The sequence below is a fragment of the Muscardinus avellanarius genome (genome assembly GCF_963383645.1).
Source record: "Muscardinus avellanarius genome assembly, chromosome: 1".
NCBI lineage: Eukaryota > Metazoa > Chordata > Mammalia > Rodentia > Gliridae > Muscardinus > Muscardinus avellanarius.
Genome location: NC_137786.1, coordinates 232,438,752 through 232,507,624, shown reverse-complemented (window position 1 = coordinate 232,507,624; position 68,873 = coordinate 232,438,752). Strand labels below are relative to the sequence as shown.

The 68,873-nt window shown below is 56.1% G+C and overlaps 3 protein-coding genes across 9 annotated transcripts; 1 reads left to right on the top strand and 2 right to left on the bottom strand.

Annotated features, from left to right (window-relative positions):
- Positions 1-19,228: 19,228 nt before the first annotated feature.
- Positions 19,229-28,498, top strand: RELA (RELA proto-oncogene, NF-kB subunit; the record flags this gene model as incomplete). 7 transcript variants are annotated; one of them, XM_080714084.1, is made up of 10 exons in its annotated part: positions 19,388-19,495; positions 19,650-19,798; positions 21,485-21,576; positions 21,882-22,013; positions 22,996-23,100; positions 23,302-23,514; positions 26,110-26,190; positions 26,295-26,369; positions 27,879-28,057; positions 28,370-28,498. In XM_080714084.1, the coding sequence occupies 10 exons, from the start codon at positions 19,403-19,405 to the stop codon at positions 28,496-28,498; spliced, it is 1,248 nt and encodes a 415-aa protein (XP_080570210.1). The 7 variants fall into 7 exon arrangements, with proteins under 7 accessions (XP_080570208.1, XP_080570209.1, XP_080570204.1 ...); XM_080714082.1 differs by lacking the exon at positions 23,302-23,514 and adding an exon at positions 19,229-19,247 and having other exon boundaries at positions 19,344-19,495; positions 27,879-28,498; XM_080714080.1 differs by having other exon boundaries at positions 21,891-22,013; positions 27,879-28,498.
- Positions 28,499-33,723: 5,225 nt separating this feature from the next.
- On the bottom strand, positions 33,724-43,457 carry SIPA1 (signal-induced proliferation-associated 1; the record flags this gene model as incomplete). The annotated part of the gene is made up of 15 exons (XM_080710108.1): positions 42,593-43,457; positions 41,965-42,092; positions 41,705-41,881; positions 39,470-39,644; positions 38,864-38,967; positions 38,624-38,781; positions 37,940-38,546; positions 37,031-37,305; positions 34,879-35,097; positions 34,684-34,795; positions 34,496-34,604; positions 34,316-34,417; positions 34,181-34,235; positions 33,949-34,027; positions 33,724-33,870 (listed from the first exon to the last, which is right to left on the bottom strand). The coding sequence occupies exons 1-15, from the start codon at positions 43,269-43,271 to the stop codon at positions 33,724-33,726; spliced, it is 3,126 nt and encodes a 1,041-aa protein (XP_080566234.1). The 5' UTR covers positions 43,272-43,457.
- Positions 43,458-47,905: 4,448 nt separating this feature from the next.
- Positions 47,906-68,018, bottom strand: PCNX3 (pecanex 3; the record flags this gene model as incomplete). The annotated part of the gene is made up of 35 exons (XM_080706772.1): positions 47,906-48,097; positions 48,170-48,468; positions 48,842-48,975; positions 49,225-49,499; positions 49,571-49,801; positions 49,883-50,030; positions 50,277-50,380; positions 50,547-50,777; positions 54,428-54,681; positions 55,300-55,515; positions 55,603-55,661; positions 55,953-56,082; positions 56,201-56,309; positions 57,190-57,367; positions 57,687-57,831; positions 58,829-58,979; positions 59,071-59,163; positions 59,270-59,375; positions 59,537-59,646; positions 59,777-59,868; positions 60,158-60,268; positions 60,382-60,553; positions 60,731-60,763; positions 61,032-61,185; positions 61,905-62,026; positions 63,514-63,649; positions 64,038-64,128; positions 64,539-64,717; positions 64,787-64,910; positions 65,321-66,448; positions 66,644-66,739; positions 66,840-66,879; positions 66,981-67,080; positions 67,310-67,497; positions 67,866-68,018. The coding sequence occupies 35 exons, from the start codon at positions 68,016-68,018 to the stop codon at positions 47,906-47,908; spliced, it is 6,084 nt and encodes a 2,027-aa protein (XP_080562898.1).
- Between the last annotated feature and the right edge of the window lie 855 nt (positions 68,019-68,873).

The following is a 68,873-nucleotide window of genomic DNA, read 5'->3' as shown; positions in this document are numbered from 1 at the left end:
GCTGTCCATACCTGGTCTTGTGTTTCCCAGGGGTTCCAGGCAGCTGGATGGTTCTCCCCCGGATTTACGTTGACAGTTTCTCCGGCTCCCACTTCGCCCGCATTTGGCGGTGGAATGGAGGGTACGGAGAAGAATTGGCTGGGGAAAGGGGTTGTGGGGAGTCCTTAGAGTCCCCAAAGGGATTGGAGGGATCGGGAGGTTTCTTAGGGGCTTCGGGACTGGAGGAGGGTGTATGCTCGGCGGCCCCTTCTTTTGCTGGCTTGGGGCCACGGTCAGCGAGTTTTTTCGGGGGTCGTGGGGGAAAACAACTTTTTAGCACAGAGATGGTGGGGAAAACCCCCAGTGGGGGGATCTCCCCTTGCTCTGTCTGGGCTAGCCTAACTAGCCCCTGAACTCAATCCCAGGTATCCCAAAGATAAAGATTACTTTCGGGGAGCCATGGGGCAGTTTTTAAAAGGTACCCCCAGGCCTGGGTGGCTTGGCTATCAGTGAGATTAAGTCCTCGGCTCTTGAGAGAGTCGAAGGGATTCTATGGCAGGGTCAGGTTTAGAACTGGATTTCCTCATAATTTATGGGGGGACACTCACCCGCGGATCGATTACCTGTCAGCATTTCCTTCAGAGCAAGAAGTGGCGGTGCCTCACACAGGGCACCAGACTGACGGGTCCAGCCCGTCAGCTGTGGGGCTGAGAAGGAAGGTTGAGTGCCGACGGCCCCGAACAAAACCACATGGAGCCGGGAGACGTGTCAAGCAGGATCTCGTTTATTTCTCTCAGGCAACTCAATTTAAAGCAAAAAACCGCAAGGGGGATTTCCAACAGGAAACTATTCTAACCTATCAAGCTAAAGGTCACTCTTGCATGTGTAAAGTACATAACTTGCAGCCAATCATTATCCAGTGCACGAGGGGTTCACGAGCACGGAAGCATTATTTGAGCCAATAAGGCTCAACATTACCAAAAGCGGGGCAAGGAGAGTAGTTACGCCCTCCGTATCCGCTCAGCACCACTTGTTGCAGATTCATTCATCGGAAGTTCAGGCGCTTGTGCAGACCTGTGCTAGAGGCTACATGTAGCTGATTCATCAGAAGTTCTGTCAGGCAGTTTGAGCAGACCCCAACACATAACTACAGGTGCTTCTAGTGAAACAATTTTGCTTCATACACTTTCATATTAGTTTGTTTGCTTATTATTTATTTTTGCAGAATTGAGGATTGAACCCAGGGGCATTTTTCCTCTGAGCTAAACCCCCAGCCCTATTTTTTATTCTTTATTTTGAAACAGGGTCTCTCTAAGTTGCAGAGGCCCTCACTAAGTAGCTGAGGCTGTCCTCAAATTGTGATCCTCCTGTCTCAGCCTCCCGGGTAAAGTACTTGGGTTACAAGCGTGTGCTACCATGCCCAACATACACTACCATATTAGCACTGGGGAACAATACCCAGAGACAAGGAGGGTGCCATTTCTAAGAGAGTTACAGAAACAGGCCTTAGTCCATAACCAGGTAAGTTATTTTTCATACATGTCAAAAAACCTGACAGGTGGAGCCAGGCACATGACCATAATTCTAGCAATGCAGGAAGCTGAAGCTTGCGGTTCTCAGGTTCAAGCCAGGCTGGGCAAGATAGACCCTTTCTCAAAATGAAATCAAAAGGGCTGGAGCCAGGCATGGTGGCACATGCCTGTAATCCCAGTACTTGGGAGGATGAGACAGCCACAGCAAGGCTCAGCAAGCTGAGGCCAGCCTCAGCAATCTAGCGAGGGCTTTGGCAATTTAACAAGACCCTGTTTCAAAAAATAAAAATAAAGCTGCATGTGGTAGCGCACACTTGTAATCCCAGCATTCGGGAGGCTGAGACAGGAGGATCGCGGTTCGTGGACAGCTTCAGCTACTTAGTGAGGCCCTCCGCAACTTAGTGAAACCCTGTTTCAAAATAAATAATAAGAAAAAAATAGGGCAGGGGGTGTAGCTCGGAGGTCGAATACCCCTGGGTTCCATCCCCAGACCAGAAAAAATAAATAAAAAGGGCTGGGGAAGCTAGGTGTGGTGTTGCACACTCGTAATCCCAGTACTTGAGAGGCAGAGACAGGAGGGTCACAGATTTGCAGCCAGCCTCAGCTACTTAGTGAGGCCCTCTGCAACTCAGTGTGACCCTGATTCAAAATAAAGAATAGCCAGGAGTGGTGGCGCACACTTGTAATCTCACCATTTAGGAGGCCAAGACCGGAGGATCGCGATTCACAGACAGCCTCAGCTACTTCTCAGCTACTTAGTGAAGCCCCTTGCAACTCAGTGAGACCCTGTTTCAAAAATAAAGAATAAAAAATTAGCCGGGCGTGGTGGTGCACGCTTGTAATCCCCGCGCTTGGGAGGCGGAGACAGGAGGATCGTGCAGGTTCGAAGCCGGCCACGCTGGCGTAAGAGACCCTGTTTCAAAAATATGAAATAGGTCTGGGAGTGTAGCCCGGAGGTAGAAGGGCTTCCAGGAACCCCAGTACCACCAAAGAAAAAAATTAGGGTTGGGGATGTCATTCAGAGGTAGAATGACCCTGGGTTCCATCCCTAGTACAGCAAAAAAAAAAAAAAAAAAAAAAAAAAAAAAGATGAAGAAGAAGAAAAAAAAGGGACTGGGAATATAGCTCAGAGGTAGAATACCCCTGGATTCAATTCCCAATACCAAAACAAAAAAGGGGGAGCTGGGGGCATAGTTCAGAGGTAGAATTTCTTCTGGGTTCAATTCCCAGTACCAATAAAATACATACATACATACATACATACATACATACATAGGCATGCAGTGGCACATGCTTGCAATCCCAGCCCTTGGGAGACTGAGGCAGGAGAATCACAGGTTGAAGGCCCTCTGCAATTTAATAAAATTATTTATTTGGTTGATTGAGTGATTGATTGATTGCAGTCCTGGGGATGGAATCCAGGGGCATTGTACCTCCGAGCGACACCCCCAGCCCTATTTTTTATTCTTTATTTTGAAACAGGGTCTCACTGAGCTGCTAAGGGCCTCGCGAAGTAGGTGAGGCTGTCCTCGAACCATGATTCCCTGATCTCAGCCTCCTGAATGCTGGGATTAGAAGAGTGCGCCACATACCCAGTTTGGCCCTCCGTAATTTAGTGAGACCCTGTTTCAAAATATAAAGTAAAGCTGGGCTGGGTGTGGTGGCACACACTTGTAATCCCAGTGCCTGGGAGGCGGAGACAGGAGGATCTCGCAGGTTCAAAGCCAGCCTCACTGGCTTAAGAGACCCTGTTTAAAAAAAAAAAAAAAAAAACAACCCAGCCTCAGCTACTTAGTGAGGCTCTCAGCAACTTTGTGAGAACCTGTTTCTAAATAAAACATAAAATAGGTCTGGGAGTGTAGCCAGGAGGTAGAAAGCCCCTGGGTTCCATTCCCAGTACCACCAAAAAAACAAATAAATAAAGCTGAACGTGGAGATTATATATATATTATCTTTATATGTGTATAATATATATAATAAAAATATGACTGGGGTGTAGCTTGAAGATAGAGTGCCCCTGAGTTCAGTCTCCAGTTCTACCAAAATAAATACATACATACATACATACATACATACATACATACATACATAACAGCTGGAATGCATCTCACTGGTTAAATGTTTGCACACAAGGCCCTAGGTTTAATTCCTAGTACTGGACCAAACCAAACCAGACCAAAAAAACCCTGACAGATAGCTTAGCTCTAACGTGCCTTACCTAAATAAAAAGCTTAGATACTAATTTTGTTCTTTTCTTTTCTATTTTTCTTTTTCTTTTCTTTTCTTTTCTTCTTCTTTTTTTTTTTTTTTTTTTTTTTTTGGTACTAGGGATGGAAGCCAGGGGCATTTGACCTCCAAGCTACACCCACGGCCCTATTTTTTATTCTTTATCTTGTAACAGGGTCTCACTAAGTCACGGAGGGCCTCACTAAGTAGCTGAGGCTGTCCATAACCACGACCCTCGGGTCAGCCTCCTGAATGCTGGAATTACAAGCGTGCGCCCCCACACCCAGCTTTATTCTTTATTCTCACTGAGTTGCAAAGGGCCTCAATAAGTAGTAGCTGAGGCTTTCTTCGAACCGCAATCCTCCGGTCTCAGCCTCCCGAATGCTGGGATTACAAGTGTGTGCCATCACGCTCCACTATTTTTTTAAAATAGGATCTCACTAATTTGCTGAGACCCTAGATAAATTGTTGAGGCTTCAAATTTGCAATCCTCCTTTCTCAGACTCCCAGGTACTGATGACAGGCATGTGCCATCACATCCAGCTTTAAGCTCTGTTAATATAAAGTGAATCATTTCTTTCACTCTCCTTCCATCCTTCTCTCCTTCCTTCCTTCCATTTATTTATTTATTTATTTATTTATTTATTTATTGGTGTATATGTGTATGTGGTACTAGGGATAGACCTAGGGGCATGCTATCTCTGAGCTATACCTCTACACCCCCTGCCCTATTTTTTATTCCTTATTTTGAAACAGGGTCTCACTGAGTTGCAAAGGGCCTCACTAAGTAGCTGAGGCTGGTCATGAACCTGGATCCTCTTGTCTCAGCCTCCCAAATGCTGGGGTTACAAGAGTTCGCCACCATGCCTGGCTTACCCCCAGCCCTATTATTTTTAAACAGGGCCCCACTAAACTGCTGAGGCTGGCCTCAATCCTGTGATCTTCCTGTCTCAGCCTCCCGAGTACTAAGATTGCAGGAGCGTGCCACCATGCCTACCCTAAAGTGAATTATTCTTGGACAGTAAATGTATCAACAATGACAATAATCTTGTACTTTCATATAACAGTTATCCCTTGATATTTACAGAGAATTGCTTCCGAGACCCCTGTGCATACCAAAATCCACAGATGCTTACGTCCTTTCTATAATGTGACGTAGTATTTGCATCTAATCTACACAATCCTCCCATATGCTTTATCTCTAGATTACTCGTAATACCTAATATAATATAAAACTATGCGAGTATGTTGTTTGGCTAATAATAACAAGAAATTCTCCAAGTATTCAGTGTGGACACAATACTTTTTTTTTTTTTTTTTTTTGGTGGTACTGGGGTTCCTGGAAGCCCTTCTACCTCCGGGCTACACTCCCAGACCTATTTTTACATTTTTATTTGGAAACAGGGTCTCCTAAGCCAGTGGGCGTGGCTGGTTTTGGTCCTCCTGTCTCTGCCTCCCAAGCGCGAGGATTACAAGCGTGCAGCACCACGCCCGGCTTGGACACAATACTTTTTTAATAATGTCCGGCCGGGCGCGGTGGCACACGCTTGTAATCCCAGCATTTGGGAGGCTGAGACCGGAGGATTGCGGTTCACGGACAGCCTCAGCTGCCTAGTGAGGCCCTCTGCTACTCAGTGAGACACTGTTTCAAAATAAAGGATAAGCGGGGCGTGGTGTCACACGCTTGTAATCCCTGCGCTTATGAGGCAGAGACCGGAGGATTGTGCTGGTTTGAAGCCAGCCCCGCTGGTTTAAGAGACCCTGTTTCCAAAAATAAAAAAGTATAAAATAGGTCTTGGAGTGTAGTCCAGAGGTAGAAGGGCTTCCAGGAACCCCAGTACCACCAAAAATAAATAAATAAATAAATAAATAAATGAATAAATAAATAATAAAAAAAATTGGGCAGGAGGTATAGCTCGGAGGTCAAATGCCTGTAGGTTCCATCTCCAGACCCGCAAAATAAAAATAAAAATAAAATGTCTGTGTGTGTAGTAAGGAGGATTGTATTCAGAGGCACTCTCCTGTCTTGGCCTACTGAGTACTGGGATGACAGGTGTGCACCACCATGCCTACCTGTCTGAAAGTTTGGTAAATATCACCAGTAAAATTTCCAAAAGCTGAACCAAGTGCAGGGGTGCACGCTTGTAATCCCAGCATTCAGGAGGCTGAGACCTGAGGATCGCGGTTCGCGGACAGCCTCAGCTGAGGCTCTTTGCAACTCAGTGAGACCCAGTTTCAAAATAAAGAATAAAAAATAGGGCAGGAGGTGTAGCTCGGAGGTCAAATGCCCCTGGGTTCCATCCCTAGACCCACAAAAAAAAAAAAAAAAAAAAAGAATAAACAAGAGCCAGGCGTGGTGGCGCACGCTTGTAATCCCAGCATTCAGGAGGCTGAGACCTGAGGATCGCGGTTAGCAGACAGCCTCAGCTACTTAGTGAGGCCCTCTGCAACTCAGTGAGACCTGGTTTCAAAATATAGAATAAAAAATAGGGCAGGGGGTGTAGCTCGGAGGTCAGATGCCCCTGGGTTCCATCCCCAGACACACACACACACACACACACACACACACACACAAAGAATAAACAATAGGGCAAGGGGTTCCATCCCCAGACCCGCAAAAAAAAAAAAAAAAAAATTGTATTCAACAGGACGTGGTGGCGCACACTTGTAATCTCATCATTCAGGAGGCTGAGACCAGAGAATCAGAGTTTACAGACAGCCTCTGCTACCTAGCAAGGCCCTTCCCAACTCAGTGAGACTCTGTTTCAAATTTTTAAAAAAGACTGCTGGACATGGTGGTGCACGCTTGTAATCCCAGCATCTGGGAGGCTGAGACAGGAGGATCACGGTTCAGGGATAGCCTCAGCTACTTAGTGAGGCCCTTGCAACTCAGCGAGACCCTGTTTTAAAATAAAGAATAAAAAAATAGGGCTGGGGGTGTAATTCGGAGGTAGAATGCCCCTGGGTTCCACCCCAGTACCACAAAAAAAGAGTAAAATTTTAAAAAGGACTGTGTGTGTGTGTGTGTGTGTGTGTGTGTGTGTGTGTGTTTGTGACTGAGGATTGAACCCAGAGGCATTCCACCTCCAAGCTACACCCCCCCAAACCCATTTGATATTTTTTAAATTTGGAAACAGGGGCCGGGTGTGGTGGCGCACGCTTGTAATCCCCGTGCTTGGGAGGCAGAGACAGGAGGATCACGCGGGTTCGAAGCCAGCTGCGCGCGCTGGCTTAGGAGACCCTGTTTCCAAATAAAAATATAAAATAGGTCTGGGAGAGTAGCCCGGAGGTTGAAGGGCTTCCAGGAACCCCAGTACTACAAAAAATAAATAAATAAAAATAAAATAAATAAATAAATAAATAAATTTGGAAACGGGGAGGCCAGGTGAGGTGGCACATGCATGTAATCCCAGCTTTCAGGAGGCTGAGAGAGGAGGGTCACGATTAGTGGACAGCCTCAGCTACTACATAGTGAGGCCCCTTGCAAATTAGTGAGACCTTGTTTCAAAATAAAGAATAAAAATAGGGCTGGGGTGTAGCTCAGGAGTAGAATGCCCCTGGGTTCCATCCCCAGTACAGAAAAAAAAAAAATTGGAAACAAGGTCTTGCTAAATTGCTCAGAGCCTTGATAAATTGCTGAGTGGCTTCGAACATGCAATCCTCCTGTCAGCCTCTCAAGTACTGGGATTATAGGTGTGTGGAACCCAGGGGCATTCTACCTCTGAGCTATAATCCCAGCCCCATTATTTGTTTGTTTGTTTATTTATTTATTATTTATTTATTTTTGCAGATGATGCTTTTTTTGTAATACATTTTTATTGGTGCATTGTAGCCATACAACTTAATGGGATAAAAACACTTGTGGAGATATACATGCACACATCACTCAATCAGCCTCACCCAACCCCTAACACCTGCCCTTTGCCTCCCTCCTACCCATGCTTGGCTTCCTGATTGACTTTGATATGTTTGTTCAAGTACATCATGTGCTTTAAAGAGTTTCCCTTATCCTCCCTCTTATCCCCTCAGATATGTCACCTTCATTGCTCCTCTATAGGGTCCCTTCTTCATCTAGAGTTCCTCCTGCTAATACTTTGCACATTAAAAAAAAGCATTTGATTTATTTTTTTGGTGACATTTCACTGTAAATGCCATAATTTTGTTCTCCTTTATGGTTGATCAAAATTCCATTGTGGCCTGGCGTGGTGACACACACCTGTAATTCCTGCGCTTGGGAGGCAGAGACAGGAGGATTGTGTAGGTTTGAAGCCGCCTCACTGGCTTAAGAGACCCTGTTTCCAGCTGGGCGTGGTGGCGCACGCTAGTAATTCCAGCATTCGGGAGGCTGAGACAGGAAGATTGCGGTTGGCGGACAGCCTCAGCTACTTAGTGAGGCCCTCTGCAACTCAGTGACACCTGGTTTCAAAATAAAGAATAAAAAATAGGGCAGGGGGTGTAGCTCAGAGGTTGAATGCCCCTGGGTTCCATCCCCAGACCCGCAAAAAAAAAAAAAAAAAAAAAGAGAGACCCTGTTTCCAAATCAAACATATAAAATGGGTCTGGGAGTGTAGCCCGGAGGTAGAAGGGTTTCATTATCCCCAGTACCACACACACACACACACACACACACACACAAAAAAAAAAAAAAAAATTCCATTGTGTACACATCCCATAGTTTTGTAATCCACTCATCTGTTGAAGGACATCTTGGCTGGTTCCACCGTTTCGCAATGGTGAACTGTGCAGCTATGAACATGGTTGCTTTTGCATTAGTTGGGTATTTTGGTTTTCATTCTTTTTGGTTGTTACCCAAAGGTGGTATTGCTGGATCATATGGTAAGTTCATTTTCCTTCTGAGGATCTTCCATACTGTTTTCCAAAGTGGTTGCACCAACTTGCAATCGCACCAACAATGCATTAGAGCTTCTGTTTCTCCACATTCGATCAATTAGTTTCTTTCTTCCTTGGTAGTCCTTCTTTTAATTTTCACACTGATTCCCACTAACTGAAATCCTGAAAGCCAGAAGGTGAGTAACTTTGACAAGATGATCCACTCACAACCAATTTTTTAATAGAGATCACTTGGATCTTGGAATCTGCTGAGAGATGAGGTGAGGCAGCGGCAGCTTCTAGTGCTTCCTGGCTACACAGATGCAGGGACCTGCTGGCCCTTTGCTATAGAACAGGCCCCAGTCCCAGCCATCCCTGCGCGACAGGCTCCCGTCCCGGCCTTGCTGGCTCCAGACCCGGCCTTGCCTCAGAGCAGGCTCCAGTTCCTGTCACCATGGGAGGGCGTCTATTAAGGTTTCCATTTTTAAAATTTTTTTATTTATTTATTTTTTAACTATTTATTTATTTTTGGTGGTACTGGGGTTCCTGAAAGCCCTTTTACCTCTGGGCTACACTCCAGACATTTATATTATTATTATTATTTTTTGAAACAGGGTCTCTTAAGCCAGCACGGCTGGCTTCGAACCTGTGCCATCCTCCTGTCTCAGCTTCCGAAGTGCAGGGATTACAAGCGTGCACCACCACGCCCAGCTCCCATTTTTTAGTAGGAGAAAACAGTACATGTCATTTGCAGAAGCTGGGATCCCGAATCCCTAGCAGAACTGGATTTTATCTCCCCACTGAAATTAGAGGCCGGGAGTGTAGCCTGGAGGTAGAAGGCCCTAGATTCCATCCCCAGTACCACCAAAAAAAAAAAAAAAAGAAAGAATTTCTGTGCGTGTGCAGCAGGAACAGTCTACTTTCTGATCTCTTCTGGGATGTCCCTTCAAATATCACTTTTCTTGCAGTGGCGGGTGCCATGCTGCCATCTTGCCTCTAATTCCACCATTTTTCACTCTCCTATATTTCAGATAGGAAGTCATGACTGGAAACTATTATAATTTATTTATTTTTCCAGAAAAAAATCTATCCTAACATGAAATTTGAACTCTAAATGCCCAAAACAATCTCAAAAAAGAACAAAGCTAGAAGATGTACATTTTCTGATTTCAAACCTTATAAAGCTACATTAATTGAAACAGTGTAGTACTGCTATGAAGGCAGATATATAAACCAGTGGAGTAAAATAAAAAGCCTATATATAAATTCTTCCATATATGGTCAAATTAGTTTTGACAAGGTTTCCAAGAACATTTGGTGAAGAAAATAATAATCTTTTCACTAAATATTATTGAAAAATAATAATTACATGAAAAAGAATAAAATTGGACCCTTACCTAACACCATATACAAATATTAACTCAAAATAGATAAAAGATCTAAATGTAAATCTTAAGACTATAGACTTTTAGAAGAAAACCTGGGTCATAAACTTCACAACATTGAAATTGGTAGTGATTTCTTGGATATGATTTCAAAGGCACAGGCAACAAAAGAATAAACAAACAAACTTCCTAAAAAATAAAAAAAAATTGTACATCCAAAGACAATGTAAACAGAGTTAAAAGTTACTGATAGAATGGGATAAAATATTTCCAAGTGCTATATCTGAAGGTATATTAGTATTCCAAATAGAAACCCTAGCAACAATAAAAGCAAACAATACAATTTAGAAATAGGTAAAAGACTAAAATAAATAATGAATTTTCAAAGATTTTTATATAACCAATAAACACATGAATATCACTCATCATTATCATAATATAACTAATCATTAAGGAAATACAAATAAAAACTATAGTGAAATACTACTTCACATTTGTTAGGATGGCTGCTTAACGTGAATTACCTTGCTCCAGCCCTTTACCTTGAGTTTGTTACTCTCTTTACTTGTAAAGTGTGTTTCTTGTAAGCAGCAGATGGATGGATTCTGGTTTTTAATCCATTTTGCCACTTTTATGTGTTTTTATTGGGGAATTGAGGCCATTTACATTCAGTTTGATTATTGAGAGATAACTTTTAATTTCTAACAAGTTAAGATTTGTTTTCTGTTTGAAATACTGTTTATTCTTCTTTGCTTAGTTATCTGCTGGATGGAAAATCTTGTTTCTCTGGTTCTGGTGTGTATTACCTATTTCTTCTTTGTAGTTAATCTCTTTGAGTATTTTCTCTAGTGCTGGTTTTGAAGACATTTCAGTTTCTGTTTGTCATGGAAGCTTCTTATTTCCCATCTAATTTGATAGTTTTACTGGGTAGGAATTTTTTTTGTGTGTGTGGTACTGGGGTTCTTGGAAGCCCTTCTACCTCTGGGATATACTCCCAGACCTATTTTATACTTTTTTATTTTTGGAAACAGGGTCTCTTAAGCCAGCACCACTGGCTTTGAACCTGCACGATCCTATCTCCTCCTCCCAAGCACGGGGATTACAAGCATGCACCACCATGCCCGGCATGGGTAGGAAAATTTTGGCTGGAAGTTGTTTTCTTTCAGAGTTTGGAATATGTTACTCCAAGCCCTTCTGGCTTTCATGACTTGGTTTGGAAAGTCTGGAGTGATTCTAATTGGTTTGCCTCTGAATGTCACTGGGCCTTTTGTTTTCGTTGCCTTTAAGATTCTCTGCTTGGCTTCTACATTGGTCATTTTGACAATTATGTGGCGTGGGGAACATTTCTCTGATCCTGTCTAAAGGGAGTGCTATAAGTTTCCTGGACCTGTGTATCAACCTCTTGCTCTGTGTTTGGAAAATTTTCTGCTATTATTTCTTTGAAGAGACTATTGATCCCTTTGGTTTCACCTTCTTTTCCCTCCTCTATTCTGATTATTCTTAGTTTAGCTCTCTTAAAATGGGCCCATATTGTGCTGGACGTGGTGGTGCACATTTGTAATCCCTGCGCTTGGGAGGCAGAGACAGGAGGATCACGCGGGTTCGAAAGCCAGCTGCACTGGCTTAAGAGACCCTGTTTCCAAAAATAAAATAGGTCTGGGATTGTAGCCCGGAGGTAGAAGAGCTTCCAGAAACCCCAGTACCACCAAAAAATAAAAGGGGGCCCATATTTCTTCAATGTCAGATTCCTGCTGTCTGATATTTTTTCTAAGTTATCAATTATGCGTTCATTTTTGGAGTGATCATCTTCTAGGAGCGAGATTCTATTCTCCATGTGGTCTAATAGATTGTTTATACTTTGAATTGAGGCCTTTACCTCAATGATTGCATCCTTTATTTCTTTTAGGCTCTCTCTAAATTCTTTTCAAAGGTCCTGTATTATTTCTACAGTTATATTCCTGATTTGATCTTCTGGAGATCTCTGAATTTCGGAGTTATCAGGTTCTGATAATATGGGGTTGTGGGCATTCATTGCTCTTCATTGTTGTTCCTCTTTCTCATGACTTCAGAAGTTTGTGCCTTCTTTGGGTTCTTCCCCAGGTCACTACAACTTGACTTAGGGCTCTCTGGATCTCGAGTCTGTGGTAATCTCAGCCGCCACTACTCCTTTACTGGGTTGTATCGCAAAGTCTCAGACCCAGGAAGTTAATCGAGGCTGCGCAAGACCGTGGGGGGTGGTGCCGGGCTGGGCATTTTCCCATGGGGAGCTGCGACTAGGGTGTGGTATCTCTGCCACTGCTACTCCTTCACTGGGTTGGACAACAAAATCTCAGACCCAGGGAGATTATCAAAGCTGTGCAAGTTCCTGGGAGTGCAGTACAGAGATTTCTCCTTTGGGGCCACAGTTTCATTCATGGTTATTATGTGCACTGATCAGGAGCTGTTGCGGGTTGCGGTGAACTCGCTGTCGCTGCTGTTAATATGGCACCACTGCCACACGCCATGAGGCTGGCGTATTTTTTTTTTTTTTTTTTGGTTTTGAGCTCCATTCTAAGTCCCTGGAAGGTGTGATAAGCTTGGCCACTGGGAGTTTTAGACATTCTTTGCGTTCTTTGCACTGAAAGAACTGCTGAATTACACCCAAATGATCCGCAGCTGCTCACTTCAGCTCCTTGTTTACCTTTCTTCTCTGGATCCTGGTGCTGTGAGGGAAGATGGTGCCGGCATGCTCCACCACCGCATTGCGGGCTTGATTTCTTTTCTGATCTCTGGTTGTTCTTCTAGTCTTTTTTTTTTTCCTCTGTCCCTTGTGTTTACATTTTTTTTATTTCTCTGCTAATAGTGTTTTCTGGCTATGAAAAGCACTGATTTTGTGGCAATAGAGATTGAGTTTATCAAGACTCGTAAATGCTGCTTTTCTCGGTTGCCATCTTCCCGGAAGTCCTCTATTTTTTCTTCTTTATTTTTTTATTATTTTTTTGTGGTACTGGGGGTGGAACCCAGAGGCTTTCTACCTCCAGGCTATACTCCCAGACCTTTTTTATATTTTATTTGGAAACAGGGTCTCACTAAGTTGCTGAGAGCCTCACTAAGTAGCTGAGGCTAGCTTCGAACCCGTGTGATTCTCCTGTCTCAGCCTCCCAAGTGCAGGGATTACAAGTGTGCGCCACCACGCTCGGCTATTCTTTATTTTGAAACAGGGTCTCATCAAGTTGCAGAGAGCCTTACTAAGTACCTGAGGCTGCCCATGAACTGTGATCCTCCAGTCTCAGCCTCCTGAATGCTGGGATTACAAGCATGCGCCAACACGCCCAGTTTATTCTGTGTGTGTGTGTGTGTGTGTGTGTTTCTGGGGATGGAACCCAGGGGTATTCAACCTCCAAGCTACACCCCAGCCCTATTTTTTATTCTTTACTTTGAAACAGGGTCTCACCAAGTTGCAGAGGGTCTCACTAAGTAGCTGAGGCTGTCTGTGAATTGCGATCCTCCAGTGTCAGCTTCCCAAATGCTGGGATTACGAGCATGCGCCACCACATTGGGCTCTATTTTATTTATTTATTTATTTATTTATTTATTTATTTATTTATTTATTTATTGTGGTACTGGGAATGGAACCCAGGGGCATTCTACCTCTAAGCTACACTTCTAGCCCTATTTTTTATTCTTTATTTTGATGCAGGGTCTCACTGAGTTGCAAAGGGCCTCACTAAGAAGCTGAGGCTGTCCATGAACCATGATCCTCCTGCCTCAGCCTCCTGAATGCTGGTGTTACAAGCATGTGCCACCATGCCCAGCTGGTTAATGGTTTTTCTGATCTTGGTTAGAGAGGATTCCTTTAGAAAACACAAAATTTCATTTCAAAATTTATACATATTTTTTGTGGGGGTCTGGGAATAGAACCCAGATGCATTTGACCTCTGAACTACACCCTTGCCCAATTTTTTATTCTTTATTTTGAAACAGGGTCTCACTGAGTTGCGAAGGGCCTCGCTAAGTAGCTGAGGCTGTCCGCGAACCACAATCCTGTCTCAGCCTCCCAAATGCTGGGATTACAAGCGTGTGCCACCATGCCCGGCCAAAATTTATCAATTTTACTACAGTAAAATTCAAAATTTCTGTTCATCCAAAGGTTCCCATAAGCCAGGCGTGGTGGCACACGCTTGTACTCTCCGTGCTTGGGAGGCGGAGACAGGAGGATCACGTAGGTTTGAAGCCAGCCTCACTGGCTTAAGAGACCCTGTTTCCAAATAAAAAAAATATAAAATAGGTCTGGAGCTGGGCGTGGTGGTGCACGCTTGTAATCCCCGCGTTTGGGAGGCAGAGACAGGAGGATTGCACAGGTTCAAGCCAGCCGCACTGGCTTAAGAAACCCTGTTTCCAAATAAAAACATAAAATAGGTCTGGGAGTGTAGCCTAGAGGTAGAAGGCCCCTGGGTTCCATCCCCAGTACAAATAAATAAATAAATAAATAAATAAATAAATAAATAAATAAAAATAAGACTGGAGATGTAGCTCAGAGATAGAATTCTCTTGGGTTCAATCCCAGTATCACACACACACAAAAAAAGTTAGGAAGAGAGATAGAGGTGTAGCTCAGTGATAGACCGTGTGCCTAGCATGTGACGGGCTCTGGCTCAATCCCCAGTTCTGAAAAAAAAAAAAAAAGGGAAGAAAAGAAGGAAACAAAACAACAAAATAACTCCACCCTCCCTAGCCCTGCATGTGGGGAGAAGTCCCGTATTATGTGACGTGCCGCACCTGACACTTCGCCTACTTCTGCCTGGGCCAAGTGGACATTCTTCTGCTCAAGTGGGTTCAGAGTCAAGTTCTGTACCGCACACCCACAGATCCACCGAAGACTGAGGCCTAAGGCAAGGTCCCAGGAAAGGGCGCCTTCGGCCTTGCTAAGGGAACACTTCCTTATTTATTTGTTTATGCTTATTTTTATTTTTTTGGTACTGGGGATAGAACCCAGGGGCATTCTACCTCCCAGCTAAGCCCCAGCCCTATTTTTTTTAATTTATTTTTTATTTAGAAGCAGGGTCTCACTGAGTTTCAAAGGGCCTTAGTATCTGAGGCTGTATAAAACTGAGGTCCTCCTGTCTAGGTCTCCCAGATGTTGGAATCACAAGAGTGCACCACCTACACCCAGCTTTATTTTTATTTTTGAAACAGAGTATCACTCGTTTGATGAGAGTCTCACTACTTGCTGAGGCTGCTCTCCAACCCATATTAGCCTCCCAAGTACTGAGATTATGGCTTGGCATATTCTTCTAATCCCATTACTTGGGAAACTGAGACAGGAAAATCACACACTTGAGGACCACCTCAGGGTCTCACTGATTTGCAAAGGGCCTCACTAAATAGCTGAGGGTGTCTGAGGACTGCGATACTCCTGTCTTGGCCTTCCGAATGCTGGGATTACCGGCATGCGCCACCATGCCTGGCCTTATTTATTTACTTACTTGCTTATTTACTTACTTATTATTTTTGTAGTACTAGGGATGGGACCCAGAGGCATTCTACCTCCAAGCTACACCCCCAGTCCTTTTTTTTTATTCTTTATTTTCAAACAGGGTCTCACTGAGTTGCAAAGGACCTCACTAAGTGGCTGAAGCTGCCTGTAAACCATGATCCTCCTGTCTCAACCTCCCAAATGCTGGGATTACAAGTGTGAGCCACCGTGCCTGGCTTTATTTTTCTTTTTGAAACAGAGTATCATCAAAGTAGTGAGAGTCTCATCAAACATTTGATGAGACCCTCACTACTTGCTGAGGCTGCTCTGGAACTCATATTAGCCTCCTGAGTGCTGGGATTATGGTTTGGCATACACTTTCTCTCTCTCTCTCTCTTTTTTTTTTTTTTTTTTTTTTTGCAGGTCTGGGGATGGAACCCAGGGACATTCTACCTCTGAGCTACACCCCTTGCCTTATTTTTTATTCTTTTTTTTTTTTTTTTTTTTTTTGGTGGTACTGGGGTTCCTGGAAGCCCTTCTACCTCCGGGCTACACTCCCAGACCTATTTTTTTATACTTTTTTATTTGGAAACAGGGTCTCCTAAGCCAGCGCGCGCGGCTGGCTTCGAACCTGCGCGATCCTCCTGTCTCTGCCTCCCAAGCGCGGGGATTACAAGCGTGCGCCATCACGCCCGGCCTTTTATTCTTTATTTTGAAACAGGGTCTCACTAAATTGATGAGGGCCTCACTAAGTAGCTGAGGCTGTCCGCGAACCACGATCCTCCAATCTCAGCCCTCTAAATGCTGGGATTACAAGCGTGCACCACCACGCCCGGCTTGTCATACTCCTCTAATCCCACTATTTTGGAAACTGAGACAGGAAAATCACACACTTGAGGATCACCTCTGCAAGTAGCAAGACTCTAAGTAACCTAGTGAGACCTTTTCAAAAATAAAAATAAAAGTGAGCTGGGGGTGTAGTTTGAAGGTAGAAAGTCCCTGGGTTTAATCCGCAGTACCACAAATATAAAAATTAAAAAAAAAAAAGCCAGGCGTGGTGGTGTACACCTAGAATTCCAGTACTTGAGAGGCTGGGACAGAAGGATTATAGTTTTAAGGATAGCTTCAGCAAATAGTGACGCGCTCATCAACCTAGGGAAACCCTGATTCAAAGTAAAATAAGCTAGGTGTAGTGGTGCATGCTTGTAATCCCAAATCCCAGCATTTGGGAGGCTGATACAGGAGGATCATGGTTTGCGGACAGCCTCAGCTACTTAGTGAGACCATCTGCAACTCAGTGAAACCCTGTTTCAAAATAAAGAATAACAAATAGGGCTGGGGGTGTAATTCGGAGGTAGAATGCCCCTGGGTTCCATCCCCAGTACCCCAGTACTGCAAAAATAAGACTGGAAGTATAGCTCAGAGGTAGTACGCCCTTGGTTCAATTTACAAACACACACACACACACACACACACACACACACACACACACACACACACCAGGGCTGGGGGTGTAGCTCACAGGTAAAATGCCCCTGGGTTCCATTCCCAGTATCAAAATAAACAACCACTAAACTATTTTACTGGTGTTAGGGATAGAATCTAAGAGTCTTCTACCTCTGGGCTACACCCCCAGCCCTATTTTACATTTTATTTGGAAACAAGTTTATTTTACTTGGAAACAGTGTCTCACTAAATTGCTGAGGCTGGTTTTGTGCCTGCAATCCTCCTTTCTCAGCCTCCAAACTACCTGATGCCAGGCATTTGCCTCCATATCCAGCTACAGTGACTGAACTGGCTTTTTTTTTTTTTTTTCTTTCAGTACTAGGGATGGAACCCAATGGCATTCTATCTCCAAGGTACACCCTCAGCCCTATTTTTTATTCTTTATTCTGAAACGGTCTCAGAGTTGCAAAGGGCCTCACTAAATAGTAGCTGAGTATGGGGAGCCATTAAGGTTTTCCCCTAAAAGAATACTTCTGTCTTTTGCCCAGAGCCAATAAGGTTTGGGGTCATGGAAAGTTCAACGTCTGAGAGAAGCTCAGGTGGAATTGACTTGACCTTTGCACACACAGGTTGTGACGGCAGGAGGGTTGATTGATTTGATGTGGTGACAGCACGAGGGTTGATTGACCTGGAGCTGTATAAATAGGACAAGAGTAATAAACCCAGGTCAGTCAGTAGAGATATTGACCCGGGAGTGGACTGGCGATCCTTCCATGATAGAATTAAATATTCTTTGAACCAAATTCTTAAAATTGAGTTCTTTTCATCCTCACTCCTCTCTCAGGAACCTGTACTTTTGCCAGCTGGCTCCAGCAGTTGAGGCTGTCCGCAAACCGCGATCCTCCCGAATGCGGGGATTACAAGCTTGGCCCACGCCGCCGGCTTGAGCTGACTTTTCTAGTCATGGCCAGCCAAGTGGGAAACGAGATGAGTGGGAGGATGGTAACTTTATTTTCACTTTCCTCTTCCTGTTTTTTCAGAGCCTGGGAAAGCAAGTCAGAATTTCCAATCTTTTTCAATTCCCACATGGTTTCCAAAGTTAGATCGAATTCCAAGAAAACAAGTCTTTCTCCATCTGGATAAGGCCTTGCGGCCTGGCGGAGCACCTGGAGCGGGGAGGAGGAGGCCGCGCCCACGCTGGGCCGCAGGGCGCGGTGAAGAGGTTACCACTAGCAGGCAGCCTGCAGGGCCGCCTGACAGGCGGGCGCCGCCGGGTGGGCTCGCCCGCGGCCCAGGTGCACGTGCCCGGAGCCGCCGGGACAGCAGCTGCTCCGCGGCGCCCGGCCGGGCCTTTCCCGCGCAGGGCCGCTCGGCGGGCGCGGCCGGGAGTGACGTCACCGGCCGACGGGGGCGGGGGGCCCGAAATCCCCTAAAAACAGCGTGAGTAATCGCCGGCCCGCCCTCCAGGCGAGGCGGGACCAGGGGCGCGCCGCCGGCCCCAGCTCCGAGCAGCCTCCGGACGGGCGGCACCTTGCTCCCGCCCGCGCCCCCGCGGCGCGCCCCCGCGCCTCCTGCAGCCGCGGCCCCGCGCGGCCCCGCGGCGCGCCCCCGCGCCTCCTGCAGCCGCGGCCCCGCGCGCCCCCGCCCCTCGGCCCCCGCGGCTGGCGCGGCGCAGTGCGCAGGCGCGGCCGGATTCCGGGCAGTGACGCGGCTGCGGGCGCGCGCGGCGCATTTCCGCCTCTGGCGAATGGCTCCGCTGTAGCGCGCCGCGGGCTCAGCTGCGACCCCGGCCCCGCCCCCGGGACCCCGGCCATGGACGGTGAGGCCGCGCTCTGAGTCCCCGGGTGGCCGCGCCCGGGGCCCCGGGCCGAGGCTGGAGCCCTTTGGCCGACTTCTTCCCTTCCTGCGCCACTGGGCGCTGCGCAGGGAGCTGTCGGCCGGATGGTGGCGCGGGGCGGGGCGGGCCGGCGAGGGGGCCTGACTCAGTTTCCCCTCTGGGTGGGTGGGGGCCTTGACTCAGTACCCCCCCTTGGTGGGGGTGCGGGTTAGCCGTTCTCAGTTTCTTAGGGTCGCTGGGGACAGCTCAGACTTGTTTCCTTGTTAGGGGAGAAGGTGTCTGACTCTGTTTACCTCTGGGAGGGAGGAGGTCGGGAGTACCCTCCCTCGGTGTCCCTTATGAAAGTAGAACAGGCCTGGCTCAGTTTCCCTTGGCAGAGGCAGGATACTTTTTTCGTGTAGGAAACAGGTGCCACTAGCTCCTTAACCCCTTCCTTAGTTACACCGCAGGCTGTAGGGAAGCAAGCCCTGACTCAGTTTCCCTGAAGACAGGTGGGGGATTTTGCTGACCCTTGTCTCTTCCTCTTTCAGACCTGTTTCCCCTCATCTTCCCTTCAGGTAAGTGGGCTGTCCTTTCCCAGTGGTTGGGGAGGGACCGCCCAAGGTTAGGGGCCATGCCAGCAGCCCCTGACAGGCCAGCTGTGTCTCCTGCAGAGCCAGCCCAGGCTTCTGGCCCCTATGTGGAGATCATCGAGCAGCCCAAGCAGCGGGGCATGCGCTTCCGCTATAAGTGCGAGGGGCGCTCAGCAGGCAGTATCCCAGGCGAGAGGAGCACGGATACCACTAAGACCCACCCCACCATCAAGGTCAGCGCCAGACCCCAGGGGTAGGTGGGGGTACAGGTGTGGCAGAAGGGACCCGGAGCCCGGCAGACCTGCCTCCAGGCCACCGTGCTTTCTTGATCTGGGAGCCAGGTTTGGGATTGCTGGGCCTCTAGAGTACTCTCTGTACTTTGCACAGATCAATGGCTACACAGGACCAGGGACAGTTCGCATCTCGCTGGTCACCAAGGAGCCCCCTCATCGGCCTCACCCCCATGAGCTCGTGGGGAAGGACTGCCGGGATGGTTTCTATGAGGCTGATCTCTGCCCGGACCGCTGCATCCACAGGTGAGCGCTCAGGCCAGGGTAGTGGGAGAGGTCGGGGACAGGTGTCAGTGTTACTCCTTTCTGGACACAGGGCAGAGCTCCTCACTTTTTGCTCTGTTCCCAGCTCTGCCAGCTGACTTTCTTTGTTTTAAAATTATCTGCTGATGTGTCCACTCTCCCCAACAGAGGGGAGCACCATGGACAGGGATGAGTCCTGAATCACCTGGGAGCCTTGGTCCCTGTGGCTAGAAGGGCAAGTCCCTCAGATTCACTTTCTTTTGTATTAGAGAGAAAACCACTGAACTAACAAACTTCCCTGGAGCTTACATACCAGTTGATAGAGATTGGCCATTAAATAATTGTACAAATAAGTAAACAAGATACTGTTAGAGCTGGGCATGGTGGCACACACTTGTAATCCCAACATTTGGGAGCTGAGACAGGAGGATCTGAGTTTGTGGACAGCCTCAGCTACTTAGTGAAGCCCTTTGCAACTCAGTGAGGCCCTGTTTCAAAATAAAGAATAAAAGCTGGGTGTGTGGTGCATGCTTGTAATCCTAGCATTTGGGAGGATGAGACGGGAGGGTTGCAGTTCGCAGACAGCCTCAGCTACTTAGTGAGACCTTTCGCAACTCAGTGAGACCCTGTTTCAAAAATAAAAAGAATAAGCCGGGCGTGGTGGCGTATGCTTGTAATCCCCACGCTTAGGAGGCTGAGATAGTAGGATTGCACAGTTCGAAGCCAGCTTCAGTTACTTAGTGAGGCTCTCAGCAACTTAGTGAGACCCTGTTTCCAAATAAAATGATAAATAGGTCTGGGAATACAGCCTGGAGGTAGAAAGCCCCTGTGTTCCACTCCCAGTACCACACACAACACACACACACACACACACACACACACACACACACACACACACACACACACAAAATAGGGCAGGGTTGTAGCTCGGAGGTTGAATGCCCCTGCCCCTGGGTTCCATCCCCAGACCCACAAAAAAATTAAACTTTATAAGAAGAAGCCGGGCGTGGTGGCGCACGCTTGTAATCCCCGCGCTTGGGAGGCAGAGACAGGAGGATCACGCAGGTTTGAAGCCAGCCGCGCGCGCTGGCTTAAGAGACCCTGTTTCTAAGTAAAAATATAAAATAGGTCTGGGAGTGTAGCCCAGAGGTAGAAGGGCTTCCAGGAACCCCAGTACCACCAAAAAAACAAAAAATAAAAAGAATAAAAAGTAGGGCTGGGGGTGTAGCTCGGAGGTACAATGTCTTTGGGTTCCATCCTCAGTACTGAAAAAATAAAAATAAAAAAGCAATTCCAGTCATGAAAACAAACAGGCTAATAGATTGGGATGGTGACCCGGCTGGCGGGAGCCAGGCTCATCGCTTTGGATGAAGAGGTCAGCGAAGCTTCTCTCTGGTAAGACTTGAACGCTAGGAAGCAGAGGAGCCTGAAAAAGCATCCCAAGGAGAGCAAGCAAGTGCAGTGGCCGTGAAGTGGGAGAACGGAAAAGAGGCGCGTGTGCCCGTGGGTAGCTCGCAAGGCTCAGGCCCCGCAGGGACGTGTCAGCTAAGGTGAAGAGTGGGTTTTCTTTCCGTCAGAAGCCATTGCAGGGGTGAAGCACAGAGTGGGTGTTGGGGGCTGGGGAGGAAGGGTGGACCTGCGGGTCCAGGCTTTGCTGGAGACACGGAACTGATGACTGGGGCGGCTTAGCTTCCAGAACCTGGGGATCCAGTGCGTGAAGAAGCGCGACCTGGAGCAGGCCATCAGCCAGCGCATTCAGACCAACAACAACCCCTTTCAAGGTGAGAGGCGCGAGGGCCGAGGCCTGAGCCTGCGGTGGCGCCACAGCCTCTGCCGCCCTCCCCTGGCCACGCGCCCTGCATCTCCCTCATTGGCCAAGACTCAGAAGGAATCTTGCTGCTCGTTCAGTACACATGCCCATTTATCTTTGGGGTGCCCATTTATGTCCGTGGAGTCGGGTGGGTCTAGAGCCATTGCCATCTTCCTCCCCTGGGACTTCTGTTTCTCACACCTTCAAACAGCCCTCCCCGCACAGAGCTGCCTGCCTTCCCTCCCCCACGTTCCCGACTGTCTGTCTGTCTGGCAGTTCCCATAGAAGAGCAGCGTGGGGACTACGACCTGAATGCTGTGCGACTCTGCTTCCAGGTGACAGTGCGGGACCCGTCGGGCAGGCCCCTCCACCTGCCACCTGTCCTCTCTCATCCCATCTTTGACAACCGTGAGTGGCCAGGGAGCCACCGAAAGGGGAGGGGGTGGGCCTGGGTAAGAGGAAGGGGGCTAAGCCAGGTGTGGTGGCGTACGTTTGTAATCCCAGCACTTGGGAGGCAGAGCCCGGAGGATTGCAGTTCAAGGACAGCCTTAGCTACTTAGCGAGGCTCTTCATGATTCAGTGAGACCCTGTTTCGAAAAGAAAAGACTAAAATATAGGGCCGGGGGTGTGGCTCGAAGATAGAATGCCCCTGAGTTCCCTCCCCAGTACTAAAAAGGGGGAGGGGGGCTGGGACAAGTGTGGCCTGCAAGCGGACTCTGGCTCAGTCAGCCAGCTAGCGCATCCGTCATCTCGACCGTGCCCATTGTACTGCCTGGGGCAGGGCTGCCCTCGAGGTGCCGCACACTCCCAGGCTGACGGGAGTCTGATGGGAAGTTGGCATTTTCCGTAGCACGTGCTGAGAGGGTAGTGTACCCGGAACTGTGCTGATGACTTTAGGAAGGGAACCCCCGGGGACCAGGGAATGCTGGACAGCGGTGCTCCAGTGATGGCACCTCACAAGAAGCTCTCAGGTGGATGGGGCCTGCGTTGGCCCGGTGCGGTGTTTAGCCAGCAGGCTGAATGAAGGGGGCAGGGATCCAGTATGAACTTGAGGCCAGGAGGGAATGGCTTGCTGCCAAGGCGTGTATGAACCAGGCCTTGAAGATGCACTTGGGTCAGATGGAGAGAGAGATGGAGCAAGTAGCGTGGTTCCCACTGGACTGAGCTCCGAGGCCGTGATGTGCAGGTTTTGTGGGCTGCTGTGGTCCCCTTACGAGAGCAGTGTCGGGCCCAGAGCAGGTGGGGCGCGGAGCGATGGGAATAGCTCCTGAGGTGTGGTTGGCTAACTCAGCCCTGGTGCAGACAGGCCTGGGCAGAGAGGCAGCATCTGCTCGGGCCGCCCTGGGGAGTGCTGGTGGTTCAGGGCTTCCTTCCCTGTCGTCACTGCCAGGTGCCCCCAACACTGCTGAGCTCAAGATCTGCCGAGTGAACCGAAACTCCGGGAGCTGCCTCGGTGGGGATGAGATCTTCCTGCTGTGTGACAAGGTGCAGAAAGGTACGCACTGGGGGGCAGGGCTGGGCCCGGGGAGAGGGGAGGAGATGGCGGCTCAGGGGTGGCGAGTGCAGGTGCCTGGCTTTCAGCACCCCCTCCGTGCCTCAGGTGGGCAGCAGGGATGTCTCTGGAAGCAGGCATCAGAGGTGAGAGGCAGCAGGTGTGGGGACTGGCTGCGCTGACCCACACTGCTGCCATCTGCAGAGGACATCGAGGTGTATTTCACGGGCCCAGGCTGGGAGGCCCGCGGCTCCTTTTCTCAAGCTGACGTGCACCGGCAAGTGGCCATTGTGTTCCGGACCCCTCCCTACGCAGACCCCAGCCTGCAGGCTCCGGTGCGCGTCTCCATGCAGCTGCGGCGGCCTTCCGACCGGGAGCTCAGCGAGCCCATGGAGTTCCAGTACCTGCCAGACACGGGTACGCCCCTGGGGAGAGCAGCCGGGCGGGTGTCGGGCTGAGCGTGGACTTGTGCGGCGAGGACAGCCATGTGTGCAGTGGTGGTCCACGAGATGACGTTGCCGAGGGACGCTCATGTCGTAGATTGCGGAGTGTGCTCGGTGATGGCCGCACAGTGAGGAAACCACCTGAACGCATTTCTCAGAACTGTCCATTGTTAAGCGACACGAGACTGAATCTGTTTCTTCACTTAATGGTATGACAGCTGAGAGTTACTGAGTTCATACTATGTCTGCCCGTGTTCCAAGCATCTCAGTACTTACTTTTGGCGGGCAGAGGCCTGGCTGCTGGATGGAAGTCCCCATGACCAGGCCAGCTGGCTCCAGGGTGCTGTTGCCACCTGTATTTGTCACACCTATAGCGCGCGCGCGCGTGTGTGTGTGTGTGTGTTACTGAGAATTGAACCCAGAGCTGTACTCTCAGGTTGATTTTTTTTTTTTTTTCCTTTTTGGAAACAAGGTCTCACTAGGTTGCTGAGAGCCTCACTAAATTGCTGAGGCTTTCCTTGAACTTGTGATCCTCCTGTCTTAGCCTCTGAAGTACTGATTACAAGCATGCGCCACCATGCCCCGCTTAGCCCGAGTGCCTATTTGGTAGCAGGGCATGTGCCAGGTGTTGTGAATGCAAGTGACTGACACAGGGTCCCTGCCCTTCATAAGCTCAGTCATAGGAGAGAGACATGCCAAGCACGTCCTCGTGTCCAGCCATGTGCAGACTGGAGGTGTGTGCGTAGTGCTGGGGAGCGTGGTGGGGGGCTGGAGACAGGTGCGTGCAGGAGTGGCCACTTACCTTGAAGAAGGACCCAGAAGTACATCCTTCAGGTGTGTGGCCCGGCACGAAGGGCAGGGTGGGGGCGAGCTTGTGGCTTGCTCTTGGCGTCTCTGTGCGGCAGCTGACGTGGGGCAGTGAGCAGGCCAACAGAGGGCCCTCATCAGCTTCAGGCTGATCCGGGTTTCACCCCACAAGCAGTGGGGAGCCACCAGAGGTCTCTGAGCAGACATGGAAGCCCCCTGGGCTGCTGTGTGTGGAGGGTCTGAGAGGGAGGATTTGAGATGGAGAGGCTGTTTTGGAAGGTTTCCTTGGGGCCTGGCAGGTTTTATTATTATTATTACTGGACTTAGGATTGAACCCAGGGTGTTCTGTCTCTGAGCTACACTCAGTCCCCCCTCCCCTTTTGTGGTACTGGGGACTGAACCTAGGAGCATTCTACTTCTGAGCCACACCCCCAGCCCTATTTTATTTTATTTATTTATTTATTTTGGTACTGGGAATGAAACCCAAGGGCATTCTAACTCCGAGCTACACCCCCAGCCCTATTTTATTTATTTATTTATTTATTTATTTTTGTGGTACTGGGGTTCCTGGAAACCCTTCTACCTCTAGGTTACACTCCCAGACCTATTTTTCTATTTTATTTGGAAACAGAGTCTCTTAAGCCAGCGAGGCTGGCTTCGAACCTGCACGATCCTCCCGTCTCCACCTCCCAAGCACGGGGATTACAAGCGTGCACCACCACGCCCGGCCTTTATTTTTATATATATTTTTTGGTACTGGGAATGGAACCCAAGGCCATTCTACCTCCAAACTACACCCCCAGCCCTGTTTTTTATTTTTATTTTGAAACAGAGTCTCACTAAGTTGCAGAGGGCCTCACTAAGTAGCTGAGGCTGTCGGGGGAACTGCAATCCTCCAGTCTCAGCCTCCCAAATGCTGGGATTACAAGTGTGAGCCACCACGCCCAGCTGATCTTACTTATTTAAATAATTAAAATAAGATAGGGCTAGGGATGTAACTCAGAGGTAGACTGCTCCTGAGTTCGACCCTTGGTGCCACGTACGCACACATACAGAAACTTAAATGAGTTAAAATAAGTGTATATTGTCGTGTTCTTGTCCCTCTATCACTAAGAGGGCACCGTTTTGGGGAGCCCCTTGTGTGCTTACGGCCATATTTCCAGCAGCTGGTAGGGAAACTGGCACATAGTAGGTGCTTGGTAAATATGTGTTGAATTGGAGAATTGTGGGGACCAAGAGAGAGGCATTAAGGATAATTCCAAGATTTGTAGCTTTGGTGACAGGGCAGACAGATGGTCAGGGACACAGGAGGAGAAAGAACCAGGACTTCTGAGGAGCAAGCACAGAGGTCTTTGGACTGATGAATGGAGGCAGCGGATGGTCTGCAGCTCCAGGCTGACGCTAAGCCCCTGGGGAGCAGGGGTCCGTGCAGATCTTCAGCAGGCCCGCCGCCTCATGCAAGGTGCTTCTCGCCAGGCCGGTGGAGCCTGGAGTGAGCAGTGCAGGAGAGGCGAGCCGCAGGGGTGGGCCCCGTGAGCACTCCTCTGCCCCAGGGCAGGGTCCTTGGCTTGACCTCCATCACCCAGGGGGGGCCTTTGAGGGACAGACTCAGCTGGCAAAGCCTGTCTCTCATACCGCAGGCTGTGGTGTCACGAGGTCCTCCTTGTTGGCTGGGAGAACGGGCCTTCCTCCTGAGCGCCTTGGCTTCCTGGAGCGCTGAGGCCCAGGAGAACACGCCCCACCTTCCCTGTTACTTTCACAGATGATCGGCACCGGATTGAGGAGAAGCGCAAAAGAACCTACGAGACCTTCAAGAGCATCATGAAGAAGAGTCCTTTCAATGGTGAGATGGGGAGAGTCCGAGGGAGAGGCAGTGCGCAGGGAGGGAGACCCCGGGAAATGAGGGCCACCCAGAGGCTGAGAACTGACCCAGCCCCTGCCCTGCAGGTCCCACAGACCCCCGGCCTTCACCCCGGCGCATCGCTGTGCCTTCCCGCAGCTCTGCTCCCGTTCCTAAGCCAGGTAAGGATTTCCCATCGTCCTCCTGGAACAGTGGGCCAACTCCGTTCTGGCCACAGTTGGGGCAGTGCCTGGAACAGAGATAAGCAAAGGCATCAGCCTCGCTGGCAGGTGCCTAAACCCGCTCTCCATGAGGCCCTGCTTCGCAGTGAGGCTGAGTGTCCATGGTCATGGTTCTGGGGAGGAGTAGAGGTATGGATTCCTGGGCCCCATCACCAGCTGCTGGACTGGAGGCTTTTGGAAGTGGTGCGTTCCTGGGGATGGTATATATACCGAAGACTAAGGCCCACTGCGCCAGATAAACTGCTGGATACCTTGGGATGCTGACATTAAAAATGGGCAGTCTCAGCTGGGCATGGTGATAATCCTAGTACTTGGGGGCTGAGACAGAGGGTCACAGGTTCTTAGCCAGCCTCGGCTATGTAGTGAGGCTTCCCACAACTTAGTGAGACCTTGTTTCAAAATAAAAGAATAAAATAGGTCTGAGGGTATACTCAGAGTTAGAATGTTCCTGGGTTTAATCCCCAGTACCCTCCCTCCCACAAAAAGGACGATCTCTAGCCAGGTATGGTGGCGCATGCTTATAATCCCAGTACTTGGGAGACTGAAACACCTGTAATCCAAGTACTTGGGAGGCTGAGACAGAAGGATTACAGGTTCGAGACTAGCCTTAGCAACTTAGTGAGATCTTGATTAAAAATAAGCCGGGCGTGGTGGCACACGCTTGTAATCCCTGCGCTTGGGAGGCGGAGACAGGAGGATCGCGCAGGTTCGAACCCAGCCTCGTTGGTTTAAGAGACCCTGTTTCCAAATAAAAATATAAAATAGGTCTGGGAGTGTAGCCTGGAGGTAGAAGGGTTTCCAGGAACCCCAGTACCACCAAATAAATAAATAAATAAATAAATTAGAGCAGAGGTGTAGCTTAGATGTAGATACCCCTGATTTAAATCCCCACTACCACCAGTGGATAAGTAAATAAAAGACGATCTCTGTCCCTGACTCACAGTTGAATTAGGAAAGCAAACAGACCACCTCTAAAGCAGTGACATGTGCATGCTGGCGTGTACTTAAAAAGAGCGCAGGAGAGCCGGGCACGGTGGCGCACGCTTGTAATCCCAGTGCTCGGGAGTCTGAGGTAGGAGGGTCGCGGCTTCAAAGCCAGCCTTGGCAACTCAGCAGAGCTCTCAGTTACCAAGTGAGACCCTGTTTCCGAGTAAGAAATCAGGTTGCAGATGTCGCATGGAGGTAGAATGCCTCGGATTTAATCCCTAGGACCAAAAAAAAAAAAAAAAAAGTAGTGAGAGCTCTGTGGGCTCTAGAAGTCAGGGAGGACATGTGGCTAGGATTGGACCCTACAGGCCGGGTCAGATTGGGTAAGAGGACAGAGCAGGGTGTTAGCAGTGGCTCCACAGGGAGGGGTTGGTCCTAAGCACTATCAGGAGGGCTGGGGCACGGAGGATGGGTGGGTCTCTAGGCTTTCTCTGACCCCTGCCTCTCTTCTCTCTCCTCCAGCCCCCCAACCCTACACCTTTCCACCAGCCCTCAGCACCATCAACTTCGATGAGTTTTCCCCCATGGTGCTACCTTCTGGGCAGATCCCAGGCCAGGCCTCGGCCTTGGCATCAGCCCCTGCCCCAGTCCTGGGCCAGTCCATGGTCCCTGCCCCAACCATGCCGCCACCTCTGGCCCAGGCCCCAGCCCCTGGCCCGGTCCTGGCTCCAGGCCCTCCTCAGGCTGTGGCGCCACCTGCCCCAAAGACCGCCCAGGCGGGGGAGGGCGCACTGTCAGAGGCCCTGCTGCACCTGCAGTTTGACGCTGACGAAGACCTGGGCGCCTTGCTTGGCAACAGCACCGACCCAGCCGTGTTCACGGACCTGGCCTCTGTCGACAACTCAGAGTTTCAGCAGCTGCTGAACCAGGGCGTATCCATGCCCCACCCCGCTGCCGAGCCCATGCTGCTGGAGTACCCTGAGGCTATCACTCGCCTGGTGACAGGCTCCCAGAGGCCCCCTGACCCAGCCCCCAGCTCCCTGGGAGCCTCGGGGCTCTCCAATGGCCTCGCAGGGGATGAAGACTTCTCCTCCATTGTGGACATGGACTTCTCAGCCCTTCTGAGTCAGATCAGTTCCTAAAGGGGTGTTGGCAGCCCTGCCTGGAGTACCAAGCGCAGGGGACTGAAGCCCTCCCAGAGCACTTACGGATTCTGGAGGTGCGTTTCAGCTGCCCCCAGCATCTTGGAGAGGTGTCTCCTGGGAGCACATTTTATTCTTTTGTTGCAGTATCTATATTTCTCTCATTTTGGAGGTGCTTAAGCAGAAGCATTAACTTCTCTGGAAATGGGGGACCTGGGAAGATTTAAACTCCATCTTCCCCATCCTGACGGTCAGCTCCCTTCTCTGCAGTGAACTCCAGGGGGGGCTGCCCCCTCCTCCAGCGTCTAACACTCTCCTAGAGAGGGGAGGCTGGAGCTCTGGCCTCCGAGGCCACAAAGCCTTATCATCAAGTGTCTCCCTCACCTCAGATTCATTTACACGTCGATCCAGAAGAGTGCCTCCATTCCCAGCCCCTCTGGCACTGCCGGCCTGGCACCTGACGGGCTGGGCCCTGGTCGCGGAGGTCCCTGCCAGCCCCTTGCTTGCTCAGCGGCGGCTGAAGGGAAGGTAGCGCAGGCCTCTGCAGGGTCCTGAGGGAGTGTGGTCTGAGAGTTCCCTGCTCGCCTTTCTCAAGTGCCTTAATAGCAGGGCAGATTGTTTGGAGAGTGGGGAGGGAAGCTCTCCAGTTAAGAGGGGCAGTTTCTAGTGAATTAAAGCTGTTGGACTCTTGCTCTTTCTACTCTGAACTAATAAATGTGTTGCCAAGCTGGCCAGAGATTTGCTTTCTTCCTACAAACCGCACACTTTGCTGGTCGTGTCGGACGGGCCCTGGGTGTACAGCTTGAATGCATATATGCACTGTCGTTTGGGAGGGTGTGGCCTGAAGATGCCTCTGGAAACCTCTAGTTACCGTCCAGGGGATGTCCAGGAAGCAAAGGCAGGGTCCTAGTGCTGAGAGCTGGCAGGGTCCCTTGCTGTGGGGACGAAGGCGGTTCAGGAGGGCCTTCATGGAGGCGCCGTTCGCTCCAGGTCTGGGCTGCAGAAGGTGGCTCTCAGAAGGGTTAGCTGTATGGAGGCCCGTCAGGTGCGAGAAATTGGGCCCAGGCCGCGCTGTTCGCACTTCTCTTCAGTGACCACGGGAGAGCTTGCCTCTGCTGAGAGAAGGTTGATGACAGGTCTACGCCTGCCGCACTAATGCTTTGGGATCGTGTTCTGGGAAGTTTTAAAATCCCAACCTCAGCCTCTAGAAGCCTAGACAAAGGCCAGAGCACAGCCCACCGGCCGCAGCTGGATGTGCTTCCGGTTTGGTCTCGCGCACGCGCAGGAGCTGAGCAAACAGCGCCCGGCGGGCCGGCGGGCTCCGGCGCGCGTGCGCACAGACAGCCCTGGGCGCGGGGTGGGAAAGTCCCTGGGCGGAGACCTGCGGGCGGCACCCGGGCTCCGCACGCTTGTGGAAGGGTGATGCCGGGTCAAGCGGGTTAACGTCAGTGGGACGCGCAGCCAGTTAGCGAGGTCCTGGGCGCAGGCGCCGATGGCTGGTGCCTGCGACCGAAGATGCCGGCGGTGGCCAAAGGCTGGGGAACCGGAAGGGGTCTGGGGAGTCAGACTTGCCCTGGAGATTTGGCGTGGGGACGGGACAGGGGCGGGGCCAAAGACAGGGGCGGGGCTCAGCTGACCTCTGGAGGGGCGGGGCCAGACGCCGGGGCGGGGCTCGGCTGACTCCCTGGGGGGTGGGGTCGGGGTCGAGGCTCGGTTGACTTCCCGCGGGGCGGCGGGGCCAGTCAGGGGGCGGGGCTTGACTGACTCCCTCGGGGGCGGAGCCAGATCTGGAGGCGGGGCTCGGCTGACTCCCTCGGGGCGGGGCCAGTGCCGGGGGCGGGGCTCGGCTGACTCCCTGGGGGGTGGGGTCGGGGTCGGGGCTCGGTTGACTTCCCGCGGGGCGGCGGGGCCAGTCAGGGGGCGGGGCTTGACTGACTCCCTCGGGGGCGGAGCCAGATCTGGAGGCGGGGCTCGGCTGACTCCTTCGGGGCGGGGCCAGCGCCGGGGGCGGGGCTCGGCTGACTCCTTCGGGGCGGGACCAGCGCCGGGGGCGGGGCTCGGCTGACCTCTGGCCGTGCGGGCGGAGCCGCGCTGGCTGCAGCAGCAGGGTCCTGGGGCCGAGACCCCGGCGAACCTCTGGGGGGCAGCCTCGAGGGGGCGGGACCCGGCGCCGTGAGAGGGCTTCGACCCAAGGAAGAGGAACGTGGAGCTGCGCGCCGCGTTCGCAGCTTGAGGCGAGGGGACCGAGTGAGCCCAGGTCCACTCCGCTTTCCCAGTGTCCTGCGGTGACCCCCGGAAGCCCTCTCCTGGTCCTTCCCACACTCCCTGTGACCTCATCCTGCTCAAGGCTCATCAGCCCCAAATCCTTGACTCCAGCCCAACCTCTCCCCTGCACCGCAGCCGCTGGACATCGCCGCTCTGATGTCTCTCCGGCCTCTCAGACTCGCCCCGTTCCAAGTGACCTCAGCCGTCCTCAGCCTGCCCCTCCTCTTCCTCCCTGTCCCAGCCACCGCCCCGCCACCCTCCAGGGGCTCGGAGCCAGAAACCTGGCCACCACTGTGGATGCCACCTCTCCTGTGCCAGCAGCAGGCATCCAGTCCTCATGAGGCCCTGGCAAATCCGCCACTGCCCATTCTCACCACAGTCTCTTTTAAGTCACCACTGCCTCCCTTGGGGACTGCGGATACAGCTTCCTTCCTCTGCAGCCAAAGGACTCTGCACTCAAATCACATCTGTCTCCCTTTAAACTTCAACTACAGGACCAGATCCCAGTTTTCTGCAGACACACCCCCTGGGTGACCAGCGCCTTCCTTCCGCACTGCCCTGTGAGAACGCTGTAGTCCCCACCCGAGAAAAGCTGGGCCACAGTGGTAGGAACGCTGACCCAGGGCCCCAGCGCCCCCTCCCCGCCCTTTGACCTGGGATTCCTGCGTGTGTCCTGGCACCTGTCCAGAGCCCCAGATGGGTCCTGCTGGGCTATCCTTGACATCTCTGCCTAGTGAACACAGACTCAACCTTTGAAATTCAGCCCTCATGATACCGCCCCCTTAAAGCCTTCCTCTTCCCTGTTGAGGCCTAGTTCTTCCCACCAGAACCTAAGGAAACAGGCTTGGGAAGGGCACAGACAAGGCATGTGAGTTTGGGCAAGTCGGTGCACTGTCTGGGCTTCAGGTCAGAAAGCAAAGAATTTAGCTGGGTGTGGTGGTGCATCCTGTAAGCCCAGTACGTGGGAGGCTGAGTCAGGAGGATCTCAGTTTTGAGACCAGCCTCAGCAACCTAGTGAGATTCTCAGCAAACTAGCAAGACTCTTATTTCAAAACAAAAAAATAGCTGGGCCTGGTGGAGCACTCCTGTTAATCCCAATACTTGGGAGGTAGAGACAGGAGAGTCAAGGGTTCATGGCCAACCAGCCAGTTGTGAGGCTCTCCACAACTTAGACTGTTTCAAAAAATAAAATAGGGCTGGTGGTGTAGCTCAGAGATAGAATGCCCCTGGCGCACATACAAAAAAAAAAAAATAATAAGCTGAGAGTGGTGCACACACCTGTAATCCCAGTACTTGGGAGGCTGAGACAGGAAGAGCGCAGGTTCAAAGCCAGCCTGAGCAACCTGGCAAGACCCTGTTTCAAAATACATAAATAAGCCGGGCGTGGTGGCGCACCCTTGTAATCCCCGCGCTTGGGAGGCAGAGACAGGAGGATCGCGCAGGTTCGAAGCCAGCCGTGCGCGCTGGTTTAGGAGACCCTGTTTCCAAATGAAAATGTAAAAATAGGTATGGGAGTGTAACCCGGAGGTAGAAGGGCGTCCAGGAACCCCAGTACCACCAAATAAATAAATAAATAAATAAATAAATAAATAAATAAATAAATAAATGGGCTGGGGTGTGGTTTGGAGGCCCCTCGGTTCAATCCCTAGTACCAAAATAAAATAACAATAAAATAGATAAAATAAGGTTGGGGGTGTAGCTTGAAGATAGAATGCCCCTGGGTTCAATCCCCAGTACCACATATAAAAATAAATAAGCCGGGCGTGGTGGTGCATACTTGTAATCCCAGCACTTAGGAGGCTGACAGGAGGATCCTACAGGTTCGAAGCCAGCCTCAGCTACTTAGTGAGGCTCTCGGCAACTTAGACTGTTTCCAAATAAAATATAGAACAGGTCTGGGAGTGTAGCCCAGAGGTAGAAAAGCCCTTGGGTTCCACCTCTAGCATCACAAAAATAATAAGAGAAAGAAAAAAGCCAAAAGGGTTTAGAGAAAGTCCAGTGTGAGCACAAGGATGCCACTGGTCATTCACGATGATGCCGGCCTGGTAAACATTAGACAGGGGGTCATGGGCCAGTAAGTAGAAAAGTGGGTGGAGGGCTAGGTCCGCTGGGCCTAGATGAAGAAGCTGCCACCCCCGACCTGGACCCTACACCCAGGCTTGGGGGCTCAGTAGCTAGAGAGGGGAGAGTGGGGGCTGCCCGAGAGATAGGACCTTGTGGAACAAGTCTCTCCTTGAACCCCGTGCCCCGTCCCGCCCTGCCCTGCAGGTCCAGCTGCTTCTCTGCTCTGGCCTTAGCCCCTCAGGTTTGGTTCCAGAGCTGGGGGATCAGAGCAGGGTTGGCGTGGAGTGTGGCCACCTCTTTCTCAACAGAACCAAATGTGTTTGTTCGCTTTTGATACTGGGGATTGAACCCAAAGTCATTCTACCTCCCAGCTACACCCCCAGCCGATTTTACTTTTTATTTGGAAACAGATGTCTCTAGGTTGCCAAGGCTGGCTATAAACCTGTGATCCTCCTGTCTCAGCCTCCCACGTACTGGGATTACAAACGTGCACCACCACGCTTCGGCTCGAAATAAACGTCTGTGGAGAGGCTTAGCCTCAGAGAGCCCGTCAGCAGCAGCCCAACTCTAGGCCGCGTTCCCAGGGCCAGGCCTTCTGACTTAGTCCTGGGAGCCCCGTGTGATGGGCGTAACATAACTCCCGGGGCATCTACCGAACACAGAGACGAACGCAAGTTCTGTGGTTCTTTATTCCCTGACTTCGTTTCTCCACGGAATATTTACAAACAGTGCTGGGTGGGGGCACCCTGGCCGCCGGGGGGCCTGGGGAGAGGGGGCAGTGCTACGTGGCGCGTTGGCGCAGGGGGACACCCTGAGGAGGGCCCAGGGCTGGTGTGCGCCAGGCACCCTGAGGGGCCCGCAGTTCCCAGCAGGTGCCCAGTCCGACTGGGCTGACCTCAGGCCAGGTCGGTGGTGGGGGGGCCCAGCTGCTTGGAGGCTAGCAGCAGACGGGTGGCCGCGCTCTCCGACTCGGCCAGCAGCCGCTGGTTGTTGTGACGCAGACTCCGCACCTCCTCCTCCAGGGCTGCCCTGTCGGCTTTCTCCTGTGTGTGGGGGTCAGAGCTGTCACCCTTTCCCGGGGCAGCCCTGTGACACCGTGATGACCCCGGCCACCCCCTCACCTTCTGCAGGTCTTCCTGCAGCTTCCTGAGCATGGACTCCAGATGAGACACCTTCTCTGACAGGCTCCCAGGTTCTGGCCTGAGGACACGGGGTCAGAGCTCAGCGGGGCCCCTGAGCCCCCGAGGGAAAGGGACCCAGCCGCTGTCTTCTGAGACTTGAGTCCCAGGGCTGCTCAAGTCCCGTGGCTGGGCGGGCAGGGCGGGCATGGAAAGGCTACGAGAGCGGGCTTACTCGGCGTCGGACCTCAGCGTCCCCTTGGGGTCTCCGCTCTCTGGGATGGGCTGTCCTAGGGTACAGAGGAGTGTGGGCAGGGCTGAAAGAGAGACAGTCCCAGCCAGGCTCCTCCTCCCAGCGCCAGGGCCTCACCCTCCCGCGACAGCGACTCCAGAATGGTGTTGCAGGTGGAGGCGATCTCGGAGATGGACTGCCACTCGTCCTCCAGTGTCTCGCTGCCGGCCTCCGACATGACTGTGGGCAGGAGGCGGGCTCAGCGGGCGCCGCTGCCCTCCGGCCCTCCCCGGCCCGCCCGCGGCCCTCCGCGCTCACTCTTGCTGATGGAGTTCCGCAGGGACAGGGTCCGCGGCAGGAAGGAAGCCCTCAGTTCTGGGGCCGGGTCACCCTTGTCCTCACAGCCACTGGGGCTGCCTGGCCGGTCCTGGGGGCAGAAGTGGACGTCGGTGCAGTGACACCTACTGTCACCTCTGTGCCGTGGGCTCCAGCGCCCCTCTGCTCACCTGCGAGGGGGGTGTCTCCCTGCCAGCACCAGGTGCTGAGGGCTTGGCCGTGGTGGGCAGCAGGAGGTCCGGAGTGGTATTGGGCAGGACGGGGGCCTCATCCGACAGGGAGCTGGGGAGAGTGGGGCGGCTCAGGGACCCTTGCCTGGCCAGGCCCAGCAGCCTAGCCGAGAGGGGAAGGCCGAGAGGGTGCACCTGCGGGGTGACAGTGAATTCTGGCTGCGCAGGAACTCAGTCCTCTCCTCGGCCAGGTCCCCCGGCCCAGGAGGGCCGCTGCCATCTTGCAGGCACAGGTGCAGCAGCTGCTGAGTGGTGGGCAGCAAGACTACCTCAGGGGTCTCCTCCTGCACCAGTTCTGGGGCCCCCCGGCGGCTGGGCTCCTGCAGAGACAGCGTGTAGAGCTCCGAGAAGCTCCTGGGGGTGGGGAGGAAAAGGGTCAGGCAGGGCGGCCCAACAGCCCGGAGTCCTGCATCACCAGCCTCACTCTAGCCAGAGGAGCGCTGCCAGAGGAGCACTGCCTGCCAGAGGAGCACTACCAGAGGAGCACTACCAGAGGAGCACTGCCTGCCAGAGGAGCGCTGCCAGAGGAGCGCTGCCAGAGGAGCACTGCCTGCCAGAGGAGCGCTTCCCAAGCTTCCTGACAACGCTGAGCGCGTGTGCCTGGCTACTGGCCATTTTCCCAGACCTGGGTTCAAATCCCGGTGCTGCCCAGTGTATCTTAGGCAAATCACTCTGAATGTCAACTTCTCCATCTGTGAAATGGGGATAATAAAAGTAAAGGTCTCATAGTATGCTGCGAAACATTTAACCAGCACATGTAAATCATTTAGCATCCAAAACCTACTATCTGGAACCAAATTTAGATGTGCCTTTTCTTTTGCTACTCTGTGTGTGTGTGTGTGTGTGTGTGTGTGTGTGTGCGCGCACAACTGGGAACTGAATCCGTGGCATTCTACCTCCAACCTACACCCCCTGCCCTATTTTTTATTCTTTATTTTGAAACCGGGTCTCACTGAGTTGCAGAGGGCCTCGCTAAGAGGCTGGCTGCAGACCCGGATCCTCTGGCCTCAGCTTGGCTTCCCAAGTACTAGGATTAGAACATGTGTCACCACATCCAACTTTTTTTTTTCCAGTACTAGGGACTGAACCCAGGGATGTTCTACCTACAAGATATGCCCCCAGCCCTTCATTTTCTTTCTTTTCAAGCAGGGTCTCACTAAGTTGTTGAGGGTCTCACTAAATTGCTGAAGCTGGCTTTGAACCTGTGATCCTTCTGTCTCAGCCTCTCAGGTACTACTAGGATTATGGTCTTGTGTCACTTCACTGACTTTTTCTTTTCCTTCTCTCTCTTTCTCTCTCTCTCTCTCTCTTTCTTTCTTTCTAAGCACCTGTGCCTGTATTTTTCAATTCCTATGAGCTAAGAATGGTGTTTAGATATTTATTCATTCATTCATTTACTAATTTACTTATTTATTTATTGGTACTAAGGATTTATTTATTTATTTATTTATTTATTTATTTATTTATTTATTTATTTATTGTTTTGTGGTACTGGGGATGGAACCCATGGGCTTTCTACCTCCGGGCTATAGTCCCCACCTATTTTATATTTTATTTGGAAACAGGTTCTGGCTGGCTTCGAACCTGCACGATCCTCCTGTCTCAGCCTCCAAAGTACTGGGATTACAAGAGTGCGCCACCACGCCAGGCAGTACTGGGGATTTGAACTCAAGAGCATTCTACCTCTGAACCACACACCCAGCCCTATTTCTATTTTTTATTTTTATGGTTTTAAGGATTGAACCCTGGGCCATTCTATCTCCAAGCTATACCCCCCAGCCCTATTTTTATTCTTTATTTTGAGACAGGGTCACACTAAGTAAGTGAGGCTGTCCACGAACCTGTGATCCTCCTGTCTCAGCCTCCCAAGTACTGGAATTACAAGCATGCACCACCACACCTGTTTCCCCAGCCCTTTTTTTTTTCCCCAGTACTAGGGATGGAACCCAGGGATATTCTACCTCCAAGCTATACCCCCAGCCCTCTTTTTTATTCTTTATTCTGAAACAAAGTCTCACTAAATTTCTGAGACTAGCCTTGAACCTGTGATCCTCCAGGCTCAGTTTCCCAAGTACGGGATCACGAGCGTGCGCCATCACACCCGGCTATGTTTGATCTTTTGACCAGTGAAAACTACACGCATAACGGGTTCCACGCGGAGTAAAGTGGAGTCCAGAGGTCAAGGGGCGCGAGGCTCTAGGAGCCAGAACAAAAGGCGGCCGGGGAGGGCTGGCGGCAGGCGGGAGTCCCAGGCAGCGTGTCCCCCCCCCCCCCTGTGGCTCCTGACCTGCGGGGCCGGCCGCCCTCGTCGGGGGGCAGGACAGTGATGCAGGCCTTGGGCGCGGAGCGCAGCAGCTGGGCCGCGGCCTCGGCGCTCAGGCTGGGCAGCGTCTGGCCGCACACGCGCAGCAGGCGCGCCCCAGGCCGCAGCCCCGCGGTCTCCGCAAAGGTGAAGCGCTCCACGTGGGTGATGAAGCCCTCGGCGTCCACCTCGAAGCCCAGGCGACCCTGGCCGTCGCGGGGCAGCGCCAGCTCCCGGGTCTCGCAGCCCCGGCTCACCAGCTGCAGAGAAGGGTGTGGTGTGGGTGTGTGTTCCGAGGAGGGTCCCCCAGGCCAGCTCCAGGCCCCCCCAGGCCAGCTCCAGGACCCCCAGGCCAGCTCCAGGGCTCCCCAGGCCAGCTCTGGGTGCTCCCCAGACCAGCTCCAGGCCCCCCCAGGCCAGCTCCAGGGCTCCCCAGGCCAGCTCTGGGTGCTCCCCAGACCAGCTCCAAGGACCCCCAGGCCAGCTCCAGGGCTCCCCAGGCCAGCTCTGGGTGCTCCCCAGATCAGCTCCAGGCCCCCCCCAGGCCAGCTCCAGGACCCCCAGGCCAGCTCCAGGGCTCCCCAGGCCAGCTCTGGGTGCACCCTAGACCAGCTCCAGGGCCCCCCAGGCCAGCTCCAGGGCTTCCCAGGCCAGCTTTAGGTGCTCCCCAGCTGCACACAGCTCTGCACAATGGTGACCCACCCAACGGCTGAGGCCCTGAGACAGGAGGTCCCAGGCACGCGCTCCCCTGAGCTCCTAGACCTTTTCGCCACCTCCCTGGACATGCCCTTGGTGGGAGGGGATGCCACGGCAGGCATCCCTGCACCAGGGGCCCTGATGGGGCCGCCCCAGCCCAGCGCTCGCTGCTCGCGTAGGGTCTGCGCTTGCACTCACCTGCAGGCGCGACACGACCTCGCCCACCGCTTGGCCCGGAGCCCCGTCGAAGCGGAGCGTGATGGCCTCCCCGCGGCCATGGTACAGGTCCAGCTGCTGGTCCAAGAAGGTCCAGGCCAGCACGTCGCGACAGGCGCAGTTGAAGACCACCCGGCCGTCGCGCGGCGCCACCAGCACCAGCGTCTCGGCCGAGATGCCCAGCAGGCAGGGCACCTCCGCGCCGTCGGGGTGGCCCTGGGCTCCGGCCGCCACGCGCGCCCCCGCCGCCGCGCGCACGCCCCACGTGAGCGCGCCCGCCGCCTGCAGCTCGCTGCCCGGGCCCCGCGGGGCCGCCCGGCGCCGGCCGCCCAGGGAGGGCAGGCCGAAGCGCGAGGCCGAGTCCAGCGATGTGGTGGTCACCTCGTTGGTGGCCAGGTCCTGCAGGTACTGCTGGCGCGTGCGCGTGGCCATGGCGTGGAACTGGCGGGCGTGCCCTGCGGCCTGCTCGCCATTGAGCGCCTTGGCAAGCAGAAAGGCCCGAAAGTCCGCGTTGGCCCCGAAGGGGCCTCCGCCCCGGGGCAGAGCTGGCCCGAAGGCCGGCGTGTCCTGGGTGCGGCTCACAGCCACCCTGCGTGGAGGGAAGCCGTAGTGAAGGGCGAGGGAGAGGGCGCAGTGCCCGGGCCAGCGGGGTGGGCGGCCACCCACCTGTAGGAAGTGTGCGGGGTGCAGGGCGCGTGCGCCCGCACCACCAAGAACACGTGCTGAAAGTGGGAGCGGATGGTGGCCGGGCAGAAGGGCCTGCTGCCCGGCTCCTGGAACACGATGGTCACGATGTCATTGCCAATGTGGCGCTTCCTCAGGAGCTGGGGTCGGATGGAGGCGGTGTGAGCTGTGGGGCCGTGGGCTCCCGCCGCCCTCCAGGCCGCCGCCCTGCATACCCCGCACCTGCTGCTGGTTGTTGGGGGTGTAGGGCAGCATCGTGGACACGTGGAACATGATCTCATGGCCCTGGTATGTGGTGTACAGGGAGTGCGTGCCCGTGGAATCCGCTGCGGCCGGGAGTTAGGGACACAGGAGATCAGGGGAGGCTAGGTGGCGGGGACCCACCAGCGCCATCGCTGTTCACAGGAGCCTCCGTGCCCCAAGCAACAGGCGTGACCCTGCAGCTCAGCCAGTGTCCAGCCCACGGGTCCCCCACGCGAGCCCAGAGGGGTCAGAACAGGGGTGCAGCAGTGAAGACAGAAGGGAGAGACAGCCTCAAGGGAGTGGAGGGCGCCCTAGGAGGGTCAGACGTTGGCCTGAGCACAAGGGACATGCAGCCAGAGTGGAGAGAGAGGTGGGCTTTTAGAGTGCATCGGGTGAAGGAGAGAGTGTCCCCAAACCACCCTGACCCCAGCTCAGGCAGGAGAAACCAGGACTTTGAGGATGCCCCAGCCCCTCTCAGCCGCCAGCCTGACTCTAGCCAGACAGCGCCAGCCTACCCAGAGAACTCTTTGCAGCCCCCATGACAAGGAGTGACGCCTCCCCCCCCCCCCGGCCCCAGGACCTCACTTTTGGTGTCCAGCTGGGCCCGGTAATTCTCGAAGCCTTTGAGCCGCACCACGTCGCCCAGCAAGGTGAGGAACTGCGTGAAGGCCACTCCCGCTTCCTGGTTGTTGTACATCTCCTCCTCGGAGCCCTGGCCCGCCCGGCAGTACAGGACGCCCACCTTGCGCTGGAAACTCAGCTGGGGGAGGGTGGCAAGGGCCTAGGCCTCAGTGTCCGCCGGCCCATGCCGCCACGTCATGGGCAGCGGTAAGACACCAGCTTGTGTCTCTGGGCCACTTCTGCATCCTTGCTGAGCAGGTGGGTAGAGTCTGTCCTGCTCCTGGTGCTCAGGAGGGGGCCCGGAGGTCACAGGTGGCGAGGGCGGGGCTTCTCCAGGGACAGTAGAGCAGGTGACTCACAGAAAGGCCCCTACACACTGCCCTGGCTTCCGATAAATGCCCACATTGACGCCCTTCTCAACTCAAGGCTAGACGTCCCCTGCCTCAGGTCCTGGGGCCGCACCCAGCCTCCCGTCTCTGGAGCCTGCTCTGCTCTCCCGCACCTCGGGCTTCCGTGGCCTCCCTGTGCCCAGCTCCTCTCCATCTGTGCAGAGGCTGCTCAGCTCCAGATCCCATCAGAGAGCCCTGGGGTCCCCCCCACCCCGCGCCCCTAGCTAAGCTCAGCGTTCAAGCCCTGGTTTCAATCTAAATAAATAACCCCATCTCCTCTTCCTACCACGCATGGATGAGGCCTCATCCTGGCACCTTCTTTTTTTCCTTTAGCTTGCTTTCTTGCTTTCCTTCTTTCTTTCTTTCTTTTTTCTTTTCTTTCTTTCTTTCTTTTTTTTTTTTTTGTGGTGCTGGGGATTGAACCCAGAAGCATCCTACCGCCCAAAAAATCCCAGCCCTATTATTGAAACAGGGTCTTGCTAGGTTGATGACTCTCACTACTTGCCGAGGCTGTCCTTGAACCTGCAATCCTCCTGTCTAAGTTGCTAAGGCTGTCCTCGAACCTGCAATCTTCCTGTCTCAGCCTCACAAGTACTAGGATTACGGGCCCTGGCACCCTTTTGCCCATAACTGGCACTGGAGATGACTGGCCCTGCCCACTTGTGTTCCTCCTCTCCGTGGCCACAGCGGCCATCTCTGAGTGTCCGTGTCTCTGCCTCCAGCCCACACCCTTCTCCCAAATGCCAGGCCCGTTTCCCCAGCTGCCAGGTGTCCATCCAGCACATCAGCACCTCACCTTGCTGGGACTCCCCGTCCCTCCTCTGGGGTCCCCAGCTCTATACAAACACCATTCCCCAGGACCGGGCAGCTGGGAAATCAACCCTCTCCACCTTCCAGTCAGTCCCAGGGACACCCACTCTACCACGAGACTGTCATCGCTACCTAAAACCTAGAGGGTTTGAATGTTTGTTGAATGATCAATGGGTTGAATAGCGCAGAGGAGAGTGGGGGCCAGTGCAGCCTATAGCACAGGGTAGGGAAGGATTTCTAACTCACCTGACTGTCCCAAAGTGGAATGGGTAGCCCTTGGGTTCCATCTCCAGTACCACAAAAATAAATAAATAAACAAATAAATAAAATAAAAGGCAGATTCTTGTTCAGTAGCCCTGGGCTGAGGCCCCAGAATCTGCGTTTCTTTCTTTCTTGGTACTAGGGATTGAATTCAGGGGCATCCTACCTCCAAGCTACACAACCAGGCCAATTTTATTTTATTTATTTGTTTTTGTGGTGCTAGGGATTGAACCCAGGGCCATTCTACCTCCAAGTGACTCCCCTAGTCCGATTTTATTCTTAATTTTGAAACACAGTCTCACTAAGTTGTTGAGGCTGGCCGCGAACAGGCGATTTTCCTGGTTCAGCCTCCCAAGTACTGGGATTACAAGTGTGCACCCCCAAGCCCGGCTTATTTTTCTTTTTGAACAGGGTCTCGCTAGGTTGATGAGAGTCTCACGACTTGCTGAAGCTGTCCTCGAACCTGCGATCCTCCTGTCTCAGCCTCCCAAGTACTGGGATTACAGGCATGGCAGGGTTTAAGAATCTACATTTCTCCTCAAACCCCAGATGATGCGGATGCTGCTTGGCTACAGGTCTTACTCTGACAAGCACGGTTCAGATGATCCCTGGTACTTTCTCTCCAAACTGCTGGGGGTGGCCCCGCTTTCCCCAGTCACTGCCGGGCCAGGGCCAGGGCTGGGGTTGGGGCCGGCAGGCTGGGTCCACTCTAAGGCCTCCTTCCCTCCTGGCCACTCACCACTTGCTCGTCCAGCGTGAGCAGCGTGCGGGGCACCTTGGGGGAAGCTGAGCCCAGGCGCAGGCAAGTCGGGCTCAGCCGTGGTGCGACATGCTCCAGAAGCTTCCTGGGGGACAGACCCCGCGGCGGCCCTGGTGGCAGGGCGTCCTCCGAGATGGTGCCGCGGAGGGTCCGAAGCTGCAGAGGGCGCCCGGGCATTCAGGAACCACAGGGGGTGCGGATGAGGGAGCCCGTGGTTTGGTCCCGCGACCCTGGCCCACCTGAGTGGTCCGCACGATGATGCGGTAGCTGTGGAGGGCGCCCCCTCCGCTGCCTTCCTTCTCCTCCCGCCGCAGGCTCACCGCCACCGGGCCCAGCGCCTCGTCCAAACCGAAGAAGTTCTGGTGTTCTGGGGGGACCAGGCTGGGGATGATGGGCCCGCCTCCAGTCAGCCCCGCTCCCACCGACCCCACGCGCCACTAAGTCACCCCACAGGACCAGTGCACCAAGTGCAGGGCCGGGCTGTCCTACTCTCTGAAGCCCTGCCCGCATCGCCGGTGCCTGCCCGCTCCTGGGCTCGGGTGCTGCCATGCCCACCCCCACACCAGTTTTCTTCATCCCGGTGCTAGAGTTTCTTTTGCATAGAGGTGGTACAAACAAGGTTCCTGGGGCTTTTCCCCCAGGTAACCCTAAGCCCTGCCAGAGGAATATGAGACTGGTAGGCAGAGGGCAAGCCGTGGCACCCAGAGCAGGTGAGGCCAGCTCTGGCCTTGAGGAGGGGTTAGAGGTGAGCCCAGCAGAGCCCTGGCTCGCTCCTGTCCGTTCCCTCAGACAGGAATGGTACAGGAGGAGGGCAGCTCCCGTCTTCCGCACCGCAGGTGACAGGGACCGGCCCTCCTGCGCTCTCACCTTTACCATAGAAGTACTTGCGGTAGTAGCCGGCACCCAGGTCGGCGTGCTCCAAGCTGTACACCGCGGTCCGGTTCTGCGGCTCCTCCAACACGGACACAGCCGCGTTGGGCAGTGCGGGAGGCACGGGTGGGCACACCGGTCCCCCCAGGCCTAGCTCACCCTCTCCCCCAAGCTCGCTCACAAAGCCAGGGGCCCCCAGCAGCAGGTCTGAGCCAGCAGCCTGGTCCTCAGCCGCGGCCGGGGGCCCGCAGCCGGCCTCCACCTGGCTCCCTGTCCCCCGTGGCCGTGGTGCCCAGTCAAAGAGCAGGCTCTGCACGTCATAGTGGGCAAACCATCGAGGCTCCGGCACGGGCGGGAACGGAGGTTCTGGCTCCTCGGCCGGCAGCCCCAGCAGCGCCAGCGGGTCAGCGAAGAGCCGGGTGGGGGCCGCGGCAGGACGGCTGGCCTCCTCGTGGCTGTGGGCGCGGGCTCGGGGGCTGGCTGGCGTCGGGGGCCGGGCCTCGCCGGCATCACTGCCACTGCGCAGGAGTGGGTTCCGGGACGGTCTTGGCTCAAAGGTGTGTGGTGTCAGCGGGGGCCGGGCGGGCTGGCGCAGCTTACGGGCGAAGAGGTCATCTGTGGGTGCAGGGGCCACGCCCCGCCGAGGGCTCCCCGCACCACCGGCCCACATGGGCATGCTCTGTGGGCCTGACTCTTCGGGGGCTGGGCTGCATTGGTGCCCAGGCGGCCTGGTGGTGGCGACAGTTCCTGTCCTGAAGGAGGAGGGGGCTGCTCAGGGGGGGCCTGGGGAGAAAACAGGAACCCAGGCCCCCAGCCTGGTCCTCCACCACCCCGGTTGGCTTCCGGCCCCCTCCGAGACCATCAAAGCTGCTTCCGCTTTCCTGGCCACTTCCTTGTCTGCCTGGGGCTAAGGTTTCTAGCCCCCTCCCGGCTTAGTGTGGCTGGACTGTGGGTCCTAGATGGAGCCCAGGGGGCCCCAGGGCTGCCAGGGTCCACCAGTGTGCACCTTGACTGTGTCTGAGTCCAGATGAGGGTCCCCGCCAAGGCCTGGCCCAGCTGGACAGCTGGGACGGGAAGCCCTGCGGCCTCTGGTGTCTAGGTTCTGCCCGCTTGACAAAGGGAGGACGTCCTGTCCCCAGAGACCTTCCTCCCTGGACCTCCCACTTCCTTCAGGGTCCCTGAGCGCCTGGGCACCCACAGGCCTTTCCTCTCAGTGCCCTGACTCCCACAACCCCAATCCCTCAAGGACACAGGGGCTCCCAGGAATGGCCCCAGGGCCGCAGCAATGGCAAGAGGATGTCCTTTGACACAGGAAGTTGCCCGAACTCTGGGCCCAGCCCCCTGCCCAGCCCCCATATCCTGAGGAAGGTACTGGGGTCACACCGGCTCAGTCATAGGACCCAAGTCACTCTGGCTTGAAAAACAAGCCCCAGCCCACCCTCAGGCAGGTTACTGTGGCCACGCCTCAGGCGAGAGAGGAAGTCATGCTGTCTGGGCCTCTTTGCTAGAAGTGGGTTCATGGGGGCCTCTGCCCACTGGCCTCACTGGTGTGGACAGGAAGGTCTGAACCGTGTGACGGAGGTCAGGCTGAGGTCCAGAAAGGAGATGCTTGGGCCTAAAGCAAGCCCATGGGGGGCTAGGGTTAAAATCTGGGTCTTCCATCTCCAGGCCTGACTGGAGACACACCTGCCCGCTCTGGCCCTGTGTGCGTAGGTGTGTGCTGGGAGGGGGCTGGGCTGAGGCTCTGTCTCACAGGATGTGAGACTGCGATCCCCAAGGCCCCAGAGATCGGCTAAGTGAGGAAATGTGGCGAGGCCGGGGCAGGTGCGAAGGTGCCGTGGGAACGTGCGGGAGCCGGGCCAGGCGATCCTGGACAGAGTGGGCAGCTCCCCAGGGGCCTGGGACCCTCACTGGGGATGCAGGCAACTGCCGGTGGGTCTTCGTGCATCACCCAGGGACACTGAGGCTGGGCCAAAAGGGCCCTTTTCACAGCCCAGCTGGGTCTCTAGAACCAAGCAATGGTGGGCCTCCAAAGCTCAGGGTTCCTCTGAACTTGCTTTCTCCTAGGACGGGCTCTGACATTAAGCTTCAGCTTCTGTTCTCTCGTCTCTGAAAGGGGGTTCCTCTGCCCATCCCCTCCCAAGACTGCTGGGAGGCTGGGAGGAGGGTGAGGCCAGCCGAGCTAGCCATCTCTGCGTGGCAGATGCTGACTCCCAGTGCCAAGCCTGGGTGCAGGCAGGCTGGCTGGGCGCTGGCGTGGGGGTGGGGGAGTGAGGCCTGAGGGAGGGGTCTGTGCAAGCAGGCAGGGCTCTGCACACGCGTGCCGGCACTCTCTGCATGTGTGCGGCCGCCCATGGACTGCCTCTCTCTTTGGCCCAGTGCCGGGCTCTGGCCTTGCCTTGGGGGTGTTCTTAGGCTCTGCCCCCCATCCCACAGCTTTACACAGGGTCCATTGAGGCCGGGACATTCCTCGCAGCCTGTGTCACTGGGGGGAACGGGCGCCCCGCCCCCACAGCTCCGGAAGGCCTGGCTGCCCCAGGAGAAGGCTCTGGATGCTTCCCAGCACATCTGGAGGTCATGACCCCATTTCTGCTGCCAGGGGGCGCGACAGATGTTTCCTCCCGGTCCGGGCCCACCCGAGCCCAGTCCTGGGGGACGGTGTGCAAAAGCTGCGAAGGAGGCCGTCCGGGGAGAAGGGGAGTCCCCGAACTGGGGGCGCCCCCTCCACTCGCAGCAGGGGCAGCTGCCGGAGCGGGCGAGCGGCGCCGGGAGCCTCGGGGCCCACTCGCTGGCTCAGGGGCCAGGGCAGGCCGTCGGAGGAGGGGCGGGAGCCGCAGCCAGGGCAGGGGACTGGACGCGCTGCCGCGGACGGCGCTGGAGCCGGAGCCCGAGCCGGGAAGGCTGGCAGGGCGCAGGCGGCGAGAAGCCCGGTGCCCACCCCAACACCACCGGAGCCTCGGCCAGCCGCCGTGGCCCCGTCTGGCCTGACTGCGAGACCTCCCGACCCCCGACCCACCGGTACCTCTGGGGCTCCCGCCCGGCCGCAGCCGCCTCCCGCGCCGGGATCCCGCGGCTCGCTCTAGGGCCACCGCTCCCGGCGCCCGGCTCCGCCTGGGGGCGTGGCGGTGGGCGTGGCCGCGGTGGGCGGGGCGGCCGGGAGCAGTCTACGGCGGGAAGCGCTGCTGGCGGGAACTCTGGGCCTGGCCGAGGTCAGTCGGCTCGCGGCCCCAGGCCAGGCCCAGCCCTAGACAGCTGTCAGTCAGGCCTCCGGCCGGCCTCTGGCCCAGCCCACGTCCTCACCGAAGAACGGGAACAAGTGTATCTGCCTTCCAGACCAACCGGAAGGGCCGAAGGAGCCCCCTAGTGTCCAGCTCGGGCCCCGCACGCACTGAGCAGGTGCTCAGGAATTGGAAGGGAGCCCTCGCTGAAGGCTGGACCCGGGTAACTGCTCTACACTTGTTTTAATAAGCCTTTACTTTGTGGTTCTGGGTACTTAACCCAGTGGGGTTCTATCTCTGAGCTACACACCCAGCCCTATATTGTGTGGTGCTGGGGATTACACCCAGGGGAACTCTACCTCTGGTATACCCCCAGCCCTCTTTTATTTTTACTTGGCAATAGGGTGTCGTTAAGTTGCTGAACCTGCAATCCTCTAGCCCTCCCAAATAAATAATGCCCAGCTTATTTTTTTTTGAAACGGTCTTGCTAAGTTGTTGAGGCTAGCCCAAGTCCTGGGATTGCAGGTATGTGCTAGTGCACTCAACTGTGTGTGTGTGTTTCTGTGAATTGAACCCAGGGGTCTATAACACTGATACTCCCCAGCCCTTCCCCAGTCTTTTTTTTTTTTTTTTTTTTTTTTTTTTTTGCAGTACAGGGGCATTACCTCCAAGCGACATCCCAGTCCTATTTTTTTACTTTTTTTTTTTTTTTTTTTTGTGGTACTGGGGTTCCTGGAAGTCCTTCTACCTCCGGGCTACACTCCCAGACCTATTTTTACATTTGGAAACAGGGTCTCCTAAGCCAGCACGCATGGCTGGCTTCCAATCGGTGCGATCCTCCTGTCTCCACCTCCCAAGCGCGGGAATTACAAGTGTGCGTCACCACACCCAGCTTATTCTTTATTTCAAAACAGGATTTCACTGAGTTGCAAAGGGCCTAAGTAGCTGAGGCTGTCCAGGAACCACGATCTTCCTGTCTCAGCCTTTCAAATGCTGGAATTACAAATGTGTGCTACCACACCTGGCTGAGACCCTTTTTATTTTGAGAGGACTGTTACCATGCACTGGCTTGAACCTACAATCTTCCCAGCTCAGCCTCCAAGTACTAGGATGACAGGTGTCTGCTACCATGACCAGCTCGCCTTATTCTCTAAACCCCTTACACAGATGTTATGGTCTTTGTGTGTGTGTGTGTGTGGTGGGTATAAAATCCAGGCACCTTCTACCTCCAGGCTATACTCCCAGACCTCTTTTGTATTTTCTTTGGAAACCGGGTCTCACTAAATTGCTGAGCGCCTCACTCACTGAGTAGCTGAGGATGGCCTTGAACCTGTGCGCCAAGTGTGCACCACCATGTCCGGCTCAATATCTCTTTAAGGCTCGTAGCAACTGAGGTTCAGAGAAAGACTATGACCAAGATCAAGGCTGATGAGTGTAGGAGCCACTAGGGCTGGAAGATGGAATACAGTGACTTTTACATCAAGGCTTGAAGACAACACTGGAAGGAGACTCGCCCTGACCTCTCCCGATGGCCATGTCCTTCAGCTCCCATCTGTTCATCCACCCTGACTTGGCCACCTCCACCACCCTGTACCATTCCCAGACAGAAGAAACTGCCAACCAAAATCAAAAATAGTGTTATTAATTCTGATGTCTCTGAAGCACGAGGAAAAAAAAAAAAAAGAAAAAGATGACAAAACAAAAAACAACACAAACATACAACCCTTGCCACATTTTGGCCCCCAGGTCCAGGCGAAGGGGACCACCCTTGCAGGCAGTGCAGGCCCAGGGGCCAAGTCAGTCCTGGCCACAGGCTCAAAGCGGGACCAGCCCATGGGTTTGGCTCTTAGGGCCTGGGTGGGGACTGCCTCAGTTTGGGGCACCCAGGCCGAGGATTGGGGGCGAGAGCGTTCAGGAGTCAAGGTCAGAGGTCTGGGCCATTCAGTTCTGGTACTCTGGCTGAGGCAGCCAGAGGTCAGGGTTCAGACATGGGAGCCAAAGCCACTGGGTTCTGTGGTCCCACAGAGAGGGCCAGAGGCAACAGAGGCGGCGGTATGGAGGCCCAGGAGGGGTCCAGCAGGCACCAGGCTGCTCAGTACTGGTGCTCCAGCAACGGCTGGGCGGCTGGACTCTCTCGTTCCTCAGCAGGGCCAGGCCAGTCAGCTGGGGCTCCAGTGGGTGTGCCGCTCTCCGGGGCACTGTCCAAGCAAGGAATGTCCTGGGTAGCTCTGGAGGGTGAAGCCTCAGAGCTCACGTCCGGGCTGAGGCTGAGGTCTAGAGGCACCTGGGAAAGAGAGCAAGGTTGGCGGGAGCACAGGCCTGAGCCTCGTGGGCCCTGACTCCCCGCAGGCCTTACCTGAGACTTGGGGGTGCCTCCTTTGGGACTCCCTGAGGCTGGCTCTCCATCAGATCCTCCCAGCCCCTTTCGACCCCCCAGGCTCCACTTCCCACTGGGCCCCTCAGAACTGAGGAGACCAGGGCCAGGGGGTCTTGAGGGCCGGGGACCCTCAGTGAGAGCAGGCGAGGCAGGGGGTGGTCCAGGGAGCCGAGGGGGAGGCCACTGCAGCAGGGGAGGTGGCCGTCCATCACCAGAGCTGCTCAGGGAGGGTCGTGGCCCCCAGCCAGGGCCTGGTGGGAGGGGCTGGTCGCCACTGCCTGTAGGAGACAGATAAGAAAGCAGAGACCTAGCAGGGCGTGGTGGTGCAACTTGTGAACCAGTCCTTGGGAGGCTGTGACAGGAGGATCACAGCTTCGAGGCTGGCCTCTGAAACTTAGCAAGGTCCTCAACATCTTAGTTAGACCTTGTCTCAAAATAAATAAAATAAAATAAAATAAACAGAAAGTAGGGCTGGGGGTATAGCTCAGAGGTAGACTGCTCCTGGATTCAATCTCCAGAATCAAAAGTAAGTATATGAAGAGAGCAGAGAGCCCAGCTGGGCTGCTGCCCTCACCCACTGAGCCACCAGCAGGCTGCGGTGGTGCAGCGTGTGCCCCGGTCCTTGGGAGGCTGCGACAGAGGCCTCCTTACCCCCTGCGTTCTCCGGTGTGGGGTGGGCCACGGGCGGGTTGCTGCTGAGGGAGGTCAGGCCTCCGCCCCCACCACAGTCGGAGTCATCCACGTTCCCGCCACTGTTGCAGCCAGCACCACAGCCCTTGTGAAGCCTGCGTGAGGGAGGTGAGGGAGGTGGAGTTGGGCGCAACGCCCCAACCCGGGTCCCCTGATCCCCATCTCTAGGGGACTCTGTCGCTGACTGTACAGGACCTTCAGAGGGTTCTGTCAGCTCTCAGGGGCAGGGGACCTGTGGGGGGCGGCTCAGCTCTGGGAGGGGCGGGTCTCGGGCACATCCTCTGGGGCAAGGGAAGGACTGCTTGGCTCCTCTGCACCTCCCGTCTCACCTCTGGGAGCCTCACCTCTCCCAGCTGCGCAGGAGCCAGCGGGCAATGGCGCCCAGGCTGACAGGGCCGCCCCACAGCGCCCGCAGCTGGGGGTGGCTGCCGGCCAGCGAGGTGGTGAGGGGCGACACGTAGATGGGGTAGCCCAGCGGCTGGTCGCAGGAAGAGTTGATCATGTTGCGGAGCGCCTGCTTGGCGTTCTGGATGCTGCCGCGCTCGGGGTTGCGGTTGCGCAGGAACACCAGCTCCTGCTGCTGGCCGGCCCACAGGCCACGCACGCACTCGCGGTTCACCTGCGGGTGGCCGCAGAGGGTCAGGTGCGGGCCGCAGGGTGGGGCCAGGCTGGGGCGCGCGCCTTCCCCACCTTGATGACTCGGAAGCTGAGATGGCGCCGGTTGAGCATGATGATCTTGTACTCATCCGAGGCGTCGTCCATGACGTGGCGCAGTGCCAGCAGAGATGGCGTGTTGCTCAGGATGGCGCTACGCCAGGCCGGGTCGCCCTCATGGGAGATGACCAGCCGCTCCTCGTTGGCCGCAATGGCGTCATACAGGGCCGCAGGCTCCTCATACTCATCCGGGGAGGTGAAGTGGTCCTGGGGGAGAGGGAGGACGGGGTCGGCCTGGCCTGGGAGAGGCTTCACCCCACCCTGCCCACACCACTGAGCACACTCTACCTGGTGAAGCTTGAGGGCCATTCGGACCCCAGGCGCCACCACGCGATGGAGCAGGTCCATGTCTGCAAAGACCCACTCATCGCGTGGGGAGGTGATGCGGAAGTCCCCCTTGAACAGGGCATGGAGGCCGTAGAGGAAGGGCTCCAGGCTGAGGAAGGAGGACCGGGAGGTAAGCGGGGCGGCACGCACAGACGGCTCGGGGCTCTGGTGGTTTGAGCCGAGGCACGTTCTCACGCTGGGCCTCAGCCGGCCCATTTTGCTAGGGGTGCCAGTCTGCCCAGGCCCGCGAGGAGAGGCAAGGCATGTTGGGAAGTGCTGCCTGCGTGGGACAAGCTACACACAGAAAGACAGCTCAACACAGACAGGCGGAGAGAGGAAAGCAGTAGCCACTCACCTGGCAGACATGCTGTGCGAGGCTGTCCCCAGGGCCCGGCGGCCCAGCACACAGAGGCCAAAACACAGGGTGACCAGCGGTGAGTTCCAATCCTGGTCCACAGGCTGCGGCACAAGGACCCCATTCCCAGAGCCCAGCTCAGACCTGGGACTGAGAACCTAGGCTGGGGCCGGGGCCAATGAGAGGAACCCAAAGGGGATAGAGGGGAAGAGCGGATGAGGGTTCAGGTCCCCAGAGGCCAAGGGCAGCCCAGGGGAGCGGTGGCCTGACCTGGCCGCACCGGGAGGCGCAGTACTGGATCCACTCAAGGTGCACGGCACAGAAGGAAGGCAGCGAGAGGCCGGAGAGGCGAAGGTCATAGTCCTCGTCCACGCTCAGTGAGAAGGTGGGGTCTGAGTCAGCGTAGCCAGGGGCCCTCACAGGCCGCAGGGCGGCCGCGATGCCTTCGTGGCTCAGCCAGGCCTCCAGCTTCGGCGAGCGGCTCACGTAGTAGATGATGCTCTGGGATGGAAGCAGGAACGGCATGAGGAGGCTGCGCTAAGGTGCTTCTTTGCACCCCGCCACCTTCCTGCAACGCGGCTTGGCTACCCAGGCCACAGAGGCAAGTGGGTTCGCGCTGCGGCCAGGGAGGAGCAGACGGCCAACAGGGAGGAGGCACCTCCATCTACAGGCCTGGAGGGCCTCGCTGTGGTGAGTGCTACAGCACCTGCTGGCCGCCTCCTGCAGGCCCTAGCACCAGCCCTGTGTGTTTAAGAGAGTAGTAGTACTGAAGACTGAACCCAGAGGCTTTCTACCTCCAAAGCACACATATCCCAACCCTTTCTAATTTTTATTGTTTTGAAATAGCATCTCATGAGCCGGGCGTGGTGGCTCATGCTTGTAATCCCAGCATTCGGGAGGCTGAGACCGGAGGATCGTGGTTCGCGGACAGCCTCAGCTACGTAGTGAGGCCCTCTGCAACTCAGTGAGACCCGGTTTCAAAATAAAGAATAAAAAATAGGGCAGGGGGTGTAGCTCGGAGGTAGAATGCCCCTGAGTTCCATCCCCAGACCCGCAAAAAAAAAAAAAAAAAAAAAAGAAATAGCATCTCATGCCAGGCGTGGTGGCGCACACTTGTAATCCCCGTGCTTAGGAGGTGGAGACAAGAGGATCACGCAGGTTCGAAGCCAGCCTTGCTGGCTTAAGAGACCCTGTTTCCAAATAAAATACAAAATAGGTCTGGGAGTGTAACCCGGAAAAAGAAGGGTTCCATCCCCAGTACCACCCCCCAAAAAAAAAGAAAGAAGAAAAGAAAAAAAAAATAGCATCTCAGCCAGGCATGCTGGCGCACACTTGTAATCCCAGTATTTGGGAGGCTGAGAACGGAGGATTGCAGTTCGTGGCCAGCCTCAGCTACTTAGTGAGGCCCTCTGCAACTCAGTGAAACCCTGTTTCAAAATAAAGAATAAAAAATTGGACAGGGGGTGTAGCTCGGAGGTTAGATGCCTCTGGGTTCCATCCCCAGACACACACACACACACACACACACACACACACACACAAAATATATATATATAGATAGATAGATAGATAGATATAGATAGATATAAATAGATATAGAATCTCACTAGGTTGCTAAGAGTCTTCTAAAGTGCTGAGGCTGGGGTCAAACCAGCAATCCTCCTGTCTAAAGATTCCCAAGTACTAGGATTACAGGGGTGCACCACCATACCCAGCTTAATCTGCCTTATTTGTAAGGGAAACTCAAGTGCAAACAGATGACGGCCCTGGCAACCGTGCCTGGTGTCCTGGTGTCAAAGCAGGGCAGACTGAGCCAGTGTGTGCAGACTGTGATCAGATCTCAAGTGAGGCTGTGGCAGGACTGCGTGCAGACCCTGCCGCGTCACCCTGGGTCACAAGTCCCTCTGGCAGCTGAAGCCTGACAGTTACAGGGCCTCTTCTCAGAGCAAAGCCAGAGGCACACCGCCTCGTGCCCAAAGCTGGGAGCTCCTGGACCCCTTGCGGAGACGTCCTAAGGAGGGACTGGGAGTGAAGGTTTTGGAAGAGTGGGAGCTGGCACAGCCAGTGAGGACATAGGGCTCCATACGCAACCAAGGGAGAACGGGTGGCACCAGCCCTTTGCCTGGGTAAAGGCTGGGAAAGTCGGGGCAGCTGGTCACAAACACAGGAACTGTAGGCAGCGGGGAGTCTAGCAAGGGGGCTATGGCAGGGGAAGGGGAGCCCGAGAACCTGGGCAAAATGGGCCAGGGTACAAGGCGGGCCAGCTGAGGCTGTACACAGCTGAGGTGCCAGGGTTAAAGGCCCTGCTGGGGGCTTATGGTGCACACGGGGGCTTGCCTGGCCCTGGGTAAGCAGTGTAGGGAGGGTGGGCTGCTGCCTTCCTAAGAGGAAAGGACCAGAAGCCGGCTGGGCAAGTGAGGCCACTTCAGGCTCCAGACTGGCCTTCCTGACCACCCAGGGCATCTCTGTGGTCCCGGAACCACACGGCTCCCTCAAGACCCAAAAAAGGAACACTTCCAGGGTGGGGGAAGAGGTGGCCAAGCACCTTCGCCACTGCCACTGGGTCCTGGGACATGCCCTCAGAGGATGCTCAGGAGGAAAAATGAACACCTGGGCCCAAGACCAGGAGCTCCCAGTTGGGAGCAGACCTGAGGTGGCGCCGCCTGTGCACAGGCCTCGCGGCCAAGGTGCCAACTTGCTCCCGGGCCTCGCCTGCGAGAGCTTTGGGGATGCTGCCTCGGCCACATGGAAGGCAATCATCCCCCTCTCCAATGTGGTTAAAGGATGCAACAGGGTCCTGAGCACATCTGGCCGGGAACAGCTGAGAACCCCGAGTGCAAGACGGTGCAGGTAGCTCTGGAGCTTTATCACGCGTCTCACCACTGCACTCGGTGACGCCTGCAGGAAGGGCAGGGTGCGGTGGAGGCACCAAGGGGTGGCCAAAGCTGCACTGGACAATCCAGCCCACCCAGTCCACCTCAAAGGCCAGAGAAGACACGTCCACAGGCCTGCCGACGGTGCTGGGCGCGCCCTCCCCACGTCCTCCAGGCACTTCCACCCAGCGAGGCAGCCCCAGCCGTGGCATGGCCACTTCCCCATGAGTCAGTAAATGTGGCAGGGCTGGGGCTCGTCTCAGGCAGCCAGCCCAGATCTGGTACACAGCGGCTGTAGCAGGCTGAGAGTGACGTCTTGCGACAGGGCAGGAAGGTGGACCTCCATCCCTGGGTGACTGGAGCCGGGACTCCCCTCCCCCGGACCACGCCGCATGCTTAGTGAGCGTGGGGAAGCGAGGCTCATACACTCTTCCTTAGGGGTGATTGGGAGGACAGAGAACAGCAGTCAGTCTCTCCAACGTGACACAGCTGGGATGTCCATGGTGGCAAAAGCAGAGCTGGGAATTTTGGGCCCCCAGAAGGAACCTCAGGGGTGCAGGCTCTCTGGGCCCCAACAGGTCATACCTACAGGCCCCAAGCAAAGCTCCAGGGCGGGTCCTGAGAGCGTGTGCGGGCCTGGGTCAAGACCACCCACTCGCTGCAGTCCCCGTGTCCGTGTTCGGAGCACCAGCAGACCTCGTCACTCCTGCCATCTTACACACGGCAATGCCTTCCCAAGGGGTAGGCCGAGGCATGACAGAGCACCACAGGCTTCCTAGAACCACTACGTCCCCCAGCCCAGAGTGCCCCTGCGCCTCACACCACAGCTCACCACTCCTGAGCTGACCGGTCCCGGGACCCCAGGCCAAGGCAGCGGGCTGAGGGAAGGGGGCTCGCGGGCCTGGGCTGGAAGCCCAGCACTGCCGCCGTCTTAACTCCGAGGCTCAGGCCAGTCCCCTCGCCTCCACAGCGGGCAGCGCGGGGCCTCCTGTGGTGGGGTCTGGCCAGCTCAGCAGAGACCGCGTACAGGCCCAGACCTAGCACTTGGCGCAGACTGATCACAGCACAGGCCACTGCCCAGCGGGGGTGGGGCGGGCGGCAGCTGCCCCTGCTGGACCTTGCGCGTGCTGCCCCTGCCCACTGGCCTCCCAAGGGGCCTCCTGGGGCCAAGGCACCGGTCCGGGCCAGGCCCTGCAGCCCGCTGTGGGGCACGCTCAGACTCCCGGGCTCCCACTTCCCTTGGACCGCCGCCGCGCCCGCCACTCCAGCCGCCCGCACCTTGACGTAGTAGGTGATGAGGATCTTGCGGAGATCGAAGACCTGCAGCATGGAGGCAGCGTTGTTGTCGCTGATGCTGTAGCCCTCCAGCACGTACTTGCTGGCCGTCACCTCCCAGGCCAGCCAGCGCTGCCCAAAGGCGGCGTTGAAGGACAGGACCCGTGGCAAGTGGCCGGGCTCACAGCAGCAGCAGCCCTCGTCCTCCTCCACGCCTTCCGTGATGGCCTCCACCTCGCGCTGCTGGCAGTAGGTGCCTGTGGGCAGTACTGCCCGGTCAGGGGTGCCCAGACCGCCCCTGCTGCCCCCAGCAAGTGCCTACCACGGCACAAGCGGCCCACTGCCACTGCCGCTCCCCCACGGGACGTATGCCCCGTTCCCCTAACTCCCAGCAGGCACAGGGAGGGGTGGGGGAGACGGGGCCTGGTCCCTCGTTCAGAGGCAAGGACTGAACTTCAGCGGGGAGATGGCGTGCTCAAGCCACGGCACTCACACGCTCTGCTGACCCCCGTACTTGGGGCTTCTTAAGGAGCTGACAGCCGGCACACGCCCTCCCAGAGGAAGTGGCCTGCTCACCCACGGGGGCCACGCACGGTGCCTGAACAGGGCCACGAGCCTGAGAACCAGCGACACGTGGAGCCACTGCGGCCCCGAGTTAGGGCACACACAGGCTTTGGTCAGAATCCGGCCCCCTCATGGTGGATGCAGATCAGGAAACCCTGGCCCAGGGAGGATGGGTGCCTTGCCTGAAGTCCCCAGCCAGCCAGGGCTAACAAGCTGGGCAAGAACGCCACTCCAGAGCACGTCAAGCACAGCAGCCTGCCCCGCGCCCTGCTGTGCCCACACCCGCCGCTCCAGCGCAGCCCGTGGCTCACCCCGGAACTCGAGGCCACGCAGCTGGAAGGTGACGAGGCCATTGCCAACCTCAATGAGGTGCACCAGCGCGTTGAGGTAGTCGGAGGCCAGGACGAAGCAGTCACCGGGGCCATAGTTGCCCCAGCGGCCCAGCACCAGGTCCCCACACAGCGTGTGCTGCAGTGAGCGCGTCAAGTGCTCATAGAAGATGGAGTTGAGGTTGTTGTCGTCGGCGCCTGGCACCCAGAGCAGAGACAAATGAGCCCAGTGACAAGTGAGGAGGGCGCCCCTGCCCTGAAGCCCCGGGACGGCTGGCTACGCACCAGGGTTCCGGTCCAGCTGCGTCACCAGGCGGGTGTTGGAATGATCCACACGTTTAGTGCTGTTCACAGAGCAACAACTATCATCAGAGGGTAAAGCTGATCATCCCGTCAGGCTGACCGCGTCCTCCAAGCCCACAGCCCGTGCTACGAGCAGAGGCCACCCCACAGCCCAGGACTGAGGCTCAGGGACATGGTCCCACCAGGCCCAACGGCCTGGCCCCGGCGCAGGCTTCCTTGGATCCACTTCCCCAAGTGTCTCCGCAGTGTCCACTCATGCGCTTGCCACTGGGCACCTTCCAGCCCAGGCTCCACACTCCCTCCGTCCCGCCAGGCTCCTCCCTACAACTCACTTGTAGTCCCGCTCCCAAAACTTGAGGGGCCTCGCGTAGGACATGATGAAGACCGCACTGCCCAGGAGGGGGTTCAGCGGCGTGGAGAAAAGCCCCGAGAGCAGGGCTTGGACGAACAGCATGGCCGAGTCTGGGCGCGAGTCAAGGAGGCAGCAGGCCTGAGGGACCGCCCGGCTTCCCTCTCCACCCACTGCAGCCACGGCTACAGTCCTCCCTGCACACCCACCCAGACACGGGGCAGCAGATACGTGGCACGGCGAAGGGCTGGGCGAAGGCATGGAAGGCCGAGCCCCAAGTGATCTGCCAGGGCGCGATGTAGGTCAGGACAAAGCGCAGCTTGTACAGCAGGTCCCACAGCTGCAGGGCCAGGAGAGATGGTGAGCGGGGTGTGCCGAGGCCCGCGAAAAACCTTGAGGCCACCCACTGCCTACCTGCATGGGGCCAAGCTCGAGAGGACTCTTGCCCTCTCCCCACAAGCACTCCTGAGCTCTGAGGACAGACTGGCTGCGTCACTCACACGGCGGCCCTGGGAGCAGCCTATGCTGCCGCCATTTTACAGACGGTTAAGCTGAGACTCAGAGGAGGCAGAAAAGTAAATGACCTGCTCAGGTCACACAGCTCGCCGGTGGTGAGGCCGGGGCTGTGGTACTGAATGCCAAGAGAGTCATGGGCCCTACCCTCAGAGGGGTCTTATAGGGTGGAGGTCCACCATACTGGGCCAGGCCAGAAAACACGAACCGAATGTTCACGTGAGTAAGAAAAAGGATCAGGACTGCATGTGGTCCTAGCCGCCGTGGCAGGCTTCCAGAAGCAGGCAGAATGGTCCTTTTCTCAGAGCCCCACATACGGAATCCCACAGCCCAGCAGAGCACCTACTCGCCCAGGCCCTAGGGCTCTGAAGGGGCAGGGGGCAAAGCTCTCAGGCCGGCTCTTACCAGAGGACAAGGCTGGGTCCTAACTACACAATGGATTCTGAGGAAGGTGGCTGTAGGGTCAGACAGACTAGAGTCAAATCCTGGCTGACCAACAATTCCCTGGAGGACCTGGGGCAGTCACTCCACCTCTTAAGCCTCAGCTTCCCCTCTGCAAGAGGAGAGTGCCGGTGACCCCCTTCTTCGAGGAGACTCTGCAAAGGCCCACAGCAGGGCTAACAGAAAGGTGGGTGACAGGGCCGAAGGCTCCTGGGATGCCCCCCACCCCCGGCTCTGAAAAGCTCTGGCTGCAGCCCCTGGCTCACTTTGCTGCAGAGCAGGGACATGAGGAAGTAGTCGAGCAGGAAGCCCTGGGAGAGGCGCGGGTAGTCAAAGTGGAAGAGGAGGACGGTGAAGGCCAAGGTCAGGTACTGCTGGGGCGGGCAGCAGAAGGCGGAGCGCAGCAGCTTCAGCCCAGCCACGGTCATCAGCAGCGCCCGGCAGCTGTGGGAGGCGGCATTCCACGTTTGGCAAGGGATGGGGCAGTGGGTGCACGAGCCCGCCCTCAGGCCCCCCAGCCTCAGAGCAACCCGAGCCTTGGCTTTCTCTGTTGAGCGGGCCTGTTCTCTTAGGCCAGGGACTTAGGCTCTGTCCCTCTCCAGGGGCTGAGTGGACACACTTGCTCTGATGTCGGTACATCTGGAGCTGGAGCCACATCCACTCTGGCTTGCTGGGCGACCTTAGGCGCCACCCACCCGCTCTCTGGGCCTCAGTGTCCCCAGTGGGAAGGTAAGCAGTGGGCCAGTGGGGACGGAGTCCTCACTCGAGGCAGAACTTGTCCGGGTGGCTGACGACAGTGTGGGCATCGACTGTGAGAGCGTTGAGCACCACGGCGGGGTAGATGACGTACTTCTCAACACACTGCAGGCCGGCATACAGCTTCTCGAACCACATCACCTGGGCAGCGCCTGAACGAGACGGCAGGAGTCCTTGCGAGCGCCTCCCTGCGGGCCTGTCTGCCCTGGGCCCCAGCCCCAGACTCTCAAACGTGACAGTCCAGCGGGCCAAGGGCGCCACCTGCCACCTGGCTAGTCCCGGGCTCGGGCAAGTGCTCTGCCTGCTTGGTTGTCTGTGGAAACAAGGCTGACAAGGAGCTCTCGGACACTCACTGTGACGGGCAAAGGTCACGTAGAGCAGGCTTGAGGCCAAGGGATCGGCGACCCTGAGCCACAAGCCCTCCTGAGGAGCGCGGCCCCTCGTCTCAAGCTGATGGAGGTCACACAAGGTGTGGCCCGGGGAAGCAAAATCATTCACTGTTTGAGAACACAGAATGAGACCACATTGCAAATCAAGATATGTGAACACAGGCTGGAGAAAGATTTTGGTTTTTCATGGTACTGAGGCCTAAACGCAGGTCATTCTATCTCTGAGGTACACTCCCAGCCCTATTTTTTATTTTTAAAGGTACTGGGGATGGAACCCAGGGACATTCTACCACTGAGTTACACACCAGCCCTACTTTTATTCTTTATTTTGAAACAAGGTCTCACTAAGTTGCAGAGGGCCTCACTAAGTAGCTGAGTCTGGCTATGAGCCTATGTTCCTTCTGTTTCAGCCTCCAAAGTACTGGGATTACAAGCTTGCAGTGGGAGGAAGTTTTAACCTGTTACATAGCCCATCAGCAACATGCACTGGGTGGCTTTAAGTCCACTGGTTACCAGTCTGCCATTCTGGATACATTTCTCCCTCCAGCTTAGGACAAGGAGCATAGAGAAAGGCGGCGCACGTGGACCAAGCTCGGGCACAGAGAGAAGAGTGGGCACAGAGAGGGCAGGGGAGGTGACAGGGCCAGACCCGGCAAGTGTGGTGTGGGCAGGAGCCGCCTCTTTGCTGTCACCTCAGCCTAGAGAAGCACCACTCCTACCGGGATGCTCGGGCCGGCGGCAGAGGCAGCGGGGCACTCACCGCGCACTTCGTATTGGCTATATTCCAGTGGCTTCAGCACGGGCTGCGAGAGGCAGAACCAGGGCAGTTGTTTGCGGAGTTGTGGCAGCAGGTAGTGTGTGAAGAAGCCCACGGCGCCCGCCAGCGCGTAGAGCACGAAGCCCAGCACGGACTGCAGAGGGAGGGGCAGACGCTCAGGCCACCGGTCCAGGTGCCCGCTCGGGGCTTCAGGCCCAGCAGGCTCCCGCCAAGACCACACAAACCTTCAGGGCAATGAAGACAGTGCTGGCGCTGATGGCGAAGGTCAGTACCGCAATCACCACACACATCACCAGGTCAGAGTGAAGGACCTCTCGCTGCGGTAGGAGACACAGCTCTGCTGCCCGCTACCCCGGGCCCACCCCTCCTGGCTCCAGACCTTCCACTACCTCCCTGCTAGAGCCCTGCCCACCCGCCCCTCACCACGGACTGGCGCATCTTTTCCGGCAACGGGTCTGGGGGCTCAGACCGGGCGGTCTCCAGGCTCCGCTCCTCTAGCTCAGGAAAGAGCTTGCTCCGTACTAGAGACCTAGGAAGAAAGCGCCAGGGGCTCAGGAGGCTGCCCTTCCTCACAGGCCCTGGGGGTCCCTGGGTCACCGACACATGCAGAGCCATGGACCAGCGCCCCTGCATGCAGGCCACACGCCCACAGAGCAGTGGTGTGCACAGCCAGGAGCATGCAGCACCCACCACAGCACGGTGGGGTCGCTGCTCTGCCGGCTCAGGTGGTAGGACAGCGCCACCAGGAGGCCACAGAAGACGGAGAAGAGGACAGGCACGTGCTGCTCCGGCCAGGGAGTCTGGGGAGAGAAGGCATGCTGGTCAGAGGAGTGAGGGGAAGCGTGGGGGCAGGGTCCCCATGTGAGAAGCCACTGCAGAGCCCATTTCCCAGCCCTGTCCCAACAACCCCCGGGCTTCAGCCTCTCCTACCTTGATGGCTCCGAGGCAGAAGCCATAGAGAAGGGCAGCAGCCACCAGGCTCCGGGTGAGGCTGAAAACTGCAGTGAGCGGGCTGGTGGCGGCTGCGTGGCAGAGGAGAAAGTGAAGCCCAGTGCCCACGTACTGGCATGCCTGCCTGGCTCCTGCCCCGCTGCCCCCAGCTTCCAGGACACCACCTAGTTCTGCTCATCCAGCCCCGAGAGGCCTTCAGAGCGCCTAGCATCCTCAGGTTGAGACCGCTTACTTGGGAAGCGGAACAGGGCACTGTGTCCACGGGAGGGTGCAGGTAAAGGTCCAGCAAGGGCTGGGCCTCACACCCAATCCATGGGCCCGAGGCTGCCCCCACACCCGAGCCACTTGTGGGCATCATACCTGTGCCCCCAAAGCCGTGCATATCTATCTGCTCCAGCAGGTACATGAGGCAGGTGTTGACCTGGGGCAGGAGTCCCAGAAGAAAGACGAACGGGAAGCACAAGGTGAACACTGGTGGGGAGGAAACGAGGACCTGGCGAGTCCGCAGGCTGTCCTCAGTCCAACCCTGGCGTTCACTCTCCTGGGCCACCTCGGCCCACTGTGCCCACCGCGCCCGGCCTTACCAGTGGCCACGTCTCGGGCGCAGAAGAAGAAAGAGGCAGAGAAGAGCGTGAGGCCGTAGAGGGAGACAGGGGGAAAGGGCTGAGCCGAGCCCAGGGTGTCCAGCAGCCAGATGAGCAGGCAGCAGATGCAGAAGTAGACGGGGCGGCTGTAGGCGATCACCCAGTTGTGGCCCTGGGGAGTGAGCGTGTGAGGAGCTGGCTCCCCTGCTGGCCAGCCTGCAGGCACGTTTGTGCTCACAGGCCCAGGCCCCTGGGTCTGAGCTAGAGAACTGAACAGGGTGAGGGAGCCCGCCCTCTCCCCGGTGACCTCCCAGGCGCTCCCAGTGAGGCGCTGCTCCGTGGTACTCACGTGCATGGGAGACGCTGCGTCAGGCTGCACGCTCTGGAAGAGACAGAGCTGTGTTGGCACGAGAGCCCTTTCCCAGGGCAGCACGAGGCCCTGGGACCTGCTCAGCTCCGCCACCAGACAGGACGAGCGAGGGACCAGGGCGGGCTCTGAGCTGCCCTGAGCCCTGGTGCTCTCGCGTGTCGGCTGCGCGCTGGCAACAAAGGACTTTAAGCACTGCATCTCCCTAGACCCTCAGACCCAGAAGAGTGGGACAGGGGAGGGCCGAGGACGTATGGAAGAGACTCTGGGAGCCAGGCCTGACCTTGAGCAGGGAGTACTGACAGGAAGCGATGACCAGGCAGAACTGGAAGACCCAGATGTCGGTGAAAAAGCCCTTGAGCAGCAATAGGTAGCCCAGGAAAGCCACCAGGCTACTCAGCCCAACGCCAAAGATGTTCTCCACCACTCCCCGAGTCCTGTGAAAAGAGGTTAGTCAGGGCACGGCCTCCTGCCTCACCTAGGGGAGTGGGGAAGCGAGGACTCTGTCGCAAAGACCACCTTGGGCCTCTGAAGATTCAAACCTCAACCTCGCAGGGGGCAACAGGTTGCACCTTTCTAGGAAGCCACCCCATGGCTGCCCTGCACCCCAGTGTTTGTGCCAAGATGCTGAGAACACTCCTGGGATTCCGGCACGCTCAAGGTCCCATCACTGCTAGGACTTGCCTATGTCCAGCTGCTGCTGACACTTAGCTCCGCTAGACACACTACATTGAGAATGCCATGATAGTACCCGGCACCATTACGGTGCCAGGACAAAGCCCAGTAGACAGGAAACCAAGCTGTGGATTCTAGGCCCGTGTTCTCTACAGCAAACAACAAAGGTCATCTGACTTCTCTTTCTGGGTCTCAATTTCCCCTTCGAAAAAATGGGAAAGGTGAGACTAATGTTTCATGAGCTTTTTTAGGTTAGGGTCCTCAAATTTCAAATCATATCAGACGCATGAACAAATAAAAACGATAGGCTGAATAGAAACTCTGTCTTGAGCAGGTTCTTTGGGAGAGACAGGCCACCCCACTGTACCTGAGGAAACCAGCCAGGTGCTCCGATGCCGTGACCGTGGCTACAGGTGAGGTTTGGAAGGCCAGGCTCCTGGGATTCCCTGGGGATGGGGAGCCAGGGCAGGTGGGCACTCACCGGTCCAGCAGAGCCAGCAGGGCGAGCCGCTCATAGCGCACAGAGGTCCAGCGGCCGGGAAGCAGCCAGTACTTGTAGCTGTGCTGGGCACGGGGCGGTGCCTCCTCCATCAGTGTCTGCTCCTGGGATTCGTGCAGGGAGTCCTGGTCCAGCAGGTCAAACTGCAGTCCCCACAGCCGCGGCCATCAGCCCCGCCACCCCTCCATGGTCTACTGCTACTCCCACCCCCAGCACATGGGTCTGGCCCATCTCCCTCAGTGTAGAAAGCCCCCACCGTCAGGTGTGGCCCTGTGGTCTGCCCTGACACTCATTACAAGGGCCTGGTCCTTGCTCCAGGACCAGGTATTCTACCTCTGAGCTACACACTCAGCCCTATTTTTTACTCTTTATTTTGAAACAGTCTAAGTTGCAGAGGGCCTTACTAACTAGCTGAGGCTGTCCTTGAACTGCAATCCTCCTGTCTCAGCCTCCCGAATGCTGGGATTACAAGCGTACGCCACCACACCAGGCTTGTTTTTTAAAATTTTATTATTATAGCCGGGCGTGGTGGCGCACGCTTGTAATCCCCATGCTTGGGAGGCGGAGACAGGAGGATCGCGCAGGTTCGAAGTCAGCCACGCTGGCTTAAGAGACCCTGTTTCCAAATAAAAGATATAAAATAGGTCTGGGAGTATAGCCCAGAGGTAGAAGGGCTTCCAGGAATCCCAGTACCACCAAAGGAAAATAATAATAATAATAATAATAATAATAATAACACTTTATTATTATTATTATTATTATTATTACTATTATTAATTATTTTGGTGGTACTGGGGGTGGAATCCAGGGGCCTTCTACTTCTGGGCTACACTCCCAGACCAATTTTACATTTTATTTGGAAACAGGGTCTTGCTAAGTTGCTGAAAGCCTCACTAAGTAGCTGAGGCTGGCTTTGAACCTGAGCAATCCTCCTGCCTCAATCTCCCAAGTGCGGGGATTACAAGTGTGCGCCACCACACCCGGCCTGTTTTTATTTATTTTGAAAGAGTCTTGCTGTATTGCTCAGGCTGGCCTTGAACTCCTGGGATCCTCCTGCCCCAGTCTCCTGAGTAGCTGGGACTATAGGTGAGATCATGTTTCATCTGTTCCTAGTACTTCTTGTTTTAATACAATGACCACATAAACTTTTGTTCAAATAAGGATGTTTTTAGGAGTGAAAAAGAACGCTATCAATAACCATGCAGACACACGAAGCATCAACAAAGATGCCCCAGGCAACCACACACCTAAGCTGCCAAGCACAGGAACAGTACAACATGTGGCCAACTGAGCTGCCACCTGGCAGGTGCCACTGGAAACCCATCCCCAGCCAACCACAGGGATCCCTGGGATTAGCAAAGTCCTCCAGACACATTCAGAGTAATCTGAATATACATCTTCCTGAACAGTTCACCTCCAGGGTCTAGGCACCTTCTGTGAGCCATCACAGGCCAGGACAGACACTGTAGAACCCAAGTCCTCCCTCAGCAGCCTGCCTTCCTGGGGAACCTGGGCGAGCCCTCTGCCCAGGCTAGCCTCGGCGATCTGCTCACCCCGACAGATCCCTGCTTGGCCTGGCCCAGCTGCTCACCTCTGGGATCTCCAGCGGCACCCGGCGCACCTGCATGCCCTGCAGGACCACAGGCCTGGGCTGCAGCAGGTTCAGGCCTCCTGCTGCTTCAGGAACATCCGCTGAGTGGAAGCTGGAGGAATGTGAGTGGCGGTCCCTGTGGGTGCAGGAGCCAGAGGGTCAGGGCATGATGAATGAGGACAAGGCCAAGCAGGTAGGGCGCCTGTCCCATGACTTGGGGCTCCAGGGACAGAAGGAGCAGCTGAGTCAGGAGGCCGCAAGGGGCAGAAGTGCCCCCCAAGCCCGGGCTCGCACACAGACTGTGGAGCGCTTTCCTTTGCCCTCCTTCCTGGGCCCTGGGCATTTTGCTTTGGAGGTGCCAGGGAGCCAGGGCCCCCAAGGAGGTCTGCCCTCCTCTCCATCCCAGGTCTGAGCTGCTTACCCCAACCCAGCAAAGAGCAGAACAAACTCTAGGTTGAAGGCACTCCCTAGAATCGCAGCGCGCCAAGCCAGCAGCCTGCGAGAGGCCCAGGCCAGAGACTCACCACGCTCCGTTGGTTGCCTGCTCCCCCTGCTGCCCCACGGGATTCTCGTAGCCGCCTCCAGCCAAGCCAAAGGTGTAGGAACGCCGCACACCTGAGATGGGGTACGGAAGGCGAGGTCGCTCAGGGACAGGAGTGCAAGGCCTGGCCCACGTGGGCCCCAGGGCCATCAAATGAGGACCACTGCGACATTTCCCCTGGCAACCAAGACCCGGACAGGAAAGGGCCTGCAAGCCAGGAGCCTGGGCCCTGGGTCAGCGGCCCTGGGTTTGGATCTCTGTTCTGCCACTTGCTCTGCCTGTGACCTCTGGCGTGCCTTGGCTTCCCCACCAACAGCGAGGAGGATGAGGACACCCACAATTCAGAGACGCTGTGAGGATGGCGCGAGGCAACCGTGACAGCACGTGCTGTGGGCCCGAGAGGCTGGTTACCCAACAGCACTGCTGCTTAGCAAATGACTGTCCACGCAAGAAGAAGACAGGGCTGTGCTCAGGAAAGGCTTACCGCTCTCGTCGTAGAAATAGTGCACAGCACCCTCCGAGGTGTCGTCGAAGGTGCAGGCCTCGTGCACGTTGGCGCCGGCCCGTGTGAGCAGCAGCGAAGAGGCGAAATGCAGGGCGGAGGGCAGCGTCAGTGCCCGGGAGTGGGAGGCAGCCCGGCCCCGCTGAGCCTCCTGCAGGCTGCTGGAGAGGGCGCCCTGGTGAGCCCCGGCCAGAGCCCGGCCCCCGCCCACAGCTCGGCAGTGTGCTCACCTGGGTGGCGAGCCCATGACAGAGGCTGGTGGGGTGGGGTTGCTGCCTGCGTTGTGGCGCCTCCGGATGGCCTGGGCTCGCCTCACGTTGCTCGAGTGGTCCCGCTTGCCCGTCTCCTCCGCTGCTGCCCAGAGAGAGGCCCCGAGCATAAGTGACAGAGGCTCCAACAGGGCTGGGGAGCGAGGGGCAGGCGCGCCAGCATGGCGCTCAAGGGCAGACCTAGTCCAACACGCTCCGGCTCCGGAGCCTAGCCAGGTCTCCAAGCCGTTCGTGCCTCTGTTTCCTCATTTGTAAATAAGGACAGATCTTCCCTGCCCCACCAGTAGCCAGGACGACGACCATGGATGAGGAGTCCTCAGGGAGCAGAGGCTCAGGTCAACCACAGGACCCAGAGCCGGGGGCTAGGCCCTGCTGACCCCACGTCACTCAATCACTGAGGGAGGCAGAGCTGACGCTGACACGTCCACTCCAGCCCACCCTTTGCCCAAGCCCATCCCCTGCTCCACCCAGCACCCAACCACAGCCAGGACTCACCTCCCCCCACGGCACCTTCCTCCGGCAGCTCCCCCCGCCAGCCAGGCTGGTTGGCAGCAGGTCCACTGCGGGCCTCTGCGGGCAGCACAGCAGGCTCCCCAGCAGCCAGCTCCACTCCCACCTGGGCCTCCAGCTCGGCCTTGCAGCCAGCCAGAGGGGCCCTGAGGACGTCGCCCCCGGCCCCGTCCATGCTCAGCACACGTGCATGTGTTTTGGCGCTGGCAGTACTGGGTGTCCGCTGGGTCCCATATGGCCGCTTAGGGGGCACAGCAGTCCCTTCCTCAGCCCCATGAGGTGCCCGCCGCTTCCGAGGCCCGCCTGCTGCACCCTGGGAACTCTCAGGAGAGTAGCAGGAAGTAGATGAGGAGCTGTCAGTACTATAGCGGCGCTGTGATCGGAGGCTGGAAGCCGGGCTCAGTTCGCTGCCCTCGCTGGTGTCTTCATCCTCAAAGAAGCCTCCACCCTCAAGCAGGGGCCGTCGAGGAACATGGCTCGGCGGAGAGTGTCTTCGTACGGGTGGCCGCCGTTTGCTAGGCCGTAGCAGGGCCAAGTCCTTAGGCCGCACAACCAGGAGCGGCTCAGCTGGGCCCGGGGGCGTCCCGGCTCCAATAACTGTATCGAAGGAGCGCAGCGTGTCGTCCGAGGGAACCCCAGCATCCGGAGAGGCTGGCAGCTCAGCCTCGGAGGGGGGATCGGTGTCACTGCCCTCAGGGGCTTGCCCACCAGGGGGACTGTCCAGGTGCGTTGAGTTTGTCTTCTCACTCTTGAAGCTGCTCAACGTCTCCCGGTCAGTGCCACTGAAGCAGGAATCCGAGGAGCCAGCTTTCTGGGGCGTGGGCTCACCGGAGCCCCGCCGGTCCAGTGGCTGGTAACCGCTGGCTCCCCGGCGTTGCTCCCGCCGACTGCTGGTCCTTACCAAGGCCCGGTCAGGCCGTGCCAGGGTCAAGAAGCTCTTGCTCAGCTCCTGGCTGAGGCTCCCCTTCAGTAAGGGGCTCATGGGAGTGTCAGCAATACTGCTCCCTCCCCACGGGGCTCCATCTCCAGCAAGGGGAGAACGCTCTGAAGAGTCTGTGCTGGGGAGAGAAGGGTCTGGAACAACTCCAGGGGGTGTCTGGGGAAGGTCTCCAACTGCCAGGAAAAAGAAGACAGAGAGGGCGTGCAGTAAGACACTGGCGGCTACCAGGCCTCACGACCCCCTCTCCTGAGAGCATAGCCCGGACAGGGGTACCGAGAAGTCCCACCCAAGAGCACAAAGGGAGCCCAAGAGGAGGGCCCAAAGTTAGGATCAGTCAAAGACTGTCCCCGCCCGTCAGGCCCACTCACTCAGCTTCTCCTGTAAGCTGAGCTTCAGCATCTCTCGATCGGCCGAGGTCAAGATCACGTTGTTGCTGCCCTGCTCCCGCACCAGCTCCTTGATGTCTGCAACCCACGCACCGGAGGCATCAGCAGGGCCCCACCGCGGCCGCTGGCCAGCCCGCTCCACGCTGGTGTGCTCTAGCCATGAGCAACAGCCACCTACCTCTGAGGGCCCCGGAGTCCTCCATCCCGGGCAGCAATTCCTGGCAGAAGGACACAAAGGAACAACCAGCTCAGGACTAGGCCACACAGGGACCGACCCCGAGGAGAGCAGCGGGAGGATCCCGGGGCTGGGACCACTCACCGAGACCTGGTTGAAGCCAAACACAGAGTGCTGGGAACTGCAGCGTACCGGGGGTGTGGAACTCACTTTCCGAAACACTGTCATCTCCACGCCGGGGTCCCTGGCAGTGGGGAGAGAAAGAGGTGTGACCTAACCTCCCCTCTGCAAGAATTTCTCCTTAACGTCATCCTCGCTCTTCCCTCCTCCAGGATCCCTCTATATTTCAAGAACAAAGTACGAATGCTCCCTTTCGACGAGGAAGCTAGTCCCACGGCCCCTCCTCTGCCTTCCAAGGACCAGGCCTCAGCACAAGACCCCTGACTCCCCACAAGAGCCCCTTCCCAACACACCTGGGCAGGCTGCTGTCCCCCTGGGCAGGCTCTTCCTCCTGCTCCCCCATGGTAGAGTTGCGCTTCTCCACAATCTCGCCCTGGTCGAACATGGCGTGAAGACGATAGTTCACAGTCTTGATGGTGGCAAAGATGACAGCCACCACGAGGCAGTATACACCGGCCACAATCAAGCTGGGGGGCAGGACCTGGAAGTGACATCAAGTTAGGTCCCTTCTCAGTCCTACTCCCCTGCCACCACTGTCGTGGTTGGGACACACAGACCCGCAGAAAGACTTCACCACCCCTCCGTGCAACCACGAACGCAACTTCACCAGAGAGCGGTGCCATCTGCTTAACTGGACAAAGAGCTTAAGTGAGGGGCTCAAGGTCACCTGACCCAGGAAAGGAAACATTAGATCTCTCCTCCACACACACCCAAACTCTGCTGTGATTCCTCTCCCTCCACAACCCACTGCCCTAGTCACGGCCCTCAATCCCTGCCAGGCTGCCTGCCCTCCGTGACATCCTGCCCTCCCTTTACCATTAGGAGTTACAGGTGGCAGCAGTGTCTCACCATGTACAGCAAGAAGGGAAAGGTGAGCAGGAAGATCCAGACGTAGAGATGGAAGCAATTGGAAAAGGTGCTCTGATGTGGGTCGAAGAACCAACCGCCAGTGAGCGAGGCCCACACCCCCTGGCGCAGGATCTGTAACACTTGAGACCCCATGGCCCCGCCGCAGCTGCGCGCGCCCCTGTCCCGGGACCCTCATGGGGGCGGCCCCCGGCCCATGCCCCGCCTGGCGCCCGAGGGCCCCGGGGCTCGGCCTCGAGCTCACGCCATGGCCTCCCCCAGCGGGGGAGGGATCGGCGGGGCGAGGGTGCGGGCAGGGGGCGGGGCTGTCCGGGCAGTCAGAGGAGGGCGGCCCGGACGCGGGGGTGGGGCTGCATCAGGGGCGGGGTCTGGGCCCCCACCCCCGGCCCAGAACTGCTCTGAGGGGCCGAACCAGCAGACAGGCGCGGGGCGCGGGCCGGGCACCCGTCGGCGGCATCCAGAGGTGGGCGTGGGGCAGGTGCTCCCGGGATGCAGGCGACGGCTCCCTTGGCTCCGAACGGGAGAAAGCCCTGGGACCCTAAAGTCCACTCTCGAGGTCGTGGGTCACTCGCTTGGGGCTCTGCGTTCGCACCGCTTATGCCGGTGCCGGCCCAAGGGGAAGGCCGGAAGAAGAAGCCGCGAGCCGCCAGCCTGCTGCGGCGCATGCGCCCGACAGACCCAGCTAGGACCCGGAAAAGGAAAACCTGGCGGCATGGGTGCGCAAGCGCAGGAAGCCGGCGGAGCCAGGAGACACGGAGGTGTCTTTTGGGCGTGCGCAGAGTCCAGGTCTAAAGAAAGTCCAAAAAAGTAGACGTGACTGGGCGCATGCGCACATCCAGGCAGGCCCCAACCTGGAGGGAACCGCTGGGAGGAACCAAGGGGATAGTTCAGTGGCCATTGGATAACGATGGAGTAACTGGCGCAAAGCTCTTCCAGTGAGTTTACAGGAGGCGGAGAAAAGATGTAGGCGTGGACTCCCCGGGGCCGCTG